Source organism: Strix aluco, chromosome 30 (genome assembly GCF_031877795.1).
Source record: "Strix aluco isolate bStrAlu1 chromosome 30, bStrAlu1.hap1, whole genome shotgun sequence".
NCBI lineage: Eukaryota > Metazoa > Chordata > Aves > Strigiformes > Strigidae > Strix > Strix aluco.
This window is the reverse complement of record NC_133960.1, coordinates 1,042,677-1,112,351: the sequence shown is the minus strand read 5'-3', so window position 1 is coordinate 1,112,351 and position 69,675 is coordinate 1,042,677. Positions and strand designations below refer to the sequence as shown.

Sequence of the window (69,675 nt, the reverse complement as noted above, 5' to 3'; positions counted from 1 at the left end):
CCTCAGGAAGCAGCTGTGTTTTGACCCCGCACGAGACAAAGTATGTTCACACCTGCCTGTGAACAGGTGGCTTTCAAACCTACATTAAAGGCAAACGTTCTAAAGAAAGTGTGTGTAATGCCAAGTAGAAAATTCACAGTACTGCAATTTGTATTTTTGTATATTTCTGTTATTAGGATATTCACAAAATCAAGGTTCCCTATACCAAGAGAGGCTGCCTGTCACTCAGCGACAGCCCTAGCTGGACCTAGGAAATGCAAAAGACAGAACAAAAAATAGAGAAGAAAGAGGAAAACAGAAGCAGATGAGGAAAACTCTCCCAGCTCTCTAAGCATGACTGTTTGGTGGTGTGTGGTTACTTCACTCTGGGAATAGCAGATAAATGGTTCAGTGCAGACCAACAACTCTACCACAGGCATTTTAAATGGACACTGGCACCCCAGCACCCCCAAAGTATTTCAGCATATCCGAAGCCCTAGAAAACCTGTGGAAACGCTGGACCGTGGTTCATATATTTACTGACTGCTGAGTTGAATTAAACAGGAAAATTATAGGTTAAAACCAGCGAGCGGACAATTTCAACACAAGTGTTGCCACACGCGTTCCTGTGCGCCCGTTGGTGTCTCATGTGAATAGGCTTTCCATTTCGGTTAATATAGTTGGGCATTTTCATAATAAGATTCCAGGCCTGAAGTCATGCTGCAACCATTTCCTTTGGCCCCCGATGTTTTTACACAATGGATTGACTGCACGTATTCCTGGTTTTGTGTGAGAGGACAATGGAAAATGGACCACCTTGGGATGTTAGCACACTGCTGCAATATCATCACTGTCTTCTGCAATCTCTCTGATGAGTATACGAGCTCTAAATAACATCACAGACCACCCTTTTTTGTACCAGGAATGTATGTACTGGACATGACATTCAGTTCTGCACATACTGTTTAAAAACGGTGAATAAGGGCATGTCAGAAGTCGCAAGGTTTCTCTTTATTATTTTATAGCTTTCTAATATTTTTATCCTCCTTTTATTCTGCAGAGACAAATGTTATTCTAGAGCATTTTATTTGTAAGAACAATACGTATAATTTAATTTATCTAAGCCCAAATTGTTTGCAGATATTTGCCATCAAACTTTGTGTATGCCCTACAGGTAGACGGGGCTGGCTTGGCCCGTGCTCAGATTAACGCTGAACGGGACAGAATAGGGTAGAAACCCTCGGAGTGAGGGGTTTGGGGCCAGCTGGGGCTGACCTCTGCTGCACTCCACTCTCTGGATTTACCTTACACAGGTGTCATCTGCAGTACTTCAGTTTTTACCATGTAGTCACGCTGTTGTAAAACATTCAAATACTTCATTAAAAAGAAAATTTGATAAAGGAGAAGAAAAAAACAAGCGATACAAAAATGCGTATCTCAATACTTAAAATCAATACTGTTAAATATGGTTACTTAGACCTTAGAGTCTGTACAGTTATCATATATTTTAACCTAAAAGCCTTCCTTGTAGCTGCAGACAGGACATACCTAATGAAAACTAGCTGGAAATATGATACTATCATAAGAGGGCAGAGCAAGACAACTTTTCATTCACCTTCCAATAAACTTCATGCAGGGAGGGCAAAGGGGGAAGTCAGACTGGTGGCAAAGTTTTCTGCGCTAAAATACACACATCCAACTCCCCGAGAAAGCAAAAGATGAGCTTCAGATTGAGCGAGTTTTTAGCCTGCCGTAACTTTGCCGACTGCAGTTGGACCGCAGCAACGTTGCTCTGCCCTCAGCCTCTTCATCCAAAAGCCCCAAAAGCCTCACGCGAGGGCCGGGTGTCGCCAGGGCAGCTCGGGCTGTCAGCTGGGTGCGATGCTGCGCGAAACCTGCGTCTCCTGGGGCGGGAGGGCGAGCGGTGAAACCAGAGAGCCGCTGCGTCTCACACCACTCCTAACATCTGGCACGGCAAAGCTTGTATTGTGCTAGTCCTGGCCTGGCTGAGCTGCGGCTACCAGACCCAGCCCAGAGCGGCTGCAGGCTAACAAGGCGATGGCACACATCCCCGTGATAGAAGTGACCCGTTCGCCTTCAGGTCTCCCTTATCTCACAGAACATTCTTCAACTGTCTGGTTCCTGCGTGCGTTGCCACAATGACGGAATGTGCGCTGCTTGTAGAAGGGCGCTTCCTACCTTTCTGGGACATCTCCCAGCTTGTGTTCATATCTGATCCAGGAGGCACCATCAGCTTCTTTATGAACCGAGGAAAATAGTTTAGTGCTTTCGGTATGAACCTCTGTACGAGCAGATGCAGCTCCCATGAATTCTCTTCCTCTGTAACAGACTGCGTGCGGGATCCAATGTAGGACACACCAGATTATCCCCCCAGGTGAGACGTCTTTAATCCAGGGCTCCCTCTAATACCAACAGAGGGAGACTGACCCTTCTGTCTTGACTGAACCATTATCAGTCACTACGACAAATTCTTATTTGCTTTGTGGCTGCGGTGCTCGGGAACTGTGGCTGCCACCCAGATCCTCGCTGGGCAGCTTCGTATAGACCCAAAGTGAAAAGTCTTGATATGAGCGTGACAGAGAAGGCAATGTGTAGAGGCAGACGTATCATCATCAGGGAATTGAAGAGAAATACTGAGATGGGCTTGTTAACCAGAAATATTGGCACATGATCAGCTTACCCAGATTTCTTTGGAGGCCTCATAGCAGAAGAAGGTAAATAACTGTAATACAATCTGATTGTATCTGATTTCTTTTCGTTTGAAAGTTGATACCAATTGGACACAAAAGATTGAATGAACGAAGAATTAATCAAATCAAGTGAATGAAAAATGAACATTAGCTTTAATTTTTGAAAATGAGTAAAAAAGATCAAGTCAAAATTGAGGAAATGGAAACGCTTTGGCTCAGCGTTTCTGGCAGCATCCCATAAATGACCAAAAAAAGAGAAGGTAAACTTGCCAGAAGGCAAGAAAGGAAATGTGACAAAAAGGAGAGGAAACAAAACAACACACCTCCATTGCAACAGCCAAAAACTTATTCAAGCTATGCGAGTGTATTTCAAAATGAGAAATCCTGCACTAAAGGGTATAATGACATAAAATGCTCTATAGAAGTTGTGGCTCAGTAGGAATATTAAGAGCACGTAGGTAGGAAAGTGAAAAGCAATTTTGCTAAGTATAGGAAGAAATCAAAGATAGAAAATGCAAGAAATCAGCGGTCTGAACGTGACAGAACATGGTGTTTTTATGTCTGTTCTTACACCAGGTACCGTGGAGAGTCGCGTGATCGCAGGCACAGTGCAGCCTTGCTTTGGCGTCTCGTTCAAAACATTTGACCGTGACGCTCTCTTGTTTTCTTGCCAAAGTAAATGGCTTTCTTCCCCGACTGTAACGTGCTGTCCTCAGACCTCTTCTTCCCTGTTAGAGCCGTTGAGCACTATTTAGCTAATGATCATCTTTCATTTCTGTGCTGGATATTGAATTCTGATTAAATTCCTGTTCCTGCAATGCTTGTTTACAAATGGCTGAAGTCCCAGTCCTGTCATTTCAGTGAGTTGCTGCAAGGAGCAGAAGCCGAAGCCTTTTGTGATTAGATCCCATGACAATAAAATGCTGCTGACAGGGAAACCACGGTACTGGTTTAACGTCACTGACACTGTGCTCTAGGTAACGTGCACTTGTCTCCCTCCAGATTATTTAGAGGGCATGGCTTCTGCTTTGGTATCCGCCGCGGTATGTGCGCAACGGCAAATGTCAAATCTTAAATCTAGTGCCTTGCTTTTTACCATGCTGGGACAAATAATTTGTCACTGAAGTCAAGTTCCTCAGTGAATGAGACCAGGAGACCAGTCAGCCCAGTACAGTTTAGCTCCTGATAGAAGAATAAAATACAGAGCCGTTTTTGACACTTGCTGTGATCAGTTGGTACCCTGAAGCATGAAATTTGATTACCCTCCTCTTAAACGGTGCAACAGCAGATGTTATTAGTGGTCATAAAATTATTCAACCTTTAAAAATATCACACCACAGTATTTGACTCTATGATATCTCCCAGATCAGAAAGAAGAGAAAAACATACCAAGATTTCACAGTTAAACCGTTGTTTTTTATCATTCAGTCCTGTCAGGTGAAGGGATGTTCATATACTGTAATTGCAATGCAAGAATTATAGTGCCGCTTGCATTTCTGCAGAGCACTAAAATTGAAACTCGCAACATGTAGCAGAGAAAGGTTAGGATCACTCTAAGGAAGGGGATGAGCGGAAAGCTCTGACTCATGTCCTCACAGCTGGACAGTGATGAAACCAAGAAAATGAGTCAAAACTCCTGATTCACATAAAGAAAGCACAACAAAGCAGAGCAATTTAAAGATAACACAACTGTTATGTCGGTAAATTCAGACATTAAAAAATCATGAATAGGGCCAAAAAAAGCATTATACTGGTGCTCAGAAACATAAACTTTTACATTTCCTTCTTACCTTTTGAGTAAACACCACTACCTTGTTTTAAAATGTTTACTCTGTAGTTCTAGAACCTGGGATTTTTTTCCTAAATAACATGATTCCAGCTGTTGCAGATTTCCCACTAAAAGTTGTAAGGCTTCAGATAATACTAACGACATATCAGTGGTGTGGGTGAGAAGGAATCCAGCTTCCCTGATTCATTCCTGATCCCTGATGCTGCCTCTCAGGAAACTGTATCTTTTCTGTCTTTTCTTTCCTTTGACTTGATTTTTAGAAACCTGGAAGGAAAACTCCAGAAGGAGTAGCCCTTCCATTTCCTTCTGGTATCATTTTCCTACATCTCCAGTAATATAAATAATCTTGTAAGTGATATAAAACATTTCCAAAAAACATACGTTGAAAGCATGAAGCACTCAAGATCCTCTGCCCAAACAAACTCCTTCCTTCCCTCACTCTCCACATTTTGGTGAGCACTCAGGCAGCCTCGTCATTTGGATAATTAGAGGGTGCCAGATGGCTGTAAATATGTTCACAATCCTTCTTATCCAGTTCCCTTCTAGCTGGCACCCTCATTGCTCTACCCTGTAGCAAGCACCTGGTCTGTTCCGATTTGAAGAGTCTCCCTTCTACTCTCTTGATCTAAATTGGCACCTCTAGTTTTTGTTTTCCCTTTAAATGAAACAGGAAGTTCTTTGGGACTGTTCTGTGCCAGGTGATACTTCCTCACAATCCCTTTCACCATCAGTTAATTAATAACAACGTGCCCCCTCCTGTCCCGTAGCCATTCCTGTGTATTAAGCATCAACTTCCTTTAGGAGGGAATTAGTGTCATTGAGCATATGAAGACACCGATCACCTGCAGTGAATCACAAGGGCGTAGCAGCTTCTTCCTATTTTGAGAGCAGAGATCTCATGCTTGCCCTTTGCGCAGGGGTAAGTGGCACACAGAAGGAGGTGATTCATCCCACGTCATGCCCTGAGGAACTGGCAGAGTCAGCATTTGAACAACAGTGCTGGCTTGAGCGCACGGGTCCCTGTCTTCCCCGCCTCCGCTCCTCGTGGTCGCTGAACTGCACCTTTGCATGGGAAGGTACCTCTGACCCTGTTATTTCATAGCTCAGGACTGCCCAAGGCCTGGGGCCTCAGCCCGTAGGATGCCTGCCCGTTTATTCTCCCCACACAGCCTGGCCTGGATCATTGACGCCTTACAGCCCTGCGCTGGTGCTCCTCTTCCCTTCTGTAGGCTGGCAGAAGGATATTGGGGTCTCTTACGTGGGGACAAAAGACATCTGAAAGACCTGCGTTATCCCCGCGTGATCGCCAGGAGCCAAACTCACCATCCTGACGGGTCAGTTGGACCTTCTATCACGTCCTGCGGTTGTCATCCCATTGCATTGCAGGATGTTTCGATGCAACAGTTCAGTCCAGGCAGAGCCAACGTTCGGGGCCTTGAAGGGGACCCAGGAGCCCAGTGGACGCTGGACCGGGTACAAGCCCACCCGTGAGCTGTAGGTCACAGCAGCCACCCTGACCCCAGCCAGAGCGGGTGTGCTGGGCTTGGGAGGCCAGAGCTGAGCTTACCCCTGGAAGCCTTCAGGGTGGGCTGCCAAGGAAGCGGAACTGCTAGCCATGAATCGTGGGGGCCTGCTGCCTCGCACCTCGTGCTGCCCCACTTGCACAAGGTACACTCAGACATTTCCTGAGCTGGCCTTGGCGCCGCACGCTTGTCGCGTGAGCACTAACCTGCTCATTGAACAGAAACTTTAGGAGGCAGATGTCCATTAAGGTTCAGCTGAAATGACAAGAATTTCTGTGTGCTGAGAGTTTCATATGACGAAATATCTTCTTTTTTGCCTCTGAATTTGTGAATAGTGTTCTTAAAAACAAACACTGTGATTTCAGGTAGGCAGCTTTTCTTTGTAATGGAAACATTTCTAAATTGCTAAGCAGTAGAAAAGGATGGAAAACTGTAGAGAAGGCACTGTGAAAGGGGAAGTTGTTTTTAAAGCATCTTAAAATACAGACAGTGACGTTTCTAAAACTAAAGAATAAACAAGGTCAGAAGCTGTCTGAGAGTCTGAGGAAAGCTACAACAGCAAAAAATTTGGGGTCACTAGAAGGGTGACTGGATTGTCAGAGGAGAACCATTGAGAGATGATGCATGTATTTATTTAGATTTTTAACTGCATCCACTTGAGCTATCACCCACATTTTGTGTAACAAGGCATTAGCAACCCTGTTCCATGCAGCAGATGCTCCACTTTGCTGGAGTGGGGGAGACTCTGGCCCTTGCTCTCCCATCTGTTTGGTTCCACCTCTAGTGTGCTGGAGTTCGTTCGCTTGTTTTACAGAGTTCGAGTCTCATCCTCTCCGTGGGAGCTGGGGACCACGTTTATGAATGGGCACCCGTGGTGCTCGCTCTGCCCTACCTTGGCTAATGATTCCAAGTAAGACTTTCCCCAGCTCTACAACTCAGTTTTTCCCCCTAACAAAAGGCAATCTTTTCTACACATAAACAAGTCAATGTTTAGTCACATAATTCTTATGAAAATTCTAGATAAATACAACATCTCGTGTTGAAATCGTACTAGGAATTACACTGGTTTGTCTACATTTTCCCATCCTTTGCCACTTTTTTCAGTATTAGTGCACTCTACTGGTAGTAGTGGTAGTGCTCAGGTGACAGCTACCTGGATCTGCTGTGGTGGACTCTTTGGTTCTGTGAAGCAGACCCTAGTTGGCAAACGTTGTAGAATTACCCACACACCCCAGAAGAGAATACTGTCTTTGGTTAAAAAGATGGATTATAGGAAAAGAAGAATTCCATATGAAGAGCACAAAGGGTCAGATACAGTCTAACGGAGGCCACCAAAACAAGACGGACAGGTCAATAGATGCAGGTAGGAGTAGCTCTAGAGATCTGCCCAGGAAGAAATAAGCAGACAGGAGTCATGGGAAAGATGAGAGCAGATCAGAAGCTGTTTGTAATTAATCTGGGGGTCCACAGCAGTCAGCGTGGTGCACGCAGAAGCATCGTGTCGTGGTGTGAGCTGCTGAGTCTGGTTTGCCTCTTTTTCCTGTTCCAGCTGATTATGTCCTTCTTTTTTTGTTCCTGTCCTGGGAAGCAAAGGATTGGTGTTGCTGGTTTGGCCCAGGAAATGTGACAAATCATCCAGTCGATCGGGTTCCCTGAATCCCAGTCCCACAGCAGTTTGCTGAAGGGGGCCAGCACCTGCCCTTCACCGGGTGGGATGTGCTGGGCGCACGGACGAGCTGCCCGGTTTCATTCCAGACGTGGCTGCAATCCCTGCAGTGATCAATAAGCAGAGTTTATCCCTAGTGACAGATCTCTGCTCAAGACTAAATTTCTAGAGAAATTAACTTTGCTGTTACATAATAGATGAGGAGGCTGCTGCTCCAAAGCATTCTTTTACTGATAGCATACAGTCAGATTTATCTGTGATTTTGCCTCTTGTTGACGAGCTGGTCGGTTAACTCTTCATGGAAAGTAGGGAGGAAGCAGATGGCAGGAGGTAAATTTTCTTAGCTTACTTGAACAAGGAGACAGATAAACTGATTTTCCTAATGATATATTTGACACACAGAGGCCAAATGTTATTTTTATGAGCCACACTTCTTGTTTATAGAATTTTACCATTTTGCTTCCCTGCCAGCAGATATAAAAGTGACCCTGTGACCTGTAAAGGATCAGAAAGCAAGCAGCCGAGAGTAGGCACTCAAACCATGCTTTTCCAAGAACCTGCACGGTTTCGAATGCCATCTCATGATTTCTGGGAAGCATGACTCCCAGATTGGACTGCAAAAAAGGTAGACAGCGCTGAGATTATATATAGCAGCAAGTGGGTTGGAAGGAAGAACACTTGGCTCACAGGAAGTGGGAGGCTGTTCTGAAGAAATCAAGTGACTTGCTTATGTTACAGCATAAACAGTAATGAAACCAGGCTTGCCTCCCAGTTGCTGGTCTAACCTTTAGGCAGTGCTACTGCTTCTCATACATTCAGGCTCTCACCACTCAGCATCATCGGGATTTTCCTCCCTTGTTTGGGTACTACAACAAGAGGCACTAAAGGACTGGTGAGAGCTTGGCAGAGGTGAAGGAAGGCACTGACCTGCCGGGGTGAGGTTTGGTGTGCTCCATTTGATTCCTGGCTCTCTGCTCTGTCTTCGTCCCTCCTCACATACAAAGCTCCGTCCCAAGCGAGCTCACCAAGCACGCAGACACGCAGGAGCCCACGTCTTCCAGAGGGCCGAGGCCAACCTGAAGCGCACGGTGCCCAGAGGGCAGGGGCAGCTGCAGGGCTGCTCTTAGCATGGAGTAACGTCTGGCCAGGAGTATCCTATTTTGAACTGGGGATCCAACAATCCACACTAAAAGTTATGAGACTAAGGAACTCGATGTGACCAAAATTATGCATGTGCTTAAGGATCAGCAGCTTGATGAGGGAAGGAAGATATTCTTGGTTATAAAACTGTCCTTCCTTTTTATTGTTAGCCGCAGGACTTCAGCTGGTGATGGAAAGCTTTTGGATTAAAGTCGTGATTTCCTCAGCCCATTTATGAATACTGAAGGGGATCTAGCAGAGCCATCTGCTCATGAATTGGAACTCCTGGTTGGGAGAAGGTGAAGTACCACCTTTCCCTGAAGCACCCCTCAGCTGAGAGGTTGTCTAGCTGTCTCTGCTGCTTCTCTCCTCATCCCACTGGATCTAAGATATCTGACGGCCAAGGGGAGGATCTTTAGGGCGACGCGATCTGCTCACATGGCTGTCAGGAACAGGAGGACCATTGCGCAAATTCCCAAGTGCTCGCTCGTGTCTGCCTCCCCACCCAGCTCAGCTGTGTGCTTCTGGGGCCCCCCGTGCCACCGCGTCTCAGCAGAGGTCCCCACCCTATGGCTTGTACTCAGAGCACCCTCCATCACCATTATTGGCAGGCACAGAGCAGCACAAAGTGAGCAGACGTTGGAATAAAAATGTTAAGGATACTGCTCCTTAGGCTCTCCGTGGATGGAAGGAATCGTTCTGCCACCCAACAGCCAAAGGCTTTCTGCATCCTTCAAAATAGTAATTCCCTTCTAGGGCATTTGCATTTTTCCTCTTTAGATAGTTATGCTATGCGTTTGCCATGACTAAGTCCATCTGTTGAGAGTTAGTCCTTTAAATAATTATGTCCACATTTCTGCTGGATAGTTCCAATTAATGACAGTCCTTTGCATACTGTTCAATATCAGACTGTAAGCCGCAAATTCTTACAGCTCTGAATAATACCCTCTGTCTGCCTGTCGTGCATGTATGAACTCTTTATTCTAACCACAGAGCTATGAAATGTCTCCTTTCTGTCAGCCCGAAGGGAAGGGTTTTGGAAGAAGCAATAATCATTGATATGCATAACTCCCAAGCCACTAGTGTCATGAGGGTCTGATCTCCAGCACTTTGAACTCTGGCTTGTCTGACCTCTCCCAAACATGCAGAAAAGTTATACAGATTTTTTTAAAAAAGACCGTTGTCCCTCTGAGCAGGAAAGAGTTGTTTCAAAACAGAGCAAAACAGAACAAAAGAGTTGTTTAAAACATTAAAAATAATGAAGTGGACAGCTCACTATAGTTTTCAGTCCCTTGGGGACATTTTATAAAGTCAAAGAAAATAGATATGGCTGAAAAGACAGCAGAGGATTTGCCATTCTTGTGCCGTGCCGATAGAAAGTAAAACTCACAGCTACAATTTTCAGCCTTTTCTATGCCAGATGTCATGTTAAACAGCAGAAGTGTCAAACCACCCCCTCTGACCTCACACGAAGGGAAGGAATGCTGGTGCTAGTGTGGAGGGATGCTCTGAGACTTATTAGTAACTCCCATGGACAGCTCTTCTCGTTAACGGGCTGTGCCTTGAAAACCAGCGTGTCGTGCATTGACTGATCAATCCCACCGCATCCTTTTATAGGTGGATGAGGGATTATTGTCTTCATACAGACGGGGGAAACTGGGACACGGAGATCAAATTTCTCAGGCGAAGTTGCCAAGGAATGACTAACCGAGGAGCTGCCGGCTCTGAGCTCTGTTCCTGGAGCTTGGTTTCACCCCGGTGGACCGGAAGCATTTTTGAAATGCCGCCTGCTTCGTGCTGAATGCTGGCTGCACAATTCACACCATGCGTTCTAGTTCCTGAAAACAAACACTTGATGGCAGGAGCCAGGCTTCCAGGCTTGTCAATACATCTCTGATTACAGTTTCCACTAGCCCTTTTAGTGTCTGCTATTCCTGAATCACTTGGGGAGATACATATATATAGAAGTGTACATATAAAATATATGTATACATATATGTGTATATATATCTGCTTTTTCATCAGTTTGCTTTCCTTAATATCATCTTTCATCCCAGCTGCCACTTCCTGGCAGTCAAAGGAGAACCACTTTGGCTTGTGCTCCAAAACACATTTGGAAAGGAGGTGCAGAAAACTCAGGATTTTCCCCTCCAGGGAATAAAGGAAGAGAAGGAAACTGAGAAAGGGAAGAAAGGGAAGCAGGGGAGTCTGGACAGGAGCTTCGGCGCCTGGAGACGAGAGCGGAGGGAGGGACTCGGTGCTTAGTGGTGTTGTCCCTGCGGTCCTGCTGCCTCTTTGCCTTTGCCTGGGGGTTCCCCTCTGCCTGCCCAGCGCCTCCTGCAACACAGGAGGGAAGTTCAGAACCAACAAAACCTTAACCAGGACCCAGGCAGCCAGTGGGGACGGGAATGGGGACAGAGATGGGGACATCTCTGGTGGCTGAGGAGAGAGGAAAGATTAGCATCTGCTCAGGAGGATTTGGAGAGAAATACAGTTACATGCTTGCTTACCCCTCGTTTGGCAGACAGCGGCCATGAAGCAAACTGAACGCAGGGATTTCCATCTCACACGGCGGGAGTGCTGCACACAGCTTACGCCGAGCACGGCCAAGCCGAGAGACGGTTCCCAAAGGGCGTGGAGCCGTCCGCGAGGTGCCAGGGAGGTGGCAAGGCCACCGCGCCGAGCAGGCGGTTCTGCCAGGGGTGCTCAGCGCCTGTGACCCGGTGACATTCAGTACAGGCGAGGAGAGGACTGTCCCAGCCGGGAACACAGCGCCCCGTGATGTGCTGCCGCAGGACTGATTTCCCAGAGATGAAGGGAACTGTGAGTCAAAACTGACAGCAAAAGATTTCACATGGAAAGACACAAATTAACGTGGATGAGTCTGTAAAAAGACTGCATTAAGTTGCCAAAGAGCCATAATTCCTCCTTCAAGAGAGTCCATCTGGCACAGACTCAGTGCAAAGACAGCAATTAGAACAAAAAAGCAATATGTAACAAATAGAAATGAGGAGATGGAGGGATTGAGAGCAATTAATATGAATTAGTTTTATGAAGTGCATGAAATACAGAAGGAAAAAAGGCAATTTAAGGCAAAAATTCCTGGCTGTCAGTTTTAAGGACAAAACACGGTATATTTATAATTGTATTTAGAGAAAAGAAAACCTAGTAACAGTCCAGGACTTTTAATAGATGGAGAGAATAACGCTGTTCAGAACTATGCAGAAAAATCCAGAAAGTTTTAATAAATATTTCTCATTGGAGTTCAGAAAGAATCAAGAATGATGTGACGGAATCATATAGTGATGATGTGCTATTTTCCAGTTCGTTAGTAACAGATAACAGCAAGTAGGAAAAATTGTTTAAAACAGCCAGTCTACAAAGCTTACACAAAGTGTCCTCAAAGAGCTTTCACCAGCTGGTATTAACTGTTAAATATGTGGATTTGTGGAAATTTATAGAATGAAAAATACCTGTTCTACCCTAGTACTCAAAAAAGATGAAGTGGAATAACCCAGGCTAGGCAAGCAGCCAGTCTTTAATAGAACTGGTGCGTGCGAAGTGAGTGACACTCTCGTGTGTTAAGTGCTTGTGAAAAAGTGTGAGGTCCGTGTGGTTATTTGGTGACCCCCAGGCTGGCTCACCCGCCCCCGGTGGGACCCTGCTGGCCTTTAATGACAACGTGCTGAGGCAGCAGAAACTCCTAAACCTGGCGACCAAGAGCACGGTTAGACTTGATGATTCACACCAGCAATTCCACAAGTGACGGGAATCTTCTTGCTCTGGGTGCTGAGCTGGTCTCGTAGGGTGGCCAAACTTGGGAAGCAGAGTCTCACACTTTCCTCTAAAGCACCTGGTCCTGGTCTGTTCTGGATGTGCCACTGAAGTAATGGGCTTTGGGTCTCATCCAGACTAGCAGTTCCTCATTTCTATTAATTAGCTGTAGGACTTCCCCTCGGATGAGGGGTGCTCTGTCTGAGGAGAGCTGCATAATGACTTTTACCTGCAGAATTAATTCAGCCCGGGCCCATTATAGCTTAAGAAAGGATTAAACAACTTATGGATGGTCTGGCTGAGCGGTGGCTCATTCAGAAGGTGTCAAGGGGCTGCAGGAAGGGCAGGTACATTAGTAACACCATCACGTCACCATCTCCAGAGTCCTCTCTGCTCTCTGCCCGCAGCGCAAAGCCCCCGCTCGTGCCGTGCACCCAAGAACGTAAGGACGGCGACTCAGTCGGATCTGGCTTTAGCTCCCACGGCAGGGTTGAGATGATGATAAAAACGGGTTGTGAATGAGGTTTGGTTTGCTATTACTTGCACAGGAGGTTTTCTTTGACGTCTTCCGAGGGATTCCATGGTGTGCTCGCTTGCCTAAACCTCAAGTCTGAGCCCTTTCTTTGCCAGTAATGTTAGCGACGTTGCATACTGCCTGCCCCGGGGGGGATATAGCAGAATCTTAAACTCTCATTGTCATTCACAAGCCTTTTTTGAGCACTGGACTATTTTTGTAGAGACTGGATTGAAAATGTTCAGTGGTTCTCTTAGCTTTTGTGTCATTCCCTTCCCGACACTCAGTAATAGCTGTTTCCAACACTCGTTCCGTACGGACACACATTAACCGCTGTCTGTCTGTCTTGGCTGGGAGCTGCGGGGTTAAGTTCTGTCCCTGATCTTTCTTTTGCATGGCAGATACTATAAAAATAAATAGGACTGTGCAGCATTTTCCCTAGATGGAGTGATGAACCTGCCTGCGTTTGCATGTAAAAATATAAGTAAAAATGTGGATCCTAACCCAGTCACTGCCACTTTCAGTCACCTGTGATGTAATGAAACACCCAAGCTCACGACTGAAAACTGAGCCCAGTAACAATGGTGAAATAATCAGGAAATAGTTCTGCTTTGCGCCTGATACTGTTTCCTTCTCGGCAGCCCGAACTGAGGAAGGAACTTAAGCCTGTGATGAATTAAGCATCTGTTTAAAGATTGTGTTGAACAGGGAAGTTTCCCTGAATCCGTGTCTATGAGTGTGATATCTTTTTCTTGAGGTGAAAGATGAGGGATACAAACACCTGTCCAAGGTTAGTGCTTAGGAACAAAAGCCCTCTATACATTGATTAACTGGGATTATTATTAAAAATCAGTTACAATTAATTCATTACAGAATCAGAATTAGGAATTGGCTGTAATAAACCATCCAATCCATCTGTCTGGCCTAAGGCAGGATCCGATTTATCATTAATAACATTTTGTATCGTAGTCCCGTGTCTTGATTTGGGATCAAGTAGAATCTTGGAAGTCAGAAAGGAGCCTTAAAGAGAAAGTACCTTCAAACCAGAAGATTTCTGCGGACCTGGGCCACTAGTGGAGATGTTGATGTCAGTGGGAGTTTCTGGTAGGATCTAGGAAAGAGTTCCCAGAGCACAAATGCTAATCCCTGCTTTTCCAGCTTTTCCTTGCTACTTTCTTTTTAACTCCAGTCTCAAGTATTGACATTTGAGGGCCTTTTTTTCTTTCTTTCTCAGATGTTAATCCCAGGGACCAGAAGTGTCTCCGATGCTGAATGTAGGTATAACCCTGAAACTCGTGAATCCACAGCTGCTGGATTTCTGGATTGGTCCATATGGTCACAAGAGGGAAGTGCTAACCGAGCCCTTCTCGGGCAGTGTCTGTTAAGGGTTCACACTCGTGTTCCCCGCACAGCTCGCACGGGCTCCAAAGAAGGGCTGTGGCCTGCCTGGCTGTGCGTACCTGCCACACACCCCCCTGGACCGAGAGAGAGCAGCCACTGCTGGCCACGCCGCGAGGCACCGTACAACCTGTCACAAAAAATAACCCCTTCCTGAAGAGTTACAGGCACCACAGGTATTCATACATGCATATTCCAGGGGTACATCTACGTATGATCACTGCACACATGGACGTCTGACATAGAGTAAGACTGAGCTTTTTCTTTTTTTTTTTTCTTTTTTTTTTAGGGCAGTGGGTCTGTTCTTGCTGCGCTTTAATTTGAAAAACTGGTTGGAACTCGTTAAGTCAATAATTATTCTTTTGAATGTAGGTCAAATTATTTTCTATTTTTTCCTCTCCCTCTTGGGACTTGGAAGAGGGTTTCAATGCTCCAGTACTCCAAGGATAGAAGCACCATGCTTTCCATTAGTAAGAGACTACTCTCAATTACAAAGCAGGAAGACTTGAGGGATTCAAGATAAATAAATTCCTATATGCTTCAGCAGGTTTTCCTATAGAGCAGCTTCCCTCGAAGCAGGAAATCTGCAGAAATCAAAACTCCCTTCTCAATACACCATGGTTTTCAAAACAGTCTAAGATTTTCACCAAATTTGCTGAAAAATAGAGTGAAATAAGTGAGTTCAGTGGAAGTACCCTCTGTTCTGTTGAGAGCCTCTCCCCGTGGCAGACAGCTGCCTGTTTACATGCTCTTCACAGGCAGGAAATCCCTGGCACTTCTCTGAGCAGGTAGTTTACAGGATCTCAACGTCCGTAACCGAGTTGTCAGCACCCCCTCGGTGATCCATGGCGAATGGGCATCTCCAGAGGAACATTTATTTCAAAAGTTCAGCAGTCCACATCAAATGAGTTGCCCCGTGGGGGTGAGGTTGATAAGGCACGCAGGCGTGCAGGCGAGCTCCAGGCCACCCTCTGCTCCCCAGCACGAACGACCGGGTGTTCATCTACAGCTGCTGATACAAGCATCCAGAAAAACATTCACCCAGCTCCGATAACATAATGGAGTGCATTTGAATCCCATTGATTTTATTCTAAGAGTATGCTGAACATGTTATTCAGCCATACAGCTGGGTTATCAGAGGGCCTGTAGCTTTCCACCTTCTGCAGACCTCCAGAAATAGATCTCGCCTTCTCTTTTTAAGGCATTTGCTTTATTAGAGAAAAAAAAAAAGCAACAACAACTTCTGCGGTTTCCTTCATCAGTAACACCAAGAAATACTTCTGCACAGCAGGAACTATGGGCTGTATCAGAAAACTGTATTTATCCACCCACCTCACCAGACTGAGAACCCTCTGGCATGAGTCACAATTGTTTATGCTCTGTTCTGGGCCTTGGGGGCTTTTCTTTTTTCCCCTTAATGCAGTGGAAGGCTCCAAGACTGGAAACTGCTGGAGAAATATGACTTTATCCACCATAATTTTATTACTGTGAACTGCTTTTGTAAGATATCATTCCAAGACATGGACCAATGCTATTTAAACACCACAGGCCTATTTCTTCTTTATACCAAAGCCCTTTACCTCGCTCCAACAGTGTAAAAGTTGCCTCCAAGTGTGTGAAAATTCTATTTATAGTCACCAAAAGCCTCTTAATAGTTGTCTTCTGTTTTAAAGAGGCCTTGGGGTAATTCAGAAATTTTGCAGCTGGCCTGTTATGGTTGCTTTAGTGATTCTGAAGGGCGTTAGCAACCTACGGACATAAGACACTGTAAATTCCACAGAGGGTACGAGGCTGTTAGAGCCACCGGCTGCGCAGCGCTGGCTGCAGCAGTAACTGTTAGACGTGGAGATCGTGTGTTTGATCGTCAGCATCAAACAAGGCGGCAGCCGCCACAGTGCTGTCACCAAAATGGTGGCTGGACATTCTCAACGTCCGCAGCACAAGCAAGATTGTCACATTCCTAATTTTCCCTCCCACTTAAAATTCTTGGGGTGAGGCGAGTAGGAGCCCAATCTGCCTGGGGCTGTGGCAACCACAGCAGCTCCTGGTGCATCCTGGCAGAGAACCACCATAAGACGTTCAGATATGCTGGTTTGTTTTCTTTGTTTTCCTCAAGAAAAATGAGGACGGTGTGAAAATGATGTGTGGGCCACAGCTCTGAGGCTGCCTTCCCATCTCCAAGCAGGGCTCGCCCCAGGCAGCGTGAGGGCTGGGGGCGGTGTGGGACTGCCAGCCCAAGCAGGGGGGGGGCAAAGAAAATTAACTACAACTCCCCTGAGGCACTGCAGCAGCGTTTAAAAATGGAAATATTTTGGGTTTGCCTCATTTGACAAAAGGCCCGGCTTTTTCTGTGGAAAAATCAACTGAAAATATACATTTTGTCATTGAATCAAAAGTGTCTGTGCAAAATCTTCAATCCCCCCCTCCCCAGCTTTGTTGATGGCTGAGATGAAGATATTTCCGTTCGCTGCTGATCGAAGCACTGCACGGCTGGAAATCCAACTTTGTACCTTGTGATCTCACCCATTCTGCCAGCATCTCTTTGAAATGCATTTTTAAAACCTACAACGGCATCACCTGACGCCGAGCAGCACGTCCCTGCCCAGCAGACAAACTCTCTGTGCTCCAGACCTGCTGTGGGACCCGAGTAGGTGGTTGCTGCTAAAACTGAGCTGCTTTGCAGCTTTAAACGCAACAAACCTCGGAGGGAAGAGCAAGGCTGGCAGGGGACTGACTCCGAGTGATGGGGGGCTGGCTAATGAAATATCATTAAGGATCCACAGACACTGCTTTTGTGATTAAAATTTAATTTCCCTCAAAACATGCAGTGGGTAGAACTTAAGGAGACCCTCCAAGTCCTTGCGTGCAGACCCAGCAGCGCCGGGGATGCTGCTCCGTGGAGCAGGACGCCCTTTGCACCCTGAAACGTGCTCCCGTGGGCAGGTTTGCTGCGTGCTGTGGCGGCTTCTCTGGGTGTTTATTTTCCAAATCAGTTCAGCCGCAGCCGATGCACGGCCCTCTGTTGTTGTTGGGGTTTTTTTGGTTTGTTTTTCAAACCTCTCTTCCCAGACTGTCGTGTACCGATAACACCCCAGGCATTTCCCAGGTGTCTCTCCGTTATTTCTTCAGAAAGGCAGAAGAGGGAGGGAGAAGGGGGTTTGCCTGTCTTTGAGCCGGCGAGGGGGAAATAAATAGCCAAAAAAAGCTGCTTTGGCTCAGCTGCTCGGCTGGGTGGGGGCCTGGGTGCCTGCACGCACCCGGGGTTCCTCGCGCTGCTTCTCCTTGTTTGGCTGGGAGCTGGAGCGTGCCGGGGATTGGCTGCGGAGAGGGAGCAGGAGCGGAGACCGAGAAGCAGCAGGCAGAGAGGGTGAAGGGAAGCGAGCTCGCTGCCTGCGGAGTGGCAGCTGACAAGGCAAGCAAACCAACGCTGACACGCTCGTCGGCATTTGTCAAGCAAATTGCAGCTATTTTTATAGGAGACACTTTGCCTACATCTTAACTAAGAATCCAGGGCCGAACCTGATCTGCCTGAAGTGTAATGAGAAGTATCTCTTCTCAACCCCCCTTCTCCCCATCTTGCACATGTTTTCAAGGCACAGTTGTGCAGAGTTGTGCATAAGCAAGATTTCTTGGCCGTTAGCAGGCTTCCAAATTGTTCTTTTCTGTGCCGCTCTGCCAGGGTGCTCTTTATTTTTATAATGATACAATTTTTTGTCTCCAGAGCCAACATAATTGACACACTGGACAACAGAGCCAGCCCTTTTCGGGAAGGGCAGATTGGTTGCTCCTCTCTTGGCCAAGCATGGCCTCTTTGTGCAGCGTTAGTCCCGCATGGATAGACCCACAAAACCGGTGTGCGAGGCACAAAGCGAGGTCTGTGCTCTCTTTGGCTTTGAAGCTCCATTAAGGTTCATTGCAACATGCCAGCGTCTTTGGAAATGCCATCAAAGGCCGGGGACCATCTCAGGGGCTGGCAGGGAGGGAGCAGAGAAACAGAGGTGGGAAAAACTAGCAAGGGGTAAGGAGAGGTGACCAGATGCAAGAACGAGGGCAGGAAGGGGAGCTGAGGCTGATCCTGGAATGGTGAGGTTATCTTGGAAGCAAAGACAAGGACAAATGTCCACAAACAGATATGTTGGGAAGCTAAGTGATTTATAGGGCAAGAAGAGGGAAAGCAGAGGTTTGAGGAATGGGATTGAGAAAAAAAAAAACCAACCAAACCAAGAAAAGGAGTAGCCAGAAGTGAAGATTAGAAACTGGAGAAAAGCGGTTGCAACAATATTCCACTTTGCCAACAACCTTCAGCTTTGGTGTTTTTCTTAAATCGTCAGGCTCCTGGAGTCATGCAACTAAATGAGCTTCCCAAAACCCCAGAGACATCAGCAGGCAAAAAGAATTCCATATTGACTCTTTAAAGCTCCTCCTTTAAGCCTCATCTCTGAGGGTTTGTCATTTCTGTTGCTTCATGAGTCCAGCCAAGACAGTTGTCAGTTATTTTTCAGGTTACTGCTTCTGCTTTTCTGAGTTCTGCATGAGGCTCAACACAGAGCCTTGGAAAACGAGAGAGCTTTTCTTCAGGTCTTTCCAGGCTATTTTGATGCAGGAAGCACAGGGAAATGTGTCCAGCCTGTTTTGCAGATTTCTGAAATATCTTGGAACAATATTTGAATTTCTGAGGGCTTGGCCAAACGAGTCCTGAACACAGCACTTAAGGTTTTCCTGTCACAAAGCATCAGGCAGCTTTTGTGTGCAGCTGGCGACTGAACGGCAAGGGGCTGGTTGCAGAGACGTTGGTTCTGTGGTTAGTTTTGGCCCACAGATGAGGTGTGTTGCGTCGTGCGGCGTTGGCAGTTTGTGTCGTGGAGCGCGGTTCCTGCTGCCACCCCGGGTGACAAAGTGGCTGCTGGTGCCTCGCAGGTCCTGGGGTGAGGAGAGGCTGTGGTGTGACACTGAGAGTAACGGATAGATCTACGTACACGTGTATGTATCCATCTGTCTGTCTGTCTAGCAAATATTTTTGCAATATCTGGACTTCTCTGGGGAGAAGAATTCCCTGTGGAGACGTCCTTCTTCATCAGACTGCATCATCCCAACAGACAGCTCAGACCGAGCGTGTCTGAGACGAGAAAAAAAACCCACGGGAACGAGTTTATACAGCTGGTTATTTATCATGACATGGCCTTGTTGCCTAAGCAGAACCTGGGGGTTTATAAATCAGGACTTTTCCTTTAGGGTAGATTGGTGTGATTTGTAAATCTGTAATAGGATCTGTAAATCTGCAGCGGGGTTAATAAACCTAGGCTCAGATCTATAAATTGAGAGTAGGGTTTGCAAATCCATCAGCGGGGGTGGAAATCCTATAGGCCAACTCCTACAGCTGTTGAATGTTTTTATTCTCCATCTGATTTTTAAGAGTGATTTTTTGAAACCAGTCTGTAAGGCTTGGCATATGCAGGTGAGGTTACTGAAATATGCACCAAGAAATAGGACATTTCTTAGGCTTTAAGAACAAGCCTAGAAATTGTGGAAACCATGGAAGAGTTTAATGCATTTTTGTGTATTTTCAATCTATTTTCCAACCTGTTCTTCCTATCTCTGCTTGGATCACTGTTATTGCAAAAGCAGCCTGTATGCTTTTTTCCTGCAAACTACCAGTTACTGTCGAAAAGGTCACTGAGAACAAACCTTGTCCTGTGTTACCAACAGACAGAGCGATTTTATTGTCACCAGTAAAGAGAAAAATATCCTTCCAGAGAATTATGCTAAGGCACAAAGTTTAGATTCAAGCCCAGGTTATTAAATCTGATGCAGGAATTGGTGACTGAAAATGCAGGCGGAGCTCTCGGAGCTGTACGGTGCGTGACAGCTCGGCGGGAGCTTGGCTCGCGGTGACTTTGGGGTCCCTCCTGTCCCCTCGTGCCTTGCTGCCCTCTCTGCTCCCGGCCAGCCTGGCCAGGCCACGTCTGAGGGTTAGTTAAACCCGCCAGGAGCCTGATGAGGGTCTTTCTGGCAGCATTAGCTACCTCTGTGAGACTGATCTGTGAGAGCAGACACTGAGGTAGGTCATAGTAGTAAAAGAAACAAAAAATTGCCTTGATTTTCATCCTGCTGGGTGCAGCATGTTATTGCATATTTTAAGGAAACACGTAGGAGGGAACTGTACTTCTAAGAGCTGTAAAATGTCCAGGGCTTGAGCTTGCGATGTAAAAGATGAAGCCAGTGGTGCTGTGGTGTCTGATGACTCTCTGGCAGTGGATGTGAAAGAAACGGGCTGCAGGGAGTTGGTGCTGAGCGGGCAGATGTGCCGCGTGCCCCGTCCCGCTGCGGCCGTGCTGCTGCCGGATAAAACAGATAAAACAGTAGCTGCGTCTTCTCTGCTAAGGAGACAGTGAGGGCCCGGGGAGGCAGCTGGTGGCTGCGGACGGCACCTCGCTGCGGCAGGGAACGCTGGTGCTGGGCTGGCCTTCCCTCGACTTCAGCGAGTCCTAAATTTACCCAGGTTAAGACCTGTCCCTCCTTACTGCTCGTTAGAGGAGGCTTTGACAGGAACCTGGCAGCGACAGGAGCTCACTCCCTTCTTCCAGCCTAACCCAGCTTTCGGTTGATAGCAAAGGTTTAGGGAGGAAATACGGAGTCCCAGCTGAGCTGTTCACTGCTGTCAGCCCTCTGACAACCTCCCTTGTCATCGTCTCTTCTCCCCATCCCCAAAACTGGGTCCTTCTTAGAAACTCCAGGGACTTACTGGATCCTGTCTGAAAGGCTGGGCAGGTTAGCTTGGGTGTACCAGGTACCGCAGCACTGCCAGCTGTTTTTCATGACCTTTCTTTCAGCTGTTCTGCTGGTTTTCAGCATGAAACAGAGCTTGTGTTGGCTTTTCTAAAGGCTTCCACACGTAGCAGCACTGCTACAGGCCTTCTGAAATATGGGAAGGTCACTGGGGAGACCAGCACCTTGCTGGTGCTTCCTGGGTTGCAAGAGGCCACACATGGTTCTCAAGAGGTTCAGTACTTTTAAAATGGAACCTAAACGCCTTTCCCACCTTAACCATGTAATGCTTTAAGAAAACTGTAAGGAGGTGGCTTGGTTGAGTTTGCTGGCGATGCTGTTGCAGCATTAACGGGGGACGTTGATCACTGCCCTTCCCTTGTGTGAACAGGGACTCCCGTCCACCTCGCCGAGGCAGCAGCGTAGCCCTTCCCCTGCAAAAGACTTTTTGTGGAGCAATCCAGTTCATCAGCATGAAAAAGTGTTTGACAGTAGTCCTGGAAACATCGCTTGATTCTAGTTATGCAAAAACCCTTAAGACTTTTTTACATTTTATTTTTATTTTTCCTTTAATTAAAAAAATTCCTTTCATCACAGCCTTAAAATCAATCAAAATAAACAGAGCTGCAGCAGACTGAAACAATGTCCCAGAGTCTGTACATATGGAAGGTTTAATTCACATAAAAATCAGTGCAGATCTTTTCCCAAAAGCAACAACCCAGTCCCTTTCCCCCCTCCCAAATCCCCTTTTAAGAGGAGGAAAGGAGAACCTGAAATACAAGTCAAAGGGGAAAAGAATGGATAGATCAAGCAACAATAAAATCGGTATCATGTTTGTAAATATTCTTTTGAGCAGTTGCAGCAAAAAATAGCACCTTCAAAGGCTCTTTGTACAAGCTCTGTGGAAACCAAGGCTCTCCGAGGAGTGTAACCGGGTTAGAGACATGACATGATGTTTTGCTCGTGGGCAAGAATCACCTCCTCCAACTTTTAACTCTTTGGGCTTGCATACAGTTAGTGGAAAGAAATCAATACCTGTAGAAGGTGATTTATTCATCCCTAGAGAAGCACCTAAAATAGTTTAGATCTGCTGGAGATACCTTTCCTGTGGAAGGAAGCTGAATAACTAGAGGTGGGCAAAATTAATCCCTCCCGACTGACCTGACTTTCACTGGCATTTGTACTCCTGAATGGTTTGGGCATTCTTGGAGAAGGGAGGGATCCACGCCCTTACATTCCCTTCTAGCTTTTTTGGAAACTCTTGTTTTGCTCCGAGCCGTGACTCATTAGGGGATAAATCCCATGTGGCTCGTTAGACATGAGTGTTCACAAAGTTCAGGGTCAGATCTCCGTTCACTGTCTTGGTTCACAGTTTGATTCCTTCGATTACTGGATACAGAAAAGTGAAAGAGGAGACTATTCCTTTCTTGCACAGCAAAGTAGACATAAAGGTTAATCTTGGGGAATTCTGATTAAATGGATTTTGAACCCTTCTCTAATATTGACGCTTCCTTGTGCTTTGAAGTTCTGGTCAGTCACTCCTGGAGCTGGTCTTTGCTGGGTGATGAATCAAAGCTAAGTGTAGAGGATCTTTGGATTTCCATGGAAAATGGGCGACAGAACTCTGGGGTCAGTGAGCTCCACCGCCTTGCCGTCTCCTGATCGCACACCAGGCCTTGCCAGTTGTGCGGAGCCGGTCCTCGGGCTCGTACTCCTGCCGGTGTCGTGGCTGACGTCAGTTATCGCAGCTCTGTGGAACTTGGTGCAACTGAGGGCTCTTCGTGGCTGTTAATTATCCGGCCTAGCAGAGCAGCTTCTTCTTACAGGCTGGAGCTTTTGGTGCTTTGATGAGGACCGAGTTGGCAGATCAACATGTCCCTAATCTGCCTTCCAGCAGACCGAACAAACCTTCCAGCAAAGAGCTAAAACTCTTGAGTCCCTGAGATCCTTTGCTTTTGCCGGAAGGCCGGGAATTGGCCTGGGTTGTTGGATGGGCTGGGCTGTGACACAAAGCCCTGACGCTGCAGCATCGCAGCGTGGAGACCAGATCGGCCGCTCTGCTAGAGCAGCCACAGTCGGTCAGATGCTTAAGAACCTGCTCAGAGCTGTCAGCAAGAGCCTGGGAGCTTCGCGGAGCAGGAGCAGCCTGAACTTAACCCGTCCCTGCACAGACCCCCAGGGCACTTGGAGCGGCCTCAGCCTGCAGCTGGGGCTTTTCTGCTCCTCCCACGCTCCACTCGGTTTCTTCAACAAAAAAGGGATGTAATGGTGGCAGGAGCAGCGTTCCTCCCTCCCCTCTCCCATCCTTCCTTCGACCAGTCCATGCACTCCTTGAACAAGCTCAGCACTTAAAGACTCGTATAGTTGCTTCTTTTCCCACCCCATCACCCCCAGCTTTGCTCCATTCACATCACAGCCACTGTTCGGTTCTTCCCGGGGCCTTCTGTTCGCTAGGGGTTCTTGTAGCTCGGATGCCGATAGCTCCCGGTCCGCTGGAAACCATCCATTATTTTTCCTGAGGGGAGAATGGGGGCCCTGGGCTTCTTCCCAGCTTCGCCAATTGAAATTCAGTGCCAGCGTGGTGGGTCGGGAGGGGCAGGTGGGTTGGATGTTTGATGGCTTCTGCTCTCAGGGCCAAGATGTGGAGATGAGGGGAAATACCCAGAAATACGTAGTCTTCAAGTTTTCTAGGAGCATGTGGCTGAAACAATCAGACAGGGACCTGAGGGAGAGGGGGAGAGAGGCTGAAGAAGAAGGCTGAGGAGAGGGGCAGGAAGGCTGACGCCTTGTTTACTGCCTGCCCGGTGTCGGCACGCTCCTCCCGGCACGGTTGGACTGAGCGGCCGGGGGGGAGCGTGTGATGCAAATCCCTGGGAGCAGAGCTCTGCTGATTAGGGGCTCTGCCTCTAACGAGGGGCTTTGCCCCCTGTCCTTGCAGTGAATCTCTGCCACTTAGAAATTAGGAGGAAGTTTTCTTTAAGGGGACTTTCTGTCATTTTTTTGGAGAGTCAGGGGAGCTGTGAACTGTTTCCCTACAAGGGAATCAAGGAAAGTTATTTCCTATTGAAAAAGCAGGGAAGCAGGTACAGGCTTTTAAATTTTAAATTTAAAAATATTCCAGAGCCAGATCGAGGGCAGGTTCCTTAGTACATTGCAGCCATGCAGAAAGAAGGATTTGGGGAGGGGGATTTAGCAAAAATCTTACATAATGCTCAATGTTTTAACACCTGAGAAACAAGTACGTGGCAGGGGTGCTTCGGGAAAGAGCTTCCACTCCGTGCTGGGCTCTGTGCTGACGAAACCCTCGGGCACGAAGCCGCAGTGGCGCTGTTACTCGGCTAAAGAATCCCCCACACTTTCTGCAGACCCTGAGCGCTTGACCACGGGGCACGATGACAGTGCTGGTGTGGGGGACGGCCAGCGTTTGTCACCCGCGTGCGCCCTGAGCTGGCAGAGAGTGAAGGTCCCGCGGCTCTGTCCTGACTAGCGTGGCTGGTGGTCCAGGTGTTTCTCTGAACTAGCCCGTGTGTCTCTAACCTGGCCCTGCGGGTCTCTGAACTGCCCCGGGCCGTGCAGCCACCCGACCCCGCAGAGCGCCAGGCCGGGAGCAGGGGTGCGACCCCCCGCCTTTGGCACCCGGGGCTCTCTCAGCACAGAACGTGCTGCGTCTGCCTGCCCGGGGCCAGACAGAACCTCAGTGAGGAGACCAGGGCAAGGTCGTGTGTGTGTGTGTGTGTGTGTGTGTGTGTGTGTGTGTGTGTGTCTGTCTCTGTGTGTGTGTGTCTGTGTGTGTGTGTGTCTGTGTGTGTGTGTGTGTGTCTGTCTCTGTGTGTGTGTGTCTGTGTGTGTGTGTGTCTGTGTGTGTGTGTGTGTGTCTGTGTGTCTTTGTGTGTGTGTGTGTGTGTCTGTGCGTGTCTCTGTGTGTGTGTGTGTCTGTGTGTGTCTGTGTGTGTGTGTGTGTCTGTGTGTCTTTGTGTGTGTGTGTGTGTCTGTGCGTGTCTCTGTGTGTGTGTCTGTGTCTGTGTGTGTCTGTGTGTGTGTGTGTCTGTGTGTCTTTGTGTGTGTGTGTGTGTCTGTGCGTGTCTCTGTGTGTGTGTCTGTGTCTGTGTGTGTGTCTGTGTGTGTCTGTGTGTGTGTGTCTGTGCGTGTGTGTGTGTCTGTGTGTGTCTGTGTGTGTGTGTGTGTGTCTGTGTGTCTTTGTGTGTGTGTGTGTCTCTGTGTGTGTGTCTGTGTGTGTGTCTGTGTGTGTGTGTGTCTGTGTGTCTGTGTGTCTCTGTGTGTGTGTCTGTGTGTGTGTCTGTGTGTGTGTGTGTCTCTGTGTCTCTGTGTCTCTGTGTGTGTGTCTGTGCATGTCTCTGTGTGTGTGTCTCTGTGTGTGTCTGTGTGTCTCTGTGTGTCTCTGTGTGTCTCTGTGTGTGTCTGTGTGTGTGTGCGCAGGGGTTTAAGGGGTGTGCAACGACACCTGACCTTGACAAGCGTCCTGCAGTCACACGAAGCGAGAGCCCCGGGTTGGCCGCACGGTTCCTGCTCTCCCGTCACCTTCGGAGCAGAGAAACCGGGAGCCGCTGAACTGCGAACGCGAAGTGAGAGCGAAACGGTGGAGAGCGTGAAGGAGAGGAGCAACCAGGCAGTCGTCTTCCCTTTCACCAATCCCATGAGAGTCCCGGCTCCTCCGAGCCCCAGATGTGCTGCTCCACCGGTGGGTTCCACGGGGCAGACTGAGGAGGAGGAAGGGAGCGGTTCTGAGCGCGCCGCCTGCATTTGCCGTTTCACGTGAATGTTTTTCGTTGTAAACGTTTGCACGGTGCTGCAGAGGAGAGCTGAAAGGGAAGAAAGTCAGAAATCAAAATGAAAGGCTTTTGCAAATGTCCCTGAGGAGAAGTTGGGAATGATTTTCTGGAGTAAAAGCAGTCTGGAAATTTCCTTTGTGAAAGGGAGTTTCAGTTCTCTGCACAGCTCAACACCTTAATCCCTGACTTCTGTTTTAGGCAGCCAGCGCAGCCCCCGCCTCCCCCAGGCACACAGAGGAGTCAAACCACAGTCAGCACTTCACGATACCAATTCCTACTTTACATTTAGAGCTGTTCTTGCACCGACGACTTCAGGCATTCAGCTCGCTCTGATTTATGTGCCAGCTCTTCAGGATCCAGGGAACCGAGGCTTTTCGTTCCCATCCTTTCGACGATACCAAACATGGGTGCTGCGAGTAGAGTCGGTCGCTGAGCCCCGGCCCCTCTCGCTGTCACCGGTGCCGTTCCCTGGAGAGGCTCCGGCAGCTTCGTGGCCGCTGCAGTGCTGCGCTCAGCAGGGCCAGGGCCATCTGCCTGCCCTTCGCGGGGTCGTGGCAAGTGCAGTCCTTGGAGGACAGGAGATTCCCTCCGGGCTCAGGCATGCGGTGCATGAAGCAGAAAGAGATTTTGCTCTTCAAATTCTTGAGCTGCTTTTATAAAAATGTTTTGCTCGCGGTTGACACTGCTTGTTCCCCTTGCAAATTTTTCCTTGCTGTGCTGTGAAGCGCCCCGGGCGCACGCTCGCGTGGGGTGTTCCTGCTGAGCCACTGCACCCCCTGATTTATGCTCGGCAGAGCCACCGGCTGAGTGCCGTGGTGCGGCCAGGTGAAGGGTGCCTGTGGGTGCCCTGGGGACGCTGCCTCTGCGGGGAGGCCGGGGCAGGTGCAGCAAGAGGAAAGGAGACAGGAAGGAAAGGTTTAAGCACTAGACAGGCATGAAAGCAAAATACAAACCCCCTCAGCTTCCAGGTGGACTCTGCACTTCATCCTGTTCTCTAGAGACCAGGTACAAGGAAACTCTTCATGTCCAACTTTGTTTTAGTCACCTGTTAACACCTGAGCATTTGCTGCCCCATGCCCAGAGCAATTCTGAGGGGCTTTTTGACAAGAACAGCAACGCTCCCAGAGGGTTCAGAAGCTGAAATTACCGCTACAGCGCTTGAGCTTCATGTCTTGGAGATGACAGGGAGGTTGTCTCAGGTTGCAAAGCGCAGCCTTCCCCAGGCCGGCTGGACTGAAGCTCGAAGGTTCTGGGCTTGATTTTCTGGGCCGTGGTGGAAGTGAGGGCGAATCGCTGCCTTGGGACCATCCGAGTTGTCCGAGGCACTGAGGAGGTGGCAGCCGCAGGCCGGGCCTTAGAGAACAGCAAACCCTGGTTCTCGGCTGTTGTGAAGCCCTTCAGGCCTGTTTTCCGTTCGAGTGGCTTGTGTGATAAAACTCAAGCAGGCTCCAAAACCCTCACAAACTCTCCAAAAAAATCTGCTGGAATCCTTTTCAAAGGTTCTAGTGGCATTTCAAGGACAATTCCCTTCCTTCGGTGACTTAGGGGTGTTGCAGTACACGGGCTGCAAATCCATTCCCAAGGAAGGTCCCTTTTTATCGCAGCATCCTAAATTCCTCCCCATCCCCTGGTGCAAGGACCCCCCGGGGCAGCAGCGAGCTGGGCTGGAGGGAAGTTCCCCCTGCAGCCCACCCTCCCTGGTGGGAACGGCTTCCTCGGCGTAGGCGTGCGAAGAGATTACAGAGAATCACTGCAATTGCGGCTGAATCATTTTTATTATTGCAGTTTGTAGGGTTGTTTTTTTTTTTTTGAAAAAAAGCAAAATTTCTATTCAGTCCTTTGGAAGGTGGTTCAGTCAGAGAAACTAAAGGGTGAGAATCAGTGTGTGTTCAGCGCCTGCCTTAGCGGTTTATATGGCCAAAGGGAGAATAACCTGTCGCTAACTGTGACCTGGCGGTGAACTGCACCCGCTGGGTGGGAGGAAAGAGGCTGGAGCCACTTCCCCCTGCCCGGGGAAGGTTCCCCTGGCGCAGCCCCACCACAGCTTCCGCGTCGGTTCTCCGCTCGGGAACCTGCGCTCCAGAAGGGAGGAAACAGCAGCACTGACGTGACTGGCATGTTTGCCACACACACGCCACTCTTGCTCATAATTGGCTTTTTGTCTCTAATCCCAGAAGCGGGATTGACAGAGGGGAGAACTTTGCAAAATTTAAAATAAATCTAAAAAAGAATAAGAAGAGGGCAGAATTATAGCCCATGTGGGAGAAGGGGAGAGGGATATCCTGATGTAGGGATGAGTTTAGAGATATTCTTGTGAAGCAGCCAATAACCCCCAGAGCCCTCCGCTCTGGCTCTGGTGCTGGGTCTCTCGGCCATGGTGGAGGCTGAGCCCAGGGTTGAAGTTTTCACAGCTCGGTAATCAGACCCGCTCGGAGTCTGGCATTTCTGCCTTGTGAAGAATTCCACAATTCAAATTTAATTTTGTTTTGAATGAAAACAATGTAAAAATTGCCTGTGGGAAAAACTGTCAGGCTTCTTGAAGGGGGGTGGTTGGTAAAACAAAATGTTTTATTTTGACTTGGAGAGATTTTTAAGGAAAAATTCACATTTTGTATAATACAAAAATATTCCCAAGTGAAAAATATACGTTTTCTACTCTGAAAACTCATGGTTTTTTTCTTCCTAAGTTATTCCTTTTCCTTGGGCCCCGCCAGAAATTATGCTTTCTAACAGGGAACATATTCTGAAAGAAAGTTTCCAATCAATTTTGGAAATAGTAAATCTTCACAAGATCCTCCTCAGCAGTGATGAGCTGCGAGAGGAGGAGGAGAGAGGAGGTGGGGAGAGGAGGAGGGAGCAGCCGATGTATGGATCAGATCTGGGATCTTGCCTTGTACAGTTTGAAAAATTGTCCTAAATGACCTGTTGTACTTGTGCTAGCCCGAGGTACTCTGTTCCCCACGGAGCGGAGGGGAAGAGCCGGGGTAAGACAGGAACAGGGGAGAGCGGGACATCTTCCAGGGCAAGAACACAGCACTGGGAGCAGAAGAGCTGCCACTCCTCCCGCGGCGCCGTGGCTCAGTCCGGGGCAGCGCTCTGCTCTCCAAACAAAAATATCGCACCTCGAGCGGCATCGCGCTCGGCCCTTTAGGTTTGCAGACCAGAACTAGGAAATGGCCTCCTGGGTTTTGGCGGGATGAGAACTGCAACTCTGCCCAGGTTGGAAGGAGTTTCCTCCTACCTCAGCCCCAGCGTATCCTCCAAATCTGGTTCTAGTTACAGACTAAGAAGCCTTGCGCAGGTTGCGCTGGAGAGCAGAAACGGTCCCGTATTTGTGCCCGGCTCTGCCCAGTGTGTACCTCATCCCTTTTCTCTGGACAGCCGAGACCTAAAGACGGCAACCCTGCGTCCAGGCCTCTGGGTCTTATCAGATGTGATTCAGTTCCGTAATCTGCTGCAGGCAGCAGTGAAATAAAGATGCCCTCGGTTACCCGTCTGCCAAAAAACGTCACCTGTTTTGGGTGACCACACAATGTTTCATCCCCGCCTCTAGCACTGTTTTGACCCTCTTAATCAGCCAATTTTTTGATGATCTTGTTGCATAAGAGAGACTGGAGAGTGTTTAACGACCCGTGGCCAGTCGGGATCAGGGGTATTTCATGGTCCGTTCTGACATCCAGCAGAGCAGTCACAACACACATCCATCCCCATCGAGTGCAGTTCAAACCTCCGGGTTTTTACACTAGCTTTCTTATTTTGAAAACAAGGCTATTTTTAATGCTGAATGTCACATCTGGAAAATATTTGCATATTTTTCTTGTTCTTGCGATCAAAGAGCTGAATGGGAAGGGTTTTATCAGAGTGGCTGACATGCATTCTTTTTTTTAATCTCTTTTAGGGATTATGTTTTTTTTCCTCTGATGCATCCAAACAGATCCTTCAAGTGACAGAAAAGGTAAGAAGAAAAATTGAGCAAAAATGCTGGAAGGGTGACGTGTATCCCCCTGGACAGCTGTAGCATCCAGCTCTGCACCAAGAGCTCCGGCGGATGAGTGAGGCCTTGTCAGAACTGGCCTTTGCGAGGGGGCAGAGAGCCGTGCCGGAGCCGGGAACAAGTGAAAGAGCATTGCAAGGGCCAGATCTGAAGTTTATAAATAATAAGATCTTCAGGAACCTAGTGCCAACAGTAATAATTCTACCAGTAATTCGAAGAGGAAAGTGGGAGAAGGACTAGTTATAAAACCCAGAAATGCTTTCTCTGCAGCGCTGGCAACTGCACGTCGGCAACATGAGCCTGAAGAGTAAAGCTGACCAGACACAAGTGGAAGTAACCAATCTCCTGCCCAAGGGAGGTCAACCATTAAAAGAAAATAGACAACACCAACTGCGACCAGGAAATAACTCTGTTGGTTTTAATATTTTCATGGATTATTTGCAATGTAGGTAAGGGAATTAGGTTTCCTTTTTTTTAAAAAAAAAAGTAACAGTTGGATGTTACCACATTGGTGTACTTTAAGCCCTGTGAGACATCTTAACATCCTCCTTTCTTGTCTTTCTGCTTAAAGGCGTGAAAACTGAGCCACCTATTTAGCAAAGTGCTTGGCATCACCAAGATGAGGGTATTTGAGCTCTCTTACAGGCTCAGCTTTCATTTCAGTAGGCCTGATTCTGATCTTAGGGGAGCAACAAGCACTATCTGTTGCAGTCCGACTGGCAGGAACCGAGCCTGTGCATGCATGAGAGAGCAGAATCAAACCTACCAAAACTACTTTTGGCTCTTGGTTTCCGGCTGCCGCCTGTACATAACCCTGATTTTTCCATTTCCCCTCAGCTCAAAGAAAAGGGAAAAAAAAAAAAATGAAATGAAAATGGCAAAGTCAGAAAACAACCCCCCCCCCCCCAAACAACCCATACGGGCTGTCTGTTAGATTCAAGGCTTTGATCCTCTATTTGCACAGAAAGGAAGACATAGAGCTGCTAACTCCCATTGCACGGGGCCACGGGGTTCTGTAAAGCGTCGACGGACGGACAGGATTAGTTGGAACACAGATTGCATACCTCTTGCCCTCCTTCTGGAGGGCTCTATATGTACCACAAGAATAACAGCTGCCGACCCCAGGAGTTCACAAAAGGGACCTGTGCCAGGACAGAACCCCGCTAGCTGCAGTCCAGCGAGCGCCTCTGACGACTCGCCTAAATCTTGAGGTCAGCCTGAACTTCCAAGCATCTTCAAGACAGTTCCTGGATAATGGGGACTTCCAAGCATTGGCTGGGACGGACACCTTTTTTTTTTTGTCATTTATTTCCAAGAGGACAGTGAGGGAACAAGACGAGACTCTTGGTCAAGGAGCTGTAGTGCAGGATACAGCTCAGGCGTGAGAGCAGCAAAGCCAGGGCTTATACAGCGCAAGAGCATCTGTCCCCATTGTTATGCACGTGCTGCTCCAGGCATGCAGGGGCATTTTGTAGGAACTGGTGCTTTCTTCCGTCCTCCAAGCATGACAGAAGTTGGGGGCCTGCGGTGCAAAGGGTGCTCTTTAAAAAAGGAGGTATAAACTGTAACTGAATTTATTGGAACACAGGGTTGTTTCGTCAGGGGATGTGATGGAGGAAAGGAAGGGTTCAAGCTTTGAGAAGCAGAGTTGGGTGAGAACAGGCACCTTTTCACTCTTTTGAACACTGTAAATAATAATAATTAAAAAAAAAAGACCAAATGGCCGCCCTCCCCTGTCCCTCCCTCCCAATCCCAAGGCTTGCCTTCACATCATGCTCTTCCTGTACTGAGACTGTGAGCTCTGTTTGGGTTTTGAGTCCGACTGCTGCAGTTCAAACTGTTTGTACAGGTCCCTCAACTCTCTGATCTCCTGCAACACCCTCTTGGCTTGACTCCAGGTGGAGGAAGCCTCCCCCAGCAACCTCTCAGATTCCTGCAGGATCCTTTCAGAGTCCGACTTGGAAGATGATGAGGAAGAAGAGGTGGTGGTGGTGGTGCTGGTGTTGGAATCCTTGGTCTTTCTCTTGCCTTCCCCGTAGCCCTTCACCTCTGTCAGCAGTTCCTGAGTTTTTTCCAGTTTCAGTGCAACCAGTTCTTGTATCCGGGACAGCTGCTCTGGTTCTGCTGAGGCAAACTGAGCCTCCAGCCCCCTCCTCAGCACCGCCCGGTGCGTGGAAGAGTCCCGTCGAGACAGAATTTCTTCCATGGAGGCACATTTATTCTTTTCTGAGTGCGAGAGCTTTTTGGGGACCTGTGGTGTGTACATGGTCCCTTTGTCAAAGGAGTCATTGCGCTGCCCAGATCTGTCCCATGAGGTCACCTCCCGTCTCGGGAGGCTCCCTGTCCGGCCTTTCTCTGATGACTTGACGTTCTCTGAATCCGACCGGCGCCGGCCAGCAGTAAGATGTGCCACTGACTTATCCAGATCCACCCGGAAACTCTCTTCGCAGGTGCTGTGATCCTCCGGAGAGGCGTCTTCCTCCTGGATCAGGTCGAGTGTCAGCATGCCATCGGACGTTGAGGTAGATGCCTGAAGAAACAGACAAAGAAGAGCTGTGTTATCGCAGGAACGGGCGTGGCTGCTCACTACTTCTGAGCGTCTCCTACACCGAAGATACACATCCTGGGATGCACAGATGGCCTGGGAATGCCAGCCAGTGTGACCTAGTGACAGAGCCCCAGATGTGCTGCGTTTGTGGTTCCGGCTGAGATCAGATCAGCTGAAGGGCCTTGGACAGCCCATCTATGCTCACCCATGACTGCGTTCCCCAGCTGCGCGACTCCTCTCCAGCGGGAACATGAAGGAGCATCAGGAAAACGGGGGTCAGTGCTGGCAGGCTACCACTTGGCACAAGGGTCTGCACAACACAGTGCTCTACAAGACCGGAGGACTAGAGCTGATGACCCAGGACAGCCCTGGGTCTTACAACAGTTTTTAGTTCAGGCCAGAGGTCAAAAACCGGGGCTCTTCTTGCATTTAAATGAAACACTTAGAAGGGAATTTTACCTAAAGACGTGTCTGGAATTTGTTATACGTACCACAGCCATCAAATGTCCCCGCGTTGGAGGGCGTCGGGAGTGCTGTATTTTTGCTCTGTCACGTGTTGGGTGGGCGAGGTAGCTGTCCTCTTCGACAGTAACCTAAAGGGGTGACAAAGGCCAGTGAACATCTGGGAGCACAGGGAGTATGAGCCATTCCTAGGCTCTGTAGCTGTAATCAGCCAGATGCTCTGTGGCAGATCATTTATTCCTCCAGGATTCCCTTTCTCCCGCGACCCAGCTGTGTGCTGAGGGTGAACTTCTCCCACATCCCCCCAGGCCAGGACCCTTCGCTAAAGGCTGTCAGGCGGGAGCACTCGGCAGGCGGAAGTTTGGGTTGCAAACAGTGAATCCTGAACTCGAATACAGAGTCTGCAGTTCCGTGGTGCAAAGGAGAGCTGCGCTCCCCACCTGAACCACACCTGGTGCTGAACCAGGAAGGCAACGCGCTCCCGACCTGCTAACTCGCTGGATTCCTCCGGCTGCCGAGCTGTGCCGGGATGGCGACTGCTGTTCCTGGGTGGCTACAGTCTGTAACAGCCTCCCTAGGCAGCTGCCCGGGCACACACAGACTCACAGCTTTGTAAAACCTGCCTGCACAGTGTCGACAACACGCTGGTCCCAAGGGCCGTCCCTGGTCCAGGCCTCGCAGGTGGGACTCGCTGGGCTGGGTGCTTACAAGGATGCGCAGAAGGAGATTTGCAGGGAATGGGGTGTGGGAATCCAGCCTTAGAGTCTTAGAGTGTTTCCCCAGTCTCTCCCCTCTGCGTCTTGAGGGGATCAGATCTACTTAAGTCATTCCTGACAATTATCTGTCGAATCTGTAAAGATTTCCGTGACAGACTCTCCTTGAAGCAATCTATACCATTGTTTGCTCTGCTGCTTTCTGCTCTACAGCTTTTCCTGTGCTCTGACCTTCATTTTCCTTCACTACAGGGTTTTGTGTTGCCATCCAAGAGAACAAACAGCGTCACAGCAGTGGGCCGCCTGTATTGCCGTAACTTGAATGTGGATGAGCTAGATCCGAGGTAGATCTAAACCGAAGAATAGTGTCATGAAGCATTAATGAGAGACAGCATCCAAACGCTCTTTCAAACTGCAGCCCCGGAAGCGCGGGGCACAGCCTTCTCAAAGCAGTGATCATTCACGCTGGAGTAAACTATGTGGGGATGCTCATACTGATCTAAACCCGGCCTCTGTCAGCTCAGCTGTGGTTGTAAGTGTACGCTTGGTCTCTAGGAGGAGGCTGAACTGATGTGGCTTTGTTCTTTTTTTCTAGTAGAAGCTGCTTTGCATAATTGTGGTAGTTACTTTGGGAGCTTCACGCAGCAATAATGCTGCCGCTTTGGTAGGAGCTGCGCTAGCGACGCTTCGTGTGGACGTGTTCTCATGTAGGCAGGGCTGTCCCGACCCGGGGCCCGCCTATCGCTGTCCCACAGTGCCTCATCTCTCAGGTTGTCCCTTCTTTTTTCACTAAATGGAGAGCCTGACTTGTCTTGACAGAAATATATATGCCATACAGTGCTGAGAAGGCAAGATTAAACATTCCTGGTTTGACCCCTGACCCGCAGGAGAGGATCGGCGAAGTTGAAATGCCCAGCAAGTCCCTTTCCTCCAGCCAAGCACTGGAAATGGAAGTTGCTCTTGGAGATGGTGGCTGAGAGGGGAGGGGTTGGCGGGATGAAGATGGACTGAGGTGGGCTGACAGATGGTGCCATGCTATCAGGGTGCTCTGGAGATAGCGTGGGACTATCTTGGTTTTCAGTTAATTCCTTAATTCAGTCCCACCACTTAAAGCTCCTTTGCCAACAGGAGCGCGCTGCACGTGCAGCGGGTGGGAGGAACGACTCTCCGAAGCCCTGGGAAACCGTTCCAAACATAGTGCCACCATCCCTGCGCGAGGCAAGGCTGGGCTTTGTGTGTGCCGGGGAGGGGACGGGGCCTCGGCAGCTGCCCCTTGGCCCGGCTCTGCCGTCAGGGCTGCGTATTCATCCCGGGGCTGGGGGGACCAAACCATCCCAGCCCTTGGAGAGCTCGCTCTGTAGGTGTTGGTGGCTGTGTCTGAGGGTCTACAAAACCCCAGTGGCTTTGTGCTCCTTGTGAATAGGAAATGGAGAGGGTAGGAGGGGCTGCTGCTGCCTCCAGCAGTCTCAAATCTTCACCCGAGATGAGACAACGGAGCCTGAGCCCAGCCCTGAGTCCCGCTCACCTCATCTAGGATGCGGTTTTTAGCCCGTGTGATTGCCGAGTTGAGGGCGTTAATCCAGGACTCTTTCTCTTCTGGACTCACAGCCAGGAAGATCAGATTTGGTGCCTACAAAAGAGGGAATTCAGGTCAGTGCCAGTGACTAAACTCGTACAGAGGCGCTTTCACACTGTCCCTGCCCACAGCCAAGCTACCCGGCCTTGCAGCTGCCTTGCTTTAATTTCGACCTGATCCTCCAGTCCTGCAAAACGGCGCTGGGCTGCCGCACGCTGCACCCGGCCTCGCCTCTTGCCAGCCCTCTGCAATACAAACTTGCCAGTTCCTCCCAATACCCAGCTTTTCAAACCAAAGCCTGTGTGCCATATTTACTTCCCTCGTGGCTGCAGCTCCTCCTTCCCCCTCTTTGCCTTCCCACACACCATCCTAGATTTTGCCCTCATCAAAGGATGATGCAGCCTTTCTGTGCATCTGCTGCTCACATGCCATTTATCTGTTGCCACCTCGGATTTTGACAGAGGCTGTTAGACAAGCAGCTACAGTAGGTGCCCACAGAAGGAGCTGGATTTTCCATACTTTGATATGTCAGAAGCACACTGAGGGCAGAGCGGTTCTGAAAATACGGCATCTACAGGGGATCCAGGATCCTTAAGGGTATTTTTTGTTGGATAATCAGTAGAAATGAGTTTTAGCCTCCACAGCATTTTGTTCCGTTCCCTCCGTTGCTCAGGGCACTTGGGGACAGTGCAGCCGCTTTCCATTTTCCCCTTCCCTTTTCACATTTCACGGTGTTATACAATCCTTATCAGCGTGGGGCGGGCAAGCTTGGTCTACTGAAACAAGTCAGAATTGATAGTGTAAATCCAGCTCACGTGTGTGGCTGTGGGTGGGTGCGTGCCAGAGACAGCTTGTAGTTAGAGACTGGATCTCTTTTTGCAGTGGCAACTGAGACCTCGTGGGAAGTCCAGCTCCTAGGTAGCAGTGCCCGCATTCTGGCACTTTTTAGTTTTCCTCTGGGCAGAAAGTACTCCTGGGACAAATTCCCGTGCAGTTCTTTTGATGCTGCCCAAATCTGGGCAGCGAACCCAAGGAGCAGCAGCATCCCTCCCTTCCCTGCTCCCCCCCCGTGACTGAACAAGTGCAGTCAGCTAAACCACAGCTGCCAGGAGCGGCGGCAGGGAAACGGCTTTGTCCTTGCTCCTGGCACGTGTTCTGACACCTTCCCAAAGTCGGAATGCTCTCAGGGAAACCAGCTCAGCGCTTGGTTGGATTTACTCTGTACACCAGAGGCCCCAGTCCTCTCCCAGCAGAAACACGGCTCCTCCCTCCACCTCTCACTGTTGCTGTCGGTCCTGACGTGGTCAGTGGATGTTCACAGATATTAAACGACTCAATCTGGGCTCCTACACAGCTCGGCCTGGCCAGTGCCAGCCCCAGCCGGTGTGGCCAGCAGCGAGGGCCAGCCTGCCCACCCCGGGGGCCGGTGCCTTTCTCGGGCTGGCGGCGTGCTGGGGAGCAAAGCTTACCGTGTTTCCAGGCTGTCTGGAGTGGGCGAGGGTAAATTTGCTGTGGTTCTTTTTACTTCTGCTTTTGGACTTCCTGAGCTCTTCACATTTCTCATAATCACTCAGGTCAAACATTTCCTGTATGTTTTTTTCATCTTTTACCTGCAAAACAAAAATAAAATGACAGCGTTGCAGATGTCGGAGAGGCAGTAACGGGGCAGCTGCTGCTGCAAGCCCGCGGGTGCCTGGCTGGAGCCGTGTCTGCACGGGGGGTTTGAACGCACAGAATTCGTGCTGCAGCCTCTGGTGTGTTCTGCGGTCACCGAAACCTTGTGCAAGTGTCTTCCACCTTAAGACACAACTGCAGTAATAGCACTATTAGCTGGGGAGTGCTGCGCTTGGTTTTGGGGGGAGAAGCAGCGATTTTAACACAATAGTTTTGACTTGAGTCTATTCTGGAATGAAGGGGTTGTATTTCGAAGGATAACTTGAAAATCGTAGTCTCCTAGGTTAATTCCTGCTTTGCTACAGATTCCTTTGGGACTTAACTGCCTCTCCCACCCCCAAAGTTCCCGGAGCTCGGCTGAACTGACTTGCAGGTGTGATCAGACACAGTGTTTGTGCTTGTGGACCCTCAAAACGAACAGGATTTACTCCATCAGCAAGGAGAGGACCCTGTCTGCTCGGAGGAGGCTCGTGCGGAGGCAGGAGATGCCGGGAGGAGGTGGACTTTCATCTGCTGATTAAAAGGGGCAATCACATTAGCGCTTGTTGCTTTTCTGGAGACAGCATAACAAAAGTTTGAGGGATAAAGATTAGCACTTCCTATTTTTAACCTGGTGGTATTACCGAAGCCTGTGCTGACAGCTGATTTGGGGGGTGGATGAAGCACATCCAGTCCCAGATTACTGACACGCTGCGCGTGCTGCTCTCCCCCGCTGCCGAGCCTCATCCCTTGCGAAGGGGCTCCGGGCAGAAGCCATCAGGCACCAGTGAGGGCCCAGATCAAGGGTTTTGTTTGGGCTTTCACTGCTGGGTGATGGCCAGGCCCCAGCAACCTTCAGCAGCCAGGGTCTTCATGGGAAGTTTCAAGAAGGGAGTGCTAGGGCTTGGCCTTCGCTGGCAGAGGCACCAGCTCTGGGGGCACCAACAGCAGAAGGACACGGACCTGCTCGAGCGGGGCCAGAGGAGGCCACGAAGATGCTCGGGGGGCTGGAGCACCCCCCTGTGAGGACGGGCTGAGAGAGTTGGGGGGTTCAGCTGGAGGAGAGAAGGCTCCGGGGAGACCTTAGAGGTCCCTCCCAACCCAAACCAGTCTGTGGTGCTGTGATTCTGTCCTCACACCCCGCTCCTACACCAGGGCAGCTCTACTCTTTCTGCAGTAAACAGAAGAATGTAGGTAACTGGGATGGGAGAGAACTTGGTTTTGCGTGTCCGCTAAGGACAGAGCCGTAGCAGACTCAGATCCACGTCGATCTGCTTAATCCAACTCCAGGCTGGGATCTGCAGCGGAGTTTGAGTAACTCAGGTGCCAGAAGGGCAGATGGTGATGAGGTCGTAGCTCTCGGATTCCTTGCGAGGACTCCACCCCATTTGTTTCCTCCCTAGTTTTGGGAAGCGCTGAAGGAATTCCCCATGATCTTTTTAGTAGAATTTAAACAAAGAGGCTGAGTAAGGTGCTGTAAGCAGCTTTCTAACCAGACACACAGATAAAATGATCCTCAGGCCTTGCATAACGCCTGCAGTCCCCCCTCTATCCTTCTTCCCTCTATCCCCGACTTTGTCTTCACGAACGAGGAGGCAGCCACTGTACACACCCACTGCTGAAGCCCCTGTTGCTTATTTCTGCTCACAAAGCCACCGTGAATGGGCCCTTATGGACAGACACGGAAATGCCTCTCGCAGATAATGTCTATACATCCTCCCTGTGCATTTCTAATCGGCTTTTATCTCTTCCCAGCACCACCCTCTTTCCAAGAATCTTGGCTGAATTCAACCCTATTCATTTGCAGCAGGAAAAGCCGATCCCCCCCCGAGCCCCCAGCTGTGACCCAGCGGCTGAGGCAGAAATCCTTCCTCCAGATGTTGGCTCATGTGGGTCGCTGGGACTTCCCCAGCCCTCCGCTCCTTTCTCAGACACTGTGAACTCAGGGGAGCCGGGACTCAAACATCCCCTCGAGGAATATCTACGGGAGGCTGTCGATTACGGGTGTAATTGGTTCGGATCAACACCCTTGGGGTGCAGTTAGTCCTTGAAAACACTTGGACTTGGTGCCTTTGCGCCGCTTTCTGCACGGCACACGCACAGGCGATGTATCGCTTCCGCCAGAGCGCCCTATGCGGGCGCAGACCCCTTCTCAAACGCTTAAGGACTGAGAATAAGCAACATCTATTTGCATTAAATGATGACGCTGGGGTCCCATTTCTAAGTTTCAGCCAAGGTGGGCAGGTTCATCCTCCCCCAGGGTATTTTGTGGGGGTGGGTTGCACGTGGCAACTGTTTAGGATGTGAGTCAGGTGCCTCCGGGTCCGTCTGCCCTTCAGCCAGAGCTGCAGCCCAGGAGCAAAGGCAGGTTTGCGCTCACTTTGAATTGATTCCCTCTCGAACACAGCCTTGGTAGTATAATGAGGCCATAAAGTGAGTGGGGCTGTAATTCAGTCATTTGAACGTGGCTTTGTTCTGCCTTGGTGGTGGGAGGAGGACTCGGCCTCGGCCTGAGACGGGCTCCGCTGCGGTGACGCAGTGGCGGTGATTTCCCGGGGCGCAGGAAGGACAACGGTCTGCTCTCGCGAGGGCCACTGCCAACGGATTGCCCCCCTCTCTCCTGCACTGAGACAAGCAGGCAGAGGAGTAAGCGAAATAACAGAGCAGCCAGTGTGTACAGAGTGAAACTAGAGAGAGGGAAGGTGAAAGGCAAACTTCAAAAGTACCAGCCAGCTCTTTTGTCCTTTGTGGGAGGCTACCGAGGCCAAGGAGAGGGAGGTGGTGGGCACGAATTACAGAGCAGAGCAAGCTCAGAGGCAGGAGAGGATGAGTGCTCAGAGGCTGTAAAATATTTTTACATCCTCTGTAAAAAAAAAGAAGAAAAAAACAACCCCTGAAGACCCACAAAACTGCTGGAACCACACGGTCAGCAAAGCCTAAACCCCGGTCACCTACGTTGGCAGGAGGTGGGTGACAAACCTGCGGGGTGTCTGCCCTCCTCCACAATTTCAGGGAGGTTGGAGCCACCCAAATAAAACCCTTCAGGTTTCACCAGCAGAGAATTTGGTTGGATGCGTTCCCAGCGCGCCAGCAACCCGCAGGCCTTTGGATAACGTTTTGGAGACCTCTGGGAGGAAGCGGCCGCGGGTGTCGGTTCTCAGGAGGAGGGGAGGAAGCGCGATGGCTCCGTCCCGAGCTGCAGGTTGTCAGGGAACGGCGGCGGCAGCAGCGCAGCACCAGGGAGCTTCGGTCAGGTCCGGGTGAGCTGCCACAGCTCCTCACGCACCCGGGGTGCTGGCTCTGAGGCGTTAAGCCCAGTGCTGGAGATTTACTGTGACCATTACGTTTGCTTGTTTGTTTTCTTCTTTGCCGAACACAGATTTTTGGAAGTGAGGGGTGATTTTTAGTCTCAGATGCTGAACTTGAAACTCTTTGAGTTCTGGGAAGGGCTGACCATCTCCTCTGAACAGTCTTCAGTCTGGTTCCCCATCCCCACACTTTGGGGGGGTTCTCCACCCCCAGACAGTTTGTTTCTTGCTCTCTAACTTGCAGGGAAGGCAGCTTAAACCGGCTCCCCAGGGCCTGACAGTTCCTCTTTTCTACAGCTCCTTCTAGGGAGTCAAGAAAAAGCTTCCCTGTCTGGGAGGGGTCTCCTCTCCTGCCCGCTGCAGGGCTCTGCACACCCGCCTGTGAAGCAGCCGGGGCTCTGTGGGTATTTTGTGGATCCTGCTGCTTTCACTAATCGTTCTTAAGGTCTCTCACACTGTAGTTTGAGGCTGAGAGGAATCAGGGACCGCTTGGCTTAAGGTGCTAAGAAGGGAGAGGCCTGGAGGGTTGATTTTGGCAAAATCATGGCTAGCTGGGAGGTGGCCAGCAGGTCTTTCCTTCCTCACAGCTGCTGAGTGCCTGGCATGCAGCGAGCTGTCAGGTCTGGGAGCCTCATGGGCAGGTAGGTCCTGCACTCCTCGCCCTGCAGGAAGCTCTGGATTGAAAGGATTATGGTATATAAATCCCAGGAACTGCTGCCATGGCTGTCTGCTGGCTTTGCTCTCCGTATTGTACCTGCCCTAGGCGCATGGAACAGTTTCTTGTCCTGGGGTTCAGCCTGGTTCCTCTCCACCTTCCCAGAAATGCTCCCACACTCCCCCCAGGCGAGGGAAGGGAAACTGAGGCACAGAGAAGGAACCCGAGGTGTCCCCCACCACCTAAGCCAAAGCCAGGTCCCTAAAGCAGGGTTCGTTAGACCCCGGAGCCATTAGACCAGACGGTCCCCGCACCCCCCGTGGCAGCTGCCGCTGCTTGGGGTGTAGCTCGGCTGCGGGCAGCCACGCAGCCAGCGGCTAATCTGGGCCCGCGGTCAGCGGCGAGACGTGCTGAGGCCGACATTGCTGGCGCGTCGCTGCGGGTCAAGGAGAGGAGCTGCATTTCTGACACGCCTCGGCCCCGCAGCTGCTGCCCCAGCAGGGTCAGCCCCACGCGACGCCAGCACTACCCTGCGCCCGCGGGCCGTGGCGAGCCTCTGGCCACGTAGGGGGTCAGAACAGCAGCCACGGTGCCCAAGTACCTTCTCCCAAAGGCTCGTAGGGCTTATTTCTGGCCTTCCAGCTAGTCACGCTTCCAAAGGCCTGTTTTCTCCTGTTCTGGCAATGGGAGGATCCCTAAAGTGGTGTAAAAGAACTGCCCCTTGGATGTCTCACTGACAGAGAGTTAAAATTCCCTCCCTCATCAAGTTGTCACCTGCAACAACTCCGAACCTCCTCGATTCAGGTCCAGGCTGTGTTTTGGGGCCAAACCAAGGACAGTCGCTCAGTCCCCAGGCAAAGCTCTGTGGTTTTCCTTAGGTTGGTTTGGTGGAGATTTGTTTGAGCAGTTCCCTGTTGAGATGTGAAATGGCTCAAAGCAAATGCGGAAGGTACAGAAAATCACAAGACACCGAGTGTAACGTATCCACGAGACATTCAAGAGGTCATAATGTGGCTCAGGGCGTAACGAGAAACCTACAGTTTTTCTGTAAAGCTGAATATCCAAACATGGGCAGCCTTGGGGACAGCATCAGCCAGCATGTTCCCCTCTCGAGCTGAGAGGAAAGTTTCACTTCCTCAAGCTGAGCGGTTCTACCCTCTAGCAAGGGACAGAAATTTCTGCAGAGTTTAGCTAAAATCAGGCTGGCCCTAAGCCAGGACTCCAGCCGTGTGGGCACCACCGGCTCTGGGATGCAGCACCGGTGAGGGGGCTGGCAGGGGATGGGGGAGACCTGACTTTAACGTCCCGTCACTGGCTCCTCGTCCTTCTCAGTTCCCCGGCGGCACGAGGGAGGTAACTACACGGTTCTGGTCCGCAAGGGAACTAGAAGAAGCGATACAGGGAGCGTCGGGAGAGTTTCATGTGTTGCAATAAGAGACCTGCAAAATGCCGCGGACACGGGGTGGAACGGTCCCTGTACAGTGGGACACGGCAGATGGTTCGCTCCTTCCTTCTTCAGTTCCAGTTAATGTGTGCGGGTGGGGAGAAGACGGGGATATAGATTGTGGGTTTGTGCAGTTGCTGGCACAGCAGGAGCCTGGTTTTGGCCAGAGCCTCTGGGCCTCGGTGGCACAGAAATGGCCCCTCTGCACACCCACGTCCTGAGCGGGACGCTGCACCCGCAGCTCCGGGGTGTGGGCACGACCCTCCCGCCTGCTCACGTCCGGATTGCTGCCCTGGGCTAGCGAGGGGGTGGCGGCACAAAGTTGCCAGCATCTACTCCAGCCCCTTGCCCCAGAGAGTCGGCAGCCAAGGCTACCAGAAACACGGGCCCCTGAGAAGCCGCTGGCCCCTGAAGAACGTCCTGAAACCAGCTTTTCTGCATCCCAGCGCTGCGCTTGAACCCCGAGGCCATGCTGCCTCCTCTCCCACGCTCCCCCTGTTCCAGGCAGAGAGAGTCAGGCTGCGTGTCCTTTCTGCCCACGTGGCCTTTGACCCCCTCCCTGGCTATGCAGGACGGTGTCGTCGAGACAGAAAAGACACTTGGCTGCAAGTTTTCACCTTGCTCGGCAGAGCGTAGAGCGGAGCCGGGCCGAGCAGCGGGAGGAAGAAGGGAAAGGGCGGCTGGAAAGAGCGAGAGCAGGAGAGGTGCAGAAGGGCAGCGGGTCCCGGCCAGGCAGCCACAGACTCTTGTTGTGTAGCCAAAAGCCAGGGGTTTACACACCAGACTGACACTCGGCGCTGCCGCTGTCCCTAAACACGTCTGTGATTGCCCGGCTCTAACCCCTTGCGTGTGCTGAACGTGACGGACACCGACGTATTTTCCTCACCTACCAACCGCAGACGTGACAGAGGTGGCAAACGCGGCCCCCCCCGCACGCAGAGACGTTCACCACCTGCAGATGCACCCCCTGAACCTCGCCGCAGCTCCGGGCGTGCGAGCAGCACGTGCACAGAAACACCACAAGTACTTTGCAGGCTCCAGCACACGCGTGAACCACGTATGTGACTCTAGACACGACTTCAAATATGCCCCCCCCTGCACACACACACACACACACACACACACACACACACGCCCCTTCCAGGCAGGGAGAGGGTTGTGCAGTGTTTGCTGGTGCTGTAACAAATGAGGAGCGAGAACAGACTACTTCTCAAGTGCTCTTGTGCTAATTGAGTCGCTGCTTTTGGTAGCAAACAAGAAAAGGCTTAAGGAAGCCCCGAGAAGCGTTTCCTCATTAACATCTCCTCGTCACAGAGTCCGTTCATGGTGTCTGGACAAGCCCTGGGCTTCCTGACAGGAAGTGGTAGGAGCCCAGCTGTGTCTGCCTCAGTCCGACTGCGATTCCCAAGTGCAAAGCGATCACAAAGCTGTGCTAGAAACAAGAGAACAATTACCAGAAATTTGCAGGGGAGGAGGGAACCGCTGTGGAGGAGAGCAAGAGGAAAAAGATGCAAAAATGATACCGAGGAGGTGCTGCTCGGCGGAGCTCAGCTGCCTTCAGCACTTCTTGCCTGGCGCGGTTCTGCCCTGAATGCTTTTTTTGGCTGATGACCAAATGCTAAATAATGAAGGTTTTTTTTTTTTTTTTTTGCATAAGTTCACCGAGTTCGGCTTGCAGCAGGGGTACGGATCGCTGGGCAGGCTCCGAGCCCCCGGCTGGACAAGGACTGAGCCTCAGCTCCCATTTTGGTGCATGGTTGGAAGAGCAAAAGGTTCTGGGTGTGGGAGAGGGTTTCACAGCTTCCAAAGGTAAAAGAACATCCCTCCAAAGCCCTGTTTGCATTTTCCAGGTGTATCAGCTGGTCTGATAAAATATATTTCCTCTCCTTAGAGACTTGGTTTCTGCCAGGGAGAAAGCCCAGGAGTCTGTCAGGCGTTCACATCTTCTAACCAAAATAAATAAATCAGGGCTAGCCCAGGTCCTGAAAAAGCACAGAGATTCCCAGCAGGAATCAATGTGGATGTTGATGGGATTTTGATAATCTGCCTGCCTGTGGGAGTCAGCCTTCCCTATCCCTTCAGCCCTTCCAGATATCAGACCCGTGCTCGGCTCCGAGCAGTTTCACTGCCCCGCGTTGTCTTCGTGCAACATCAGCACCTGCCCTGAGCTGACGTCTTCCCCGCGGGATCCCACAGGGGGTGACAGACAATTCCCCCTTCCTTGGCACCTTGTGCCTCAGGGAGAGGAGTATTATTAGCCCTGCATTCCAGATGGAGAAATTCAGGCAAAAGTAAATAAATGTCTGGTTCGAATTCATTTAGGGAGTGCGTGGCAGAAGGGAGGAGAGCATCCAGGAGTGCTGGTATTTAACCCCTTCTTCTGTGGTAATCTGAGCTGGCGGGGAGAGGCCGGGAGTCCTGCTTTACCCGCTAAACAACCTGCCTCCTGTTCTAGAGCAGCTGCTGAGCTTAAGAGAAGCTGACAAGGAACACTGAGGTTAATACGAGAGTTAACTCATCAGCTCCATCCACCAAATCCACGGTGCTCCGATGGCTTTGATGGAGCAAAAATAATTTATAGCAGAGAAGGACTTTGATCTTTTGCTGAAACAGACAGTTGAGTCTCCTCTCCTGTCACTGCAGGAATCGGGCTGAGATTCAACCTGTCTAGTGGCCGTTTCCACTGGAGTTTTCTGTTCACGTCTCCTCAGGGTCTCCACTATTTAATTCTCTCTCTGGCTGCATCCAGCAGCCCCACGGCCAGTGGCAGGGATTCACGAGCGCAGGGGCCTTTCTCCGGAGCAGCGAAGAGCCTCTCACACAACTCATCAGCGCAACCCAGCAGTGGCTCCATTTTCTCCACTGGGCATAATCTGATGTGTGAAAAAACAAAAGAGGCTCCATCCTGTTCTGCTTGACAAACCCCAATTTATTCAGCTATTTGCGGGAGCTGCAGGCACCTGCTGCCAGGAAAGGCGAGCGCGCAGAGGGAGCCTCGTGCTCCAGGAGCAGAGCTCTGCCACACGCGTTAAGACGTCAGGACAGGAGGGAGCGCTGGCTGCCGCCCTCCCCGGGGCACATCTCAGCTCCTGTTGGTACACAAAGGCCCAGGCAGCACCAAAAACCTGCACCGTGTGTTCAAAGCCCCGTCTTGTCTTTGAACAGAAAGCGTGGGGAGCGCAGAGCGACCGGCAGCGCCGCCACACGCGTGGCCTCCGTCCGTCCACGCACACAGGAACGTGCTCACCCCGGTGGGCAGCGCCGGGCACGGTCCCGGCTGCCGGAGCCGCCGCGTATCTGGAGGTTGTCGGAGATGCCAGAGCCCGTGGCACAGGCGCATCCTTCCTTCCCGCAGACACACGGTGCACATGCAGGCAGCCAGATGTTACCTCTGTAACCACATTTCTACACAACCCCAGATTCTTCCATATAAAGACATAGGCAGTCGCTGCCTCATGTTATTTATGGTCTTTCACACACATACTCGTACACGTAGAGCCACAGCACTGCCTCGGTTGCACAAGCATGAGTTTTTTTCCCCCTAAAGAAATACATGCACGCTCCCTGAAAAAAATACAAGTGCTCCTTGTTCAGAACTAGCACCCGCACGGCCCCTCAGCCAGCTCGTCCCTCCTCTGGGCTCAGAGCACAGACATTTGAGCAGTAGCTACCTGGACGTATTTGGGAGGGAGGGAGGGACAGACAGACATCTTTTTCCTGCACATCCTCACTGGTGGTGATTCCTGTAGGAACATTGTCGCTGGCGCAGGTTTTCCTGCTCCTGAGCCAAGCAGAGCCTTTGGCCATCAGTTTATTCCCCAGGGTTCAAACAGTTGAGGTACCAGAGAGAGTCATCACCACCCACCCGGCAGCGCTGGGTGTGCGGGACATCCCAGCGGTCCCGCAGCCCGGGGCGGTCCAGCTGATGATGTCAGGGTGGTCAGGATTCTGGAGAACACTCTTTGTTTTCCCAGGCAAAATCCAGAGTATTTCCTACCAAAGGGAGGGTTCGCACACTGCGGACGGGAGCGCGTTGGGCCGCACAGCGCGGCTTTGCCGTCCCGGAGAGCCGCTGCGGGGGCCGGGTTCCCCCTCCACACACCCGCAGGACTCCGTCCCCCGCTGAATGGTGCTGAGAGGGACCCTAAAAAGTTCCCGTGCCTGTCTCTAAGTCCCCCCAAACCCACTTAAGCAACCTCCCTGCTAACTCAGCTACGAGTGTCGGTGTTATTCAGTCCCATCGCTGATCCTGCGCCTTCACACCTCTCGAAGGGCCGCGCAGCTCCCGCCAACGCTCCCACGCAGCCGCCCAACCTACAGGGACTTTACCACCCCAGAGCCGCCCAGTCCAGCCTATTCCCAGTCCCTTCCCGGCGGTTCCAGCTGTGTGGGCCCAGCCGATGCAGCCTGATCCGAGCCGGCAGCTCCCCTACCATTTGCCCTTGGTCATGGTTACTTCTCTTTTCCAAGTCCTGGCTCTAAAAGCACAACGCTCCAGTTCGATCCCCGTTAACTGGGCTGAAGCGCACGGTTCCGCTCAACCCCGTGCTTCGGCGCTGCCCTGAGTCGGGGCCCCGGTACGGAAGAACCATTGACCCAGGCTGGTAAAATCCTTCCAGCCACAGAATCTGTCTGTCGAGCAGTTTCTAAACTCTGATCTGTGGCCCCGGAGCTGCTCGTAAGAGCCACGCGGGACCAGCAGGCCTGCTGTTGGGAAACACACACCGCACGGGCTGGAAAATTTGGAAGGACCACAGATCAAAGGAGATCCGAACCGCTCGCCGTGTACTCTCGCATCCATCTAACGTTTCCCATCCATAAATTTATAGATTCATCACAGGTTTAATGTCTCATTACCACTGGTGTTGCCTACAGTGTCTAACCTTCGCCTTACTGTGTCTCCTCACCTGAGCATCGCCCAGGCGCCCGCAGGCAACGTTTATTCCCCGCACGCGCGTCTCTCCGGTTCCGGAGCAGAACGGGAGCGAGCTGTGAGATGCCAACACGTACCCACGCGCGACCTGGCCTTTCACTCCACTTTTAGGCTATTTCTGTGCTCTAATAACCCCTGATCCATCTGCACTTTGCCATGCCCCGTGATTCAATTAGCCTCTAAATCAAATTATGCCTGGCGCTCTGCGCCCTATTATCTCTCCAGATCCTAAACTGATAAAGCCGGGCCTGGCAGCCGCCTCTGAACAACCGGCCGCCCTGCAACGCCCGTCGGAGTAACCTCCACTTCGGGGAGGAAACTGAGACCCAGATGCGTATTTTCAGCCCAAATGCCCCGTCCCCTCTGACAGCGGCCTGGCTCCAAACAGCCCCCGTGCCCCTGCGTGGGGGCACACACCTCTCGCTGAGTTTTTTCAAGGGTAATCTGAGGGGGGAGTAGCTGTTGCCTGGGGATTTCTGCCTGATGAATTTATCAAGACAAAAACTAAAGGGGGGAGGCTGCGCAAGGACAGCCGGGTCCCAGCCTGCCAGAGCCTGCAACGCTCAGCCTGATAGTCACATCCAATTAAGTCTAATGTAAACACTCCATTAAAGCCCAAACCTCAGCCTATGTGGAGCGGAGCCGAGGGGGAGGAGAGGGGGGCATGTTTTTCAACAAGGTGGTTAAATTTCCCTGTTGTCCTCTTGCGGGGTGGTTGAGGGGGAAGAAAATACAAGAGATAAGGGCCCCGTGAATGGCTCGATTCCAGCTGGGAGACCAGAGTTATTTCCAAACAGAGCAGGGCAGCAGCTGGGAACAAGACCACTGTCGAACTTAATGACAGAGGACAGGCACAGAGGGAAGCTGGCATCGCCGTTCCACCGCCGCGGCGAGAAGGACGAGGGGTTTAACTCTGGCCAAGTGAATCCTTTCATGTGTCCAGCGCTGGGAAAATGTCTCCCAGCCGGGGCTGTCTGGGAGAGGCGCTGCTGGAGCTGACACACCAACCCAGGCCGGGTTCCTCCGGTGCCGGCTCGGGGAGAGGAGAAGCCCCCCAGAACCCTCCGATGGAGGGGCGATGGCTGGGCAGGGGCGCGGGGAAGGGCTGGGGCTGCTCGGCGGGTGCTTTTCATATGCAAAGGGAAGGAAGGGGGGATGGGAAAGGAAAATGAAACCGATCCTACCTCCTTCTCCGAGATGTAAAGCTGATCTCCCTTCAAAACCACATAACGGTTTTTCCAGATTTCCCTAAAAATGCCTTTCCCGCAAAATTTCCGCACCCAGCCGACCTTCTCAGGCTGCACAGATTGCTGGTTTCCATCCTGGTGCCCCTAACACAAAGAGAGAGGCAAGAAAATGGGGGAAAATGGTATTATTCGTGGTTTTACACTCCTCTTCTCCCCCCCTCCCTCTTTGCCCAACTTTCGCCTCCCCCTCCCTCCGGCCCCTCTCTCCACCGAAGCTGGGACCGAGGTACTTTGCTCGATTCACTCTACATAGATTTTTCTGCTGCAGACATGAAGCCACAACAATAATACCGAGGGGACGATGCAAAAATCGCAGGCAGGGTTCCACTGTGCATTATATAAGAAAGGCTGTTACGTTATATTCGCCTCATGCAACGTGCATTTGCACATGGAAAGAGGAACAGGAGGGTGTCGGGGAGAATTTAAACGAGCTGATTTTTTTACTGCAGTGGAAATTGCATTTTTGAGCCTTTTCTCAATCCTAGAGGTGAAATCTATGTTTGGGTTTATATTTAAGATTCCTGCATAGGCAGCGATAAGATCTCTGGGCGCAGCAGACACACGCAGGCGGCACAGAGCAGACAGAGCGACGGAGAGATGGTGTCTCCGTATTTTATCGTTTCCTTGTGATCAAAAATGAAAACTGCCTGCCTACATCGCTCCGCGCTGAGCGGAGAATAGTATCTGCTGGCCGATTCGGGAGGAAGGAGAGGCGCTGGGCAGCAGGAGAGCCGGGTGCTGGGTTTGGTTTGGATCTGGTTGGGGGTTGTTGTTTTTTTTTTTTTCTTCCAAGGCAAGGGCGGGGGGAGCAGAGGCAAAGCGAACAACTGGAAATCAAGCCCCCCTCCCCAAAACATCCGGGAGCCTCCCCCACCCCACCGTGCCCCAAAGAAGAACCGATTCGACTCACCCTTTTTGCAGAATTATTTTTTTTCATCATTCCTTGGTGTGCTGCGCTGGAGGGAGATTGGGGGGGGGGAATCAGAGAGGGGGCTCCCGGCGGCCTCCTCTTGGGGAGAGCGTGGCTGGGAAATACACAGGGTACCTCCTCGTCCTCCCTCTCTGCCTTCACCCTTTGTGGATTACAGGAGCTCTCTAGTTACATGAAGACCAGCCCGCCTCTGTAACACATCCTTAGCCACACAGACACAGCATCCCCCCCCACCAACCGGCACCGCCACCACCATCACTGAGCTCTCGTGGGCTTGCACTGGGCTGGCCTGGGCTCCCGAGCTCCATCTATAGCCGTGCGCGTATGACGTCTGGAGTTCACAATAAAGGGCGAATCGCAGCCCACGAGGGTTTTTCTTCTTTGTTTCTGACTCACTGCTGATGCGAGTGGCTGGATGCGAGTGTGGCGAGCCTGGGGTCAGCCGGGGGGACGGCAGCAGACAGCGCCTTGGCCGATGTTCCCCCCTCCCCGCCGCAGCCGAGCCGCATTTCTGGCTCTGTCACAGGTCACTGCAAAACTTCCTGGGAGATGGAAAAGCGGCCAGGTGGCACTGAGAGGGTTTTCTGCCAAAAAAAAAAAAAAAGAAGTGGCTGAGTGTTTAGAAGTTTAAACAAAAGCACTCTGCAGAGCGGAGGTTCCCTGGGGAGATGGGATCACTGAGGGGCAGAGCACAGCTTCCCAAATGCGAGGAGATGCTTAAAAAAATACCCTTTTTCTGCTTCTTTGGTCTCCCTGCTGTATGTCCTGCAAGTCCAGAACTATCTGAGCACGGGTGTGAGGTTGTAGGCTGGGATTATAAGGGAGATGCATAAAAAAGAGCAAAAAACAGAGAAAGGAGGAAGTAGTTCTGTTCAGAACTAGATAAAGAGATTGATAAATCATCGATCAGTTGCTTTACAGCGAAACCCTCCAATCCTCAGTCTGGCACACACCCACACCACCCATTGCAGACTGTATTTTAACCCAAGTACTTTGGAATTAATGCGTGGAGAATGCTGATGATGTACTTGTGCCGCTAACATCTTCTAAAACATCAGCTGCTGGAAGCAAAAGCAGCGGTTGAGCACTTGGCTTAGGGAGTATTTTCAGGGGTTTTGTGAGCGAGGGGCTGGTGGGTTTGTCTCTTTTTGAAGCGCTGACATTTCCGTAGTGCCCTCCCGTTCGTGGTGGGCTGGGGGATGCACTGAACGCCCAAGTGCAACAAGTCACTGTTTCAACCAAATCCGCCCTCTAAGGTGCTCAGAGCAGGGATTGCCTTTTCCTTCTGTGCCTGTGCAGCCCCGGACTCCGGGGGGGCAGAACTGGGAGTTGCCACCTTTGTGCCTCAGTTTCCCCTTTTGTACCACGAGGATAATCATTTTTTTCCAGTTTGACTGTGGAGTTAAGAAGTGGGTAAACGCTTTAGTGTTGCTTCCCTCCTTCTTTTCAGTACATTCAGCGGGGTCAGGTGCTGGTCTGTTCTGCTTGGGAGGCACTGGGTGAGGTGGCTACGACGTGGCTTCCTCCTGCGGAGCGGGGACGACCCCAGCGATGGCTGCGGGGTCCCGGCAGTGCCACCCCCTACCCCCGGCAGCCGGGTCACGGCGTGGGGGCAACGCTGGAGAAGCAGGCAAGGGGTGACGATGGGGGGGACGAAGGTGGGTCCCGCTCACTGTAACACAAGTCGTCTGCCTAAAGGCCCCGCGGCGGTTTGCAGGGTCTCTGTTGGACTTTTTGCCAATTTATTTAATAACATTTTGCCTCCTGACCGGACTTGTTATTCCTCACGTCCTGTTTTCAGTGGCCAGGTCCTCCGGAGCACCCCAGAGGTGGCTGCAGGCCAATGCCAGATGGCACGATGCTGGTAGCAGCGGGAGAGCTTTGTCCTGCCCTTTGAAGCGGGACTCGTGCTGCTCAGGGCCCGCTCTCTTCCCACACGGCCTCCTCGCGGGGCTCTCAGGACAGTTACGGGCTATTTTCACCCTCCTAACTCAGATCTCCGCACAATTCATCTCGGGATTGTCTTTGGGGTTTTATCCAGGGATTTATGTGCCAAGTCTTCTCGTCAGGTGCCTCATGGGAGTTTTAACAGTGGATGGAGGAAATGCCTCTCGCCCACTGAAATCCCGTTTAAGAGGCTCCGTCGGGCCTCAGCGCTACACTTCCCGCAGCCACGTGCCAGCTCACCGGTGCGCGATTCCCCGTCGTCCCGGAGGAATTTTTAAACCAACACCGTTGGCCGCAGACAGGATCCTGGCTGTCACCTACGTTACCTTCCCTAAAGCAGCCTCCCGCCGCCGTCATGACACGGTGTGGACCCACAGCTCTGAGGACAGGAAACTTGTTGTCACCCAGTTGCCTGTGGCCCGGGGGTGGCGGAGCGTGGTCAGGGGAGGCGCTGCCTTCGCAGGAAGGGCTGCCCGAAGCAGCGGGGCTGATGCTGCTGCCCTGCTTTGAATTATTGTTCTGGCTCCGGTGCCTTCGCCAGGCACAAAGGAAAGGGCAGTGGGTCGTTCCTACCGGTTTCTTCTGATCCCAACAAAATCCTGTTCAGTGGCTCCCAATAAACAGCCCTTCCCACTCCCCCAGCAGCAGGTGATCAATTCATCCAGGCAGTGGAAAAGGGGCTTTGAAAAAAATACAAAAAGTGTTTGACATCATCAATCTCGGTGGCACTTCTAAGTCTGTTCTGGTCCTGGGGGAGAGTGCGCGGGGCTCCTGGCTGGCAGGGGCCGTCCCTTTCTCACACGGATCCCACAAAGACGAGGAAATGCAACGGCCAGGCAGCGCTGGGGGTGGCCAAGGAGGGTCTTGAGCCCCGTGGGAGCCCTCCAGGCGATGGCCGGGATTTCCACAGGCGCTGGTGGCCCTTTGCACCGCTCACCCCGCTGAGCCGGGCTCTCGTGTCGCGCGGAGGAACATCCCTGGGCGTTGTGCTTCGGTGCCAGGGAAGTTAAAGCACCTGCACCCCCGTCCCAAGGAGGAGGAATTTGGCTCAAGTTGGAATCCTCGGGCTGCTTTGGAAACCACGAGGGGCGTAGCTGGTTGAACAAGCGCAGGCAGCAGTGTGACAGTGACTCAGTTTGTAGAGGATGTGACCAGTGATTCAGATCTGGAAACATCAACAATTTACATGGAAGGAAGGGAGATAGGAGCGAGTCCAGCTCCCATTTCCGTACTTGAAACACGCAGTCACGCTCCCAGCGGTGGAACCGACCCCCGGACATCGCTCAGGCTGGATTTACTGGGCCGGGGAAGGTGGCTGGAGGGATGAGGCTGGTGGTGGCCTCCCTGAGCCACGTGTGGCACGTGAAGTCTGTACGGCTGCGCAGCTCCCCCACCCCGTCCCCATCCCAGCTGCGGCCCGATTGTCCTGTGACTTGCATTCATGGCTACCCAGTAAATATGGCCTTGTGCCCACAGACACAAACAGCCCCCAAGAACTCAGCGCATCTCGCATACCGGAACAGCTAATGGAAGAATTTAGTCTTTTATTAGCTGCTAATTAACTCAGTCCACAGTTTAACAACCTTTGTGTGGACTGTGTTCTGGGATGATTTGTTTTCCCAGTTTGCATCTTCCTTGGCGGTGTATTTCTTACCGTGGCTGCAGGATATATCAAAAGTACCCAATAAATAACACCGCAGGAAAAAGCAACTTGCGGCCCAGAGCTGGGAGCGCCCACCTGGCCGTGAGCGGGAAAGACGGAACCCGAAATGTTTAGATCATAACGTTATAAAACCACGGCAGCTCCGCGCGTCAGGACGCGATTTCCCCGCTGTGAGCGTCACCAGGCGGCTTCAGTCCTGGTGCTCGGTGCTGCACAGTGTTTCCAGCAGCCCCTGCCCTGCCCCAGGTCTCCTCCGTGCCGCACAAACTGGCCCAAAGTCTCCACCTTTTGCTCTGTAAGGCTGGAATCTGAAAAAAAATCTGCTTCCACAAAGGCTCTCGGGGCTGCTCTGCGGGCGCAAAGGGCTTTGAATCTGGGCACGGGGAGATCTGGCGGCGGCAGGGGATGGTGCACCGGCCTGGGCTCGGCTCCCGTGCCACGCTTCGCTCCCAGCTGACTTATCTTTTCTCCAAGGGAGCGGGGAACAATGGGACTGCGAATATCAGGGCTTTGAATTTTGTTACACGGAGCACAAAAATATCATTGTTTCTAAAAGAGGGGGGAGGGTGTAAGAGGGAGGGAAAAGACCTTGAAAATGTGGGCAAAATGAAAAGAGAACCTCTCTCTAAAGTTATGTTTATGTCCTCCTGCTTACTGTCCTCAAACATCCTATTTGCTCTGCTCAGCCCTGATGTTGCAGTTTTGCTCCCCTATGATGTGTTGATTCATAATAAACAGTTACCAAAATATCTTCTTGCTGCAAAAGCAGAACAACAAACACTCTCTCAGTTTATTTATGTATTTAACACCCACCCCCCCCCCCCCCCGCCCCGCCGCATAATTTTGCCTCTGGATATCGAGTGTGAAACTGCTGCTTAGAAGATGAATTGAGTTTAATTAGGGCATGTGTTATTCCTTGTCTCTGAAGATAATTACAGCGCTATTGTCCGGGAGAGGGTCTGCTCGATGGGAGAATTCACCCCTCTGGAACGGACCAGGGACTGACTAAGCTTCCTTTAAGGCCAGGACTTGGCTCTCCAAGACTCTTTTGGGGTCTGGCAGCTCCGGTTGGCAGCCAGAGCTGAGTCACCTGCTGTGGAGGGACTCACTCGAGGCTCTTAATGGCTTAAAATTTACCGTATGGGGCAGGGAGAGGGTGGGAGAGATGGGGGAGAGGGGGGGTCCCCTCCAGAGCCGCACGGACCGGGGACGTCGTTCTGAGCAGGGCGCGTCCCCGTCCTGATGAAGCACCTCAAATCCCACCAGGGCTTCCAGCAGGACAGACCCAGACTGGGAGCCAGCGCCAGAGCTGGAGCCTATCTCTGGCCCACGGCCTCCACGAGATCTTAGACCTTCACGGAGTTTGAGCCAAGCTCATCTGGAGGTAAGCTCGGCTTAGGTTAGACATGAGCCAGGGTGTGGCAAACAAATTTACGCCACTGGGAACTTGGGGTCAAGGGCAAGTTTGAAGTTGAGTTGACAGCGATAAGAGTTAAGCCAGGCTGTTAGTGCAAGGGCCAGGACTAAACTCAGGATCTCCAGAGACACAGTCCAGAGCTCTGTCCATGCCTGGTGTAGTATTTCCCACGTGAAGATGAACCCTCCTGAGATGGGGCACCTTTACACCAACCTGAGCTCACGGTGCGTTCAACACCGTCCCAGTACCAGTCTAACCAGTATAAACCCGCTGCTAAACCAGTGCCCCCACTGTGTGCCTATGTGACAGCCGCTCTCCGTGACTCTCCTTAAAGCAGCTGCCAGCTGAGCATCTCCTCTCCTCGACCCTGCGGCGCTGCTGCTCTGACGGAGAGTGGCCTCCACGGAACAGAGAAACAGGCTTTTAGTTCCCCTGCAGTTTATTTTAGTTATAGGCAGGTTTGGAAGTTTAGGCTGGGTTTTGGTCCTAAATGAAATGCCTTATCTGTGTGTTCCTGCTGCAGTGTTTTCCCTTTCTGCCATGACTTCCCTCCCAGAGGTCCAGTTTTATTTAACATCTCTAATTTGATGATGTGGAAGGGGGAAGAAACCAGCCTGCTAATGAAATGCACCGAGAGTTCACAAACTGGCCAGTTCTGCAAACGCAGCGCAAGCCGGGCAAGGCAACGCAGGAGGGCGAGCTCAGGAACCAGAGCGGGGTAGGGAACGGCCTCCGGCTGCGCCAGGGCAGGGTCAGACTGGCTCTTAGGAAGGATTTCTTTGCAGAAGGGGCTGTTGGGCGTTGGAATGGGCTGCCCAGGGCAGGGGGGGAGTCCCCATCCCTGGAGGGGTTGAAGAGTCGGGTTGAGCCAGCGCTGAGGGATCTGGTGGAGTTGGGAACGGTCAGGGTGAGGTTCATGGTGGGGCTGGAGGAGCTTCAAGGGCTTTTCCAACCCAGAGGATTCCGGGATTCTGTGATACAAGGTGGGCCTTGGCCTGGGAATCTGCAGGTCTGGGGGGTGAGATGGCAAACCCGGGCCTGGAGAGGTTGGAGTTCGCCCAGAGCTTCACACCTTGTGTAGGGACAGGCGAGGAGGCCGCAGTCACGAGCCGGAAGGTGAGCAGAGAAACCACCACAGCGACAGCACCGGCCTGGCTCTGTCAGCCAGCGCACAACCCTCTCGACGGGGTTTTTATGCCCCAATTTACCCCGCTGGGATGGCTCCAGCAACCGGCGAGTTGTGGCGGAGTGGGGAACCCCCCGGGGCCACAGTCCCGCATCCTCACCCTGGCTCCTGGCGGGACACGGGCCCAGGGGGGGTCCGCGGGGCCTCGCCGCGTCCCTCGGGACCGGCTCTCGCCTGGCGGTGGCCACCAGCTCGCTCCAGCGTGGGGGCACCCGCAGCAGCATCCCCGAGGGTTTCGCTCGCTCCCACACCGCTCCACATCGACAGGACTTATTTGTGACGCTGAGATAATTCCCAGGGATTTAGGAGCTCATTTCATCTGATCCGGCTTGTTAATTCCCAAGTCAATCGCTGATTAGAGGCCACATGTCAGAGATCTGGGAAACTCACTTGCAGGTTCCTCAGCGTCACCGAGGGGAGCGCGGGGTCCCGGCACCCACCGACGTGGTTACGCTGAGGGTGCCGGGCTGATGGGCAGCAGAGGGCGGGCGAGGAGGTGACGTAGCAGCAGCAACTGGGGGTCCTCAGGTCCCGCCGTCCCTCACAAGGCCCCCCAGGGACAAATTTACCGGGTGGAGCTCAGGGGGGTCTCGCCCCATTAGGACCAGTATCCCAACCAGCAGAGCCCCAGAGCCAGCGGATAAAACAAGACCAAAATCCTTCCTTGCTGAGCTGGCTTAAACTCCTTCAGTTACAAAGAAAACAAAAGCTGGAAACAAAAAGGATTTATTATTTCACACCTCTCAAAATGTTTTGATATTTTCTAAAGGAAAAGTTTCTCCAGAGTTTTGATACTGAAAAAAACCACCAACCCCCCCAACAATTCAGCCAACTGCGTTTGCAAAGGGTTTTGCCGCTGCCACGCTTCCATTTTTTTCCCTGAAAAAGCAGCTTTGTTGCAAAAACTTCACTTAGCTCCAGCCTCATCCAGTTTCAGCATCGTGCAGAAGCGTCACCTCCCTTTTCTCTGTGAACTATCATCATCACACCCTGCCCAGAACAGCAACTGGCGCTTGGTACCCCGGCGCTCGGGTACGGAGAACAGCGAGGGACATTATTCCATCCGCAGTCGCTCGTTCTTGCTGCTCCTCGAACAGACCCAAGCTGTGGCCAAAAGAAGAAATTACAAGGCTCTTCCCGTTTTGCACGGAGCCCAGCAATCGCCCAATAAATCTCCGTCTGCAGAAGTATCAGTCGGCCGTGCCAAGGGAAGAGCCAAGGGTGGGAATGACTGAGACGCTCCCGTTTTGCCTCTCCGAGCGCAGGAACGAGCCGAGCCGTGGCTCAGCAGAGTGATAAAGGAACCAGCCTCGCAGAGAGTCTTCCCACCTCCTACCAAGGGCCCTGCTGTTTCCTTTTCAGCTCGGTGGTTTTCCCATGAGAAAATGCCCTGGGAAACTGATTCTTCTTGTTCATGATGCCCTAAACCAGAGTCATCACAGGCCTTTCCTTCCACACGGGAAACCAGAAGCTCCCTCAGACGTCAGAGGAAGGTCCCTGGGAGCTGCTTCTCTTCCCCCCATCCCAGTAAATTCCATGGGCTCCAGAAGGCAGATTAATCCCCCCGCATCTACTGTGGGCTAAAAGGATCTTGAGCACGATCTGTGCGGCCACTGGCACGGCAGAGAGCTCTGAAAGAAAAGATGGAGCAAAATCCAGAGGCTGAAAATCGAAGCGAGTCCAATTTTAGCTACAGTGTGTACGTAAAAAGCAAAAAAGAAACCCAGGGAGGATAGACAGTCTGGGGATGTGGGTTTTTAAACAAAGATTGGGGACGTTTTTACAAGCACTTTAACTTAAACAGAGTTATAAATGAGACGCAGAAACTACTGAGCAGTTTCTGAGTAGGCCCAGGGTGGGTTTCGAGCTTTGCGCAAACCGAACGCCCCAATTCCCCGCCCGTGGCTCGTTTTAGGGGTCGGGAGCAAAATCCTCACAGGTGCCTGGAAACGGGCAGCAGGCGGCTGCTGGCTCAGCTGAGAAACTGCGGCACAGAGAACACGCGGGATGCCAGGGCGGGGGGTGCGGGGTGCCAGGGAATGGGGTGCAGGGTGCCAGGGCAGGGGGTGCGGGGTGCCAGGGAATGGGGTGCAGGGTGCCAGGGCAGGGGGTGCGGGGTGCCAGGGTAGGGGGTGCAGGGTGCCAGGGTGGGGGGTGTGGGGTTAAAAACCTCTGATCGTTCAGCACAGCGCTGGCCAAAAGGGAGCCCGTGGGCTTGGGCAACGTCGGCGCCTTTGCCAAGGGTGGCACCAGGATCCTCCGAGCCTTCAGGATGGGAAGCACAGGGAGCGCGAGGGGAATCACGACTGTGCAGGGGCAGGGGTGGCTCCTGAGGACTTTGTCAGGCTTGGTCCAAACCTTCCGTGCTTGCATTTGCCAGTAAAAACGTGCACAGAGGAGCCTGCGAAAGGAACTGATAGTTCCTTTATTTTTATTGATTAGATTGGATATCAGGAAGGATTTCTTTGCAGAAGGGGTTGTTGGGTGTTGGAATGGGCTGCCCAGGGCAGGGGGGGAGTCCCCATCCCTGGAGGGGTTGAAGAGTCGGGTTGAGCCAGCGCTGAGGGATCTGGTGGAGTTGGGAACGGTCAGGGGGAGGTTCATGGTGGGGCTGGAGGAGCTTCAAGGGCTTTTCCAACCCGGATGATTCTGGGATGCTGTGAAACACCCAGGAGACGGGTTTCCCTTCGGGAAGGTTGATGCAATGTCACACGTTGCAGGAGTCTCTTAATCCACACCTTAATCCAGTACCAGGAGCACAAGGTTCTACACCACACTGTGAGGAAACCGAGCTGCCTGAGCCGGTGAAAATGAACCAAACACCTTATTTTGTGAATTATCTCCATCTCCTGCCTCCGGCAACAGCCTCAGCCCCACCCTGGAGCTCCCCCGGGGATGAGAGGGGCAGAGCGTGTCAGCTCGCTGGGTGCCGGGGTGAAGGCGACAGAACAAGGCCGGAGGCTGCGCGGGTCGGAGGGAAAACGCTCCCCGGGGAGGCTGGGGCGGGGGGGGGGCTCTGCCCCATGGGCCAACCCCACACCAGAGCTGGGGCAGCTCCCCGGCGCAGGCACCAACGAGCCCTGAGAGTTCCGGGTGGGCGGGCGCCCAGGCTCGGCGTGACCTGGCTTTGGGGAGTTAAACCAGAGAAATGAGTGTGGATTCAAACACTTTCCATCCGCAGCAGCTCTGCAGAGCTCGCGCGGAGCAGGAGCTTCGGTCTTATTTAATTACAGGGCGAGACACGGGAAGGACTTGCTCCCTGGTAGCGGACGTTCCCAGAAGCACCTGGTCTGCTGAGGTCTGTTCTGACTCAACCTGCGCCGCTTTTCACAGCTCCTGTGCCTAAAATCAAAGGAAACTTGGAAAAAAAAAAAAAAAAATCCCGTGGAAGGTGCGGCAAGGACGTGGTGCTCTCCTGGATGCCCCTCTGCTGGGGTCACAGCTCTCCCCCCACTTGTCTCCACCCTCCCCGGAGTCGGGGTGTGGGAGCAGTGAGTGGGTCCAGCTCCCCCCCCCCCTCCTCGGGAAGATGCCAACCGCCCTCCTCTGCTCCCAGGTTTGCTCCACAACTACAATTCTCTTGTTTCTTTTCGAATACAACATGTTTTATTACCGCTAGAATTATTTTTATTGTTCAAAAGAAATCACAACACCTTTTTTTTAGTTTACAACACGGGAGCAAAAACGTGTTTGTTTCTTAAACAGAAGTTAATAAGGAAGATTAAGAACGTAATTATACCTCAGCGGCGTTACGAAAGGGATACCAGGAATCATTTAACAGACCAGAGGTTCAGGGAAATTTAATAGGACTCAAAATATACAGACAACGGAGCAGAGCAAAGAGCTTCTCGTGCCCATCAGCTCCACGGAGCAGAGACGCACACAGGGGCCTGGGCCGGGACCCCTGGATGCTCCTCGGGGGATTCCCGCCGTGTTCTGACAACTGGGCACCGCACGGCTCCCCCGCAGCCCCCCCGCACCCACCCCCTGCCCAGGTTCCCATTCCGATGGCTCAGAGGAGCTTCGTGAGGTGACACGAGGGTGCTGCGCTTTGGGGCGTGTCCTGGTTCCTCAGGGCAGGCGCCAACTCCAGCACTCGCTGCCCGGACGCTGCTGGTGCCCGTGAAGGTTCCTGGCGGGGCTGGGGGAAGCGGCGGCGGCAGCAGCGCGGGAGCGGCCAGTTCTGCTCCTCAGTCCGTTTGTGGAAGCTCCGGGTGGGCGAGACAGAGATTTCTCCAAGATTCACCGTCTGCTGCTTGACCTTGGCGCCACTTGAGAGCTCTCGGTGCTTCGGCCGCGGAAGCCCGAAGCTGTCACTTCCTCGAGGAAGCTGCCGAGCAAAGTTCGGGTTAGCAGAGACAAGGGCCAACTGTTCACTCCTGCAGACAGAAGGGAACTGCAGGGCCTGTCCTCAAGCCTCTGAACAAACCCAACACGCGCTCTACAGCCTCAGAGCTACGAAAACATCGGTGTGTCACCGGGATGGGGGCACAGAGTCACCCCACGTGCGGTGACGGCGGTGAAGAGGAGAGGACGTGCCCACAACGGCGCGTGATCCAACAAAAACCCACCCAGAACAGGGACCCTGGGCCCAGGGGTGACGTTCCTTCCCCTCACTGGGCTCACGTCCAACCCAGCAGCCCCCTCCCCGGGGAGGAAGGTCCCTGAAGGGGCAGGTGACAGAGACGCCGACACCGGGACTCGTCTCCTCCAGCGTGACGGCAGCATCTGGAGAGCTGGCCTGGGGCTGAGCGTCCCGCTGCGGGTGGGGGACAGACCCTCCTCCACTGACCTACAGCTGCTTGCGGGGGGAAATGTCCTCAGACTGGGACAGGGGAGTTAGGGGACACTAATCCGAGAGGAAAGAAGTGAGCGGCCGCCCTGGAGAAGGATCCTCCCACCAGCCGGGATGAATTCAGCGAGGGAGGACTGCGGTGACCTGTCCCGGGGACCCAGATCTGGAGCAGCCAGCAGGGATGGCCGGGTCAGCCCCTTCGCTCAACGAGGCCGTTCATCCCTGCGTGCTCCATCGGGGCTGGGGGGTCCCGTCCCCGCCTGCGCCGCGAGCGCTCGGGCTGCCGGAGCGAGGGCAGCGGCTCCTCGGGGGCTCAGCCCAGCGTCGGGATGGCGCTGGCAGCCCCACGCGCCGTTCAGCGACAAAGCCAGGAAGGCCGGCGCTCGGGCTTGTTTTTCTGCTCGCTCTTCCTGTGGGGATGATAAGGCAGGAAGAGGCAGGGTGGAAACCTCCTGCTGAGGCATCCTGGACACTTTCCGGAAAGCCGCCCCGTGAGCAGCCTGGTGCCTCCCGCCCCAGCTCCGCAGCCTCGGCCTAGGCCAGACCCCCCCTCCGATCTCCAGCCTTTTTAGGCCACGTTCAGATCTAAATAATGAGCCGCACGGAAACCTCTGGGCGCTAACAATCCGTTCAGTCCGATCTCAAGATAAGTTTTAACCCAGTAAAACGCTTCAGCACACACTCAGCTTCATCCCAGTCTCGCCTCTGTATGATTTGCCAAGGAAACTTAAGGGAGTTTGGGGGGACCCCAAGGAATTGGTCAGTTTGAGGCTTTGGTACAAGTTTGCCCGGTAAAGTCAAGCGGGCGGCTCAGTCACACACCAGAGCAACGGCTCCACGTAAAACCCGAAAGGAAACACACTGAACAGGTGAGGAGCTTCTCGTGAAAAGAACTGTCAGGTGGAGATCAGGTGCCGGCAGCTGGCGATGGCCAACTGCAGAGGGACACGAAGGAAAATGGGTGGAAGCAGGAAGGAAGCGCCCAGCAGCCAGCGAACATGTCTGGGGTCAGAGGGTTGGGCTCCGGGTCTCACTCTGCTTCAGAGCCGGAGATCCTGAAATGGGAACCCGCGAGATCGTTCCCTCCCAGCCCAACTGTTTCCACTTAAGCCCTGTTATGTCTTTAGGGGTTAGGCTAAGATTTGACAGCTGGGAAAGTCCCGTTCTGGGATGCTTGTGGTGCGTCTTAAAAGTCTTGAGCGGGCACGGCTGAGGTCGCCATCACGGTGGAGGCGACTCTGTCAGCAGAGAATTTCTGCTGAAATTCTGCTGAAAATTTCTGCGGGACTGCGGTGGCGTGGCGCTGGCTTAGAGGGATGATTTCTACCTCGACGAGTCTGCAAAACGAATTTCACCTGTTCTGTCTCTTCGAAGGCCAGTTTTATCCCCGAAACACGCCCCAGCGGTTCAGTCCCCAGAGTCGCTGCCGGTCTGGGCGGATGTGGAGCGAGGGGGGACGCGGGTGTGGCACAGAGCGGTGGCTGCGGGCGCCGCAGCGAGGTGGCCGCGAGCCGAGCTTAAACCCCCCCCCACCCGCCAGAGCAGGGAAGGGTAAACCTGGGGAACACGCTTGTTTAAATTGGTCTAAAAGTGGGTTAAGGTTTGAGACTAGTCCAATCCTTTCAAGAGGAAAAAAAAAAAACCACTTTGAAAGAATAATGCTTTGAAATTATGCCATTCTTTCTTAGAAAGAATAATGAATTTTAAAGAAAAAAAGCTCTTTGCACTGTTTTTGTTTGATTACGGGCTTTACACGCTTCCACGCAGCCTGTAAAAGCCAAACAGGAGCGCGGCCTGCAGAGGTGAGCACTAGACTCAGACTAAAGCTTGGAGTTAGTCCCAGTTTCACCAGCAAGCGACAGCTCAGCCCAGCCCTTCTCTGCTGCTCCCCACCTCCAGCCTCCACGTGCCCGGCCCCGTCGGGAGCGCGCAGGGACCAGACCCTCTGCTCCTGGGTGCTGTGAGCGAACAAGACACGTGTGAACGAGCCTCCCCGTGAGAATCACAGAATCGTCTGGGTTGGAAAAGACCTTGAAGATCCTCCAGTCCAACCATTGACCTAACACTGACCGTTCCCAACTCCACCAGATCCCTCAGCGCTGGGTCAACCCGACTCTTCAACCCCTCCAGGGATGGGGACTCCCCCCCTGCCCTGGGCAGCCCATTCCAACGCCCAACAACCCCTTCTGCAAAGAAATCCTTCCTAAGAGCCAGTCTGACCCTGCCCTGGCGCAGCTTGAGGCCATTCCCTCTTGGCCTGCCGCTGGGTCCTTGGCTCAAGAGACTCCTCCCCCCTCTCTGCACCCTCCTTTCAGGGAGTTGCAGAGGGCCAGGAGGTCTCCCCTCAGCCTCCTCTTCTCCACACTAAACCCCCCCAGTTCCCTCAGCCGCTCCCCATCAGACCTGTGCTCCAGACCCTGCACCAGCTCCGTTGCCCTTCTCTGGACACGCTCGAGTCATTCAATGGCCTTTTTGGGGTGAGGGGCCCAAAACTGAACCCACTCATCGAGGGGCGGCCTCCCCAGTGCCGAGCCCAGGGGTCACATCCCTTCCCTGTCCCTGCTGGCCACGCTAGTTCCGATGCAAGCCAGATGAGAGCCCTGGTCCAGAAGCCTCCTCTGAAACCTGCCCGCGAGCCAAGCTGGGGCCCGCTGGTGTCGCCTCGTTGCCAGCCGCCGGCCTGCGCAGCGCGGGAGGCAGCTGAATCCTTCGCCCAAACCCCAGCAACGCTCCCACAGAAGAGCTGCTGAGGATGTTACCAGGAGGACGGTTACTCCGGCAATGCGCTACGGTCCTGCCCGTTTCTAGGTTGACTCATTCCTTCGATACGCTGATCAAGTTATCTGAACGTTAATGCTCTGAAAATGTTTTTTAAAAAATCAGGTTATATACCACGGACCCTAGAAAAAATGTGATTCCCCTAAACCAGATCTAAAATAGGTCTCCCTGCCCAGGCTGTGAATCGTGAAGGTTTTAAAAAAAAAATAATAAAAACATAAAATCTCATGCAAATGCCTGCACCAATTTCCAGCTCTCGCCGCGGCGCCGTTTAGGAAGAGGCATCGGATTTGTACGAGGTGCAGAGGAACGTCGCCCGCGCTCCGGCCAGCGCCGCCAGAGAGCTGTCCCTCCTCCAGTTTTATTTTTAGGCGTTAGAGTCAGGCAGACTGAGCTCCTAACAGAGAATGACTTGCTTTTATTTTTAAAGGGAACTCCTGTTTATTTGCTATCTGCAAAGTTTGTGCCTGCGGGGAGGGGGATGCACTGCGACACCCTCACTTTATACTTTCGACTTGGGCCCGACGGCCGCTGACACCCCGGGCGAGCGCAGCCGATGGCAGAAGCGAAGCCCCGCGGTGGGGTGAGCCGGGGCGCAGCGAAATGCCCCCCGAGGATCCCCCCCAGGAAGCTCCTCCCTGGGGCCTCAGGCCCACCCCCCCGAGGCTTGGCCAGCTGAGCCGCCGCCGCGTTTGCCACAGCCAGGCTGGTCCTAAGTGGGTAAATGGGTCAGGCTGGATTTCCCCCTGGATTAGTCACAGCAGGTTTGTGCTCAACCTGTGCTCGGGATGAGTCAGCCCCACGCGCCAGATGTTCCTCCTGGTCTTCCATTTTTAGGCGATTATTGATCATTTTTTAACCCTTTCTCCTCCAACCCCAGCAGAATTTCTTGAAAAGCCATTTGCCTGCGCAGGAAAAGAACGGAGCTGGTCGCCTGCGGGACTGGGGGTAAAACCGTTTGCCAAGAGCAAGGAATCAGCTCCCTCGCTCTGCACTTCCCTTAGGCAGCGGGGGAAGCCTGAGCCACTTCTTCCCAGCTTTCAGCCCAGAGCAGCGAGGGGGGAGGCGCTGCCGGCCACGTTCGCTCTGACTTCTTCAATCCGAAGCCCAGTGGTCACGTTCTCGGCTTTTCTCTCCCTGCCCTAACGCCTCTTTGCATCCTGCATTTTGGTGGCAGCCCACGGCCCTCCACAAACATCGACTGAAAGAGTCGAGAGCAACTGAAAACCCACAGACCAGACTCCAGCACAGCTTTGCCTAAATCCAAACCCTAGTCCTAAATCCAAGCCCTAGTCCTAGATCCAAGCCCTAGTCCTAGATCCAAGCCCTAGTCCTAAATCCAAGTCCTAGTCCTAAATCCAAGCCCCTAGTCCTAAATCCAAGACCTAGTCCTAGATCCAAGCCCTAGTCCTAAATCCAAGCCCTAGTCCTAGATCCAAGCCCTAGCCCTAAATCCAAGCCCTAGTCCTAAATCCAAGACCTAGTCCTAGATCCAAGTCCTAGTCCTAAATCCAAGACCTAGTCCTAGAACCAAGCCCTAGTCCTAAATCCAAGCCCTAGTCCTAAATCCAAGCCCTAGTCCTAGATCCAAGCCCTAGTCCTAGATCCAAGCCTTAGTCCTAAATCCAAGCCCTAGTCCTAAATCCAAGCCCTAGTCCTAGAACCAAGCCCTAGTCCTAAATCCAAGCCCTAGTCCTAGATCCAAGCCCTAGTCCTAAATCCAAGCCCTAGTCCTAAATCCAAGCCCTAGCCCTAGATCCAAGCCCTAGCCCTAAATCCAAGCCCTAGTCCTAGATCCAAGCCCTAGCCCTAAATCCAAGCCCTAGCCCTAGATCCAAGACCTAGCCCTAAATCCAAGACCTAGTCCTAGATCCAAGCCCTAGTCCTAAATCCAAGCCCTAGTCCTAGATCCAAGCCCTAGTCCTAGATCCAAGCCCTAGTCCTAAATCCAAGCCCTAGTCCTAGAACCAAGCCCTAGTCCTAAATCCAAGCCCTAGTCCTAAATCCAAGCCCTAGTCCTAGAACCAAGCCCTAGTCCTAAATCCAAGCCCTAGCCCTAGATCCAAGCCCTAGTCCTAAATCCAAGCCCTAGTCCTAGATCCAAGCCCTAGCCCTAAATCCAAGCCCTAGTCCTAAATCCAAGCCCTAGCCCTAAATCCAAGCCCTAGTCCTAGATCCAAGCCCTAGTCCTAAATCCAAGCCCTAGTCCTAGATCCAAACCATAGCCCTAAATCCAAGCCCTAGTCCTAGATCCAAGCCCTAGTCCTAAATCCAAGCCCTAGTCCTAAATCCAAGCCCTAGTCCTAGGTCCAAGCCCTAGCCCTAAATCCAAGCCCTAGTCCTAGATCCAAGCCCTAGCCCTAAATCCAAGCCCTAGTCCTAGATCCAAGCCCTAGTCCTAGATCCAAGCCCTAGTCCCTGCAGGTAACGACAGATGTTGCTCTGGTCCGTGTTGGTACCGAGTCAAGCAAGAACTCTCACTTTCACCATAAATATAACTTAAATACATCTTACGTATATATTTTTAAAAGAAGCTCTGCTTAACCATCCCCAGCCTTCCAGCCCTCCCGCTAAGCTCCCCACGTTCCAGGGGACCACCCAGCCGGGAGCTCCGTGCTCGGGGCTCCCTTTATCAAGCGGCCGGAGCCCGCGGCAGCGCCGCAGGAGGGGGGTGGGCAGACGGGGGGGTTCCAGCTGGCGACGAGCTGCTGCCCAGGCTGGGCAGGCAGGAAAACACGGCCGGGGAGGCTTTTTTACCTTTTTGACAATCAAGTCATAATAGAAGTATTTGGAGCAGGGCTGCTAAAATTTCAGAAGTACCAGAGGCAGTCGGTCTGGTTTGATTAGAAAAACACTGAAAATTCCTTAACAACAGATTTTTTTCCGCCCTGCTGGTGTTTCTCAAGCCCTACCAAACGCTTATTGTACACCCTCCTGGAGGGAACGGCGTGAGGATCGTTAGTGGGGACGGAGGGAAAAAAAGAATTAAGTAAACTGAGATGGGACAGATTTAAGGCCTCATCTGCAGCAAGACCGAGCGTGCACAATCCAACGGACTTTGGATTTCTGCATTTCTCTGGCTTTCGTCACCCCCCGCTGCTTTAATACATTATTTTTTTTCTCACAACTCTTGGCTGCAGCCAGGAACAGAAGACCCAAACCACATCCCCAACCCTACCCCTGCCCGACCTGCCCGTGGGTAACGTCAGGAACGGGGCCAAGGAATTGGGGCGCTCCATGGATCGATGCGTTAGAGGAGGGGAGGCGAGAAACAAAAATCTTCTCATACTTTGTAAAGCCACCGGGAGTTTTTCAAACAGGAATAAACTCCAAGAGTGGAGCCTGTTGGGTTCTGTAACCTGATTTATTTATGAAGAATCCCTCAGACTACACGCCTCGTCTCGGAATATGAGCACTGATATTCAACGCCCGCCCCTATTTTGCATCTATACGGATATAAATCCATAAAGATCAGAAGGGACAGATTCTCCTTGACGTGACTGTGCAGCACAAGGAAACTTTAAACAGGTACGTACTAGACCCACTTTGGGACCCTCCTTGCAAACGCAGAATGTTTTATTTTTCATCCCCACACAGAGTATTTTTCCCTCCCACACTTTAAAGCTTGTACTTACAGTGTATTCACTGGGCAATACAGATGGTCTCGTGGATGGATAAGCTGCCCACAAATACACAGCTCTAACAACAGAACCAGCTCCAGAGGCTTGTTTGTCTCCTGCTTCGTAAAAAAAGCAGAATGGATATCCCTTAAGCCATCCCCCACCCTGTAAACACAGATGTTGGTCACAATTTAAGTGGGACTGGTAAGAACAATGAGAGCCCAGGATTAGTGCGCTTACACGGGCTGCTCAGCGCATTAATATAAAAATCTCCTTGTTTATTGTGACATATCAGCCCTAATCCGGCAGAAATAAGTAACAGTTCATTAAAGGAAGGCCAGTGGATTACTGGAGGAGTTAGGACACAATCAAATCTAGGTTTCCTCACGTTAGACACCTCACTGTATTTGCTGAAGTATCCGGCCCCTTCGCTAGTGAACACTCAGTGGTCAGGAAACTTCATTCCTCAGGTGTCCTGAGCTCCAGTGCCCAGGCTGCTCCTCCTCGGTGGGCAGGAGCCCTCGGACAGGGCTCGACGTTACTGACTCAAAAGTTCTACGTTTTTATTATTATTAACGTGGCCTCTCATCACCAAAGAAATCTTATCCAAGCCACTAGGGAGAAGCAAATCATTCGGGGCAGGAGTATTTTCCGAGTGGGACCCTTGGCAGTCCTCACCCCGGAGCTCCCAGACAGGACCTTGTAGTAGTCAGCCCTTCCAAAGCACCAGCCTTTTTTTTTTTTTTTTTTCCTTTTTCTTTTTTTGCACTTCATTCTTTGAAATGCAAATTCTGATACAGTATCCTAGTTTTTCCGTAAATAATTCAGAGACTGCGCCAAAACGTAGTCACGGTAGAAGCCCTAACTAGCTAATGTTACTCATTACAGCACAAATCTAAGAAGTGGAGCCCAACAATGAAGCTGCAAATCTTGAACTTCATAAAGCAGAAGGAGAGACACTCCCCGCTCAGACCTTCTGGCGCATAAAGACAAAGGAGAGAGTTGCCCAACGTCACCTGAGGGGTCAACAGCAGAGCTGGGACCACAGCCCAAAGCTCAGACCACCCCCTCGCGCCCCTCACCGCCGCCTTCCTTCTCCTCCTCAAAACGCTGCTGGTGAGTTTTCTCTGTTCCCCCTGCCCTCAAGTAACAGTTTTTGCTGAATCTGCTACACCGATCCAATTTTGGGGCAGGTCTCAACCTCCAATACGGTGTGAAAAGCTCTACCCCGCCGGCGATCTCCAGAGAGCTTTCTCTGGGTTAAAACCAGCCTCAGAACGCTCTGGCAGCCCAAGAGGTCGCAGTGGGGGCCAGGCTGAAGAAGAACCAGGTTTTTTGTGTCCTTGCAAGATGACAATTTACTTAATTTCTTTAATTTTATCAGCCAAAGAGCCACTAGTATGTCCCCCGATCACTTTTTTTCACTATTTCTAGGCTTGGCTAAAACAGGATTTAATTCAAAGGCTACTTTGTAAAGCAGAAGGTTGAGCAAGCTGGGTAATTTGGGCAGGAATTGGTCGATATGTGGGCTAATACAGACTTGCCTTTGTAACCCACTTCCTAAAAGCAATTTACTTCTGGGCAAGCGTCAGTTCAGCTTTCCAACCGTCTGACATTAAGCTAAAGGAAGGGCCAAATTTCACAGCGGGCACTGTGAATTTGGAGGGTTTGGGTGTTTTTTCTGAGCAAGCGACGACAGGAGCCGCTGGATTTCCTTGCGTGAGAATTGTTGCTGCTTCTGTGCAGGCAGCTTTGGAGCCTGGAGATCCCTTAGAGGCGTGAGGAAGGGCAAAAGTGCAGGGATTTTATAAATATCACCCTGGAGTCTGATGTAGCAGTGGCGCACGTCCGTGGTCTGAAGACCAAGGGGGTTTTTAGCCGCCTCCTCGCTACACTTGAGTCCACCTGTCAGTAACTGAGCTCAGTGAGGGGCCTGACAGCGGTTATTTCTGACACACAACACCTGCGGCGTTAAGAGCCTGTTCCTGAACTCCAGGAGGCGGCCGGAGCACCCAGAGCTGTTCAGTCAGCTCTGAAAACTTCATCCCAAACGTTGAGAAACGGAACTTGCGCTTCCAGGGCTGCCTTTTGTTTGCGTTTCCACGCCGAAGCTGCGCTCGCAGCCCGGCCCGGAGCTGGGTGCTGCTCCCTTCAAACTCAGAGCAGCTGCTGCACCACGCCAGGTTCTCTCCCAGGACTTGGATTTCACCCTGCTTCTTGCTGCAACACACGGGAGAGCTGTGGGGCACATTCCTGCCGTTACCCCCCTTCCCAGAACCGGTCGGCTCCCGGCCAGGCCACGTCCCTGTGGGCCAGAGCACGGCCTGGAAGAATTCACACTCCTCCGCTTGGCTCGCAGCAAACAGCGCTGAGAGGGAACAAGCCCCAGTATGGTTGAAATTTTCACCTGGGCTCCAACACTCAGATGAATAATTTGGGTTCAGGAAACATTATTTGTATTTAGAAATCAGCCCTTCCACGGGAAATTCCATATCGACAGGAATTTTTGGCCAGCTATAGCAAAGCAGTTGCAGGTTTCTGTACGAGCCGTGTGAGGCTGTAAATCCCGACCGGCTCTGAGGAACAGCTCCCTCAGCCCAGCGCCACGGACGTGAAATACCATCAGCACCGCCCGACGCCAGCCCTTCCCGCTCCGCCAGCCAGCTGCTGGCACAGCCCGGAGACAGAGACCTCGGAAATCAGGGAATGTCAACCTCGGAAATGAGGGAAGCTTGAGCTCGGAAATCAGGGAAGCT

General features: G+C 51.9%; 2 protein-coding genes across 4 annotated transcripts in view; both read right to left on the bottom strand.

Annotated features, from left to right (window-relative positions):
* Positions 1-21,800: 21,800 nt before the first annotated feature.
* Positions 21,801-50,089, bottom strand: PLEKHO1 (pleckstrin homology domain containing O1). 3 transcript variants are annotated; one of them, XR_012621157.1, is made up of 8 exons: positions 49,493-50,088; positions 48,520-48,666; positions 36,812-36,952; positions 35,292-35,396; positions 33,083-33,184; positions 31,807-32,573; positions 25,727-26,079; positions 21,801-23,981 (listed from the first exon to the last, which is right to left on the bottom strand). XR_012621157.1 is itself a non-coding variant. In XM_074809221.1 (6 exons), the coding sequence occupies exons 1-6, from the start codon at positions 49,520-49,522 to the stop codon at positions 31,809-31,811; spliced, it is 1,281 nt and encodes a 426-aa protein (XP_074665322.1). In that variant the 5' UTR covers positions 49,523-50,089; the 3' UTR covers positions 30,439-31,808. The 3 variants fall into 3 exon arrangements, 2 of the variants coding, with proteins under 2 accessions (XP_074665322.1, XP_074665321.1); XM_074809221.1 differs by lacking the exons at positions 21,801-23,981; positions 25,727-26,079 and having other exon boundaries at positions 30,439-32,573; positions 48,520-48,657; positions 49,493-50,089; XM_074809220.1 differs by lacking the exons at positions 21,801-23,981; positions 25,727-26,079 and having other exon boundaries at positions 30,439-32,573.
* Positions 50,090-59,330: 9,241 nt separating this feature from the next.
* VPS45 (vacuolar protein sorting 45 homolog) overlaps positions 59,331-69,675 on the bottom strand; it is a 30,471-nt gene continuing 20,126 nt past the window's right edge. Inside the window, exon 15 of the mRNA XM_074809177.1 lies at positions 59,331-60,056. Within this exon, the coding sequence (XP_074665278.1) occupies positions 59,969-60,056 (88 nt within the window). The 3' untranslated portion in view covers positions 59,331-59,968. The remainder of the gene's footprint in view (positions 60,057-69,675) is intronic.

Bases quoted from the DNA above. Each gene is read 5' to 3' on its own strand.
- PLEKHO1 (XM_074809220.1), bottom strand. From the start codon at position 49,522: ATGATGAAAAAAAATAATTCTGCAAAAAGG. The intron at 48,667-49,492 runs GTGAGTCGAATC...TCTTTGTGTTAG, and splicing joins AAAATAATTCTGCAAAAAGG to GGGCACCAGGATGGAAACCA. The intron at 32,574-33,082 runs GTACGTATAACA...CTGTTTCTTCAG, and splicing joins GGGGACATTTGATGGCTGTG to GCATCTACCTCAACGTCCGA.